At 39.1% G+C, this 68,357-nt stretch overlaps 2 protein-coding genes across 2 annotated transcripts; both read left to right on the forward strand.

Moving 5' to 3' along the window:
* The first annotated feature begins 10,421 nt into the window (after positions 1–10,421).
* Positions 10,422–13,611, forward strand: LOC142631674 (receptor-like protein EIX2). Its single transcript, XM_075805907.1, has 2 exons — positions 10,422–13,394; positions 13,494–13,611. Exon 1 carries the CDS (start codon positions 10,478–10,480, stop codon positions 13,370–13,372), a length of 2,895 nt encoding a protein of 964 aa, XP_075662022.1. The 5' UTR covers positions 10,422–10,477; the 3' UTR covers positions 13,373–13,394; positions 13,494–13,611.
* Positions 13,612–24,032: 10,421 nt separating this feature from the next.
* Positions 24,033–25,358, forward strand: LOC142630347 (uncharacterized). The gene is made up of 2 exons (XM_075804340.1): positions 24,033–24,782; positions 25,074–25,358. Exons 1-2 carry the CDS (start codon positions 24,033–24,035, stop codon positions 25,356–25,358), a joined length of 1,035 nt encoding a protein of 344 aa, XP_075660455.1.
* Positions 25,359–68,357: the final 42,999 nt, after the last annotated feature.

A 68,357-nucleotide genomic window follows, 5' to 3' on the forward strand; every position in this document is an offset into this window, starting at 1 on the left:
AAGATTTGTACAGCAACAGCTCAGAGGTAGCGAGTCGGTGTCTTAGGAACCTAGAAAAAAAGAAACCCATAAAAGGAAATGGTTGGGAAAACCTTCGGTTTTCCCAGAAGAAGACTTCACTTACTGGGAAAAATGACAAAAGGAAGGGGCGTCTAAAAAGGGTTGAGCCTGAAAAGAGAAGACAGACAAAAAAGGGACTTGGAAGGCAAAAGGGTCTTAGAGTAGAAAGTCAGCGAGGCACTTTCAAAGAAAGAAACATCAAAAGAAGGAAGTTATGAAAAAATAAGGAAGGGAGTAGTCAAAAGAGCTGAGATGAATAGAGGGGCTCTGGTACCCAGGGGGCCAAAGGGGAAGAATCAATGGTACCCCGAAACCCTAATGTGACACTATAAAAGGGGGAGAGCAACCAACGTTGAAGGGGATTATTTTTAGGCAAGCAAGAGAACAGATAGAATCAGTAACAAGCTCTGTAAAACTCAAAGAAAACAAGGGAATACCTTTCGGTATCCCAGGAACAGCCACTATAGCACATGCTTGGATTCAAAAGGATTCAAACTTTGCAAGTCTTGGAGACCTAAAAGAGTCATCTAAGTCTATAATTTTTGAGCTTATTTGAACCTTGCATTAATTCTTGGTGAGCTCGTTGTAATCTATAACTAAGAAAATTAATGAAACATTTCCCACAGATTTAAGGATCCTGAGCAAATACTTCGTTATTTCCTTTATTATATTTTGTCTGCCCTGTTGTTTTTCTTGTTGATCAATACATATATTCTCGATTGCAAGTATATGTGAATTGCAGGAGTCTCGCCCTGTGCATCACTTGGTCTTTAAACAGCCCACTTAGCTGCGGTAGACTAAGCCCAATCCCCTCAAACTATAATCAGGGAGTCCAGGATCCTCGTCTAAACTTGGGCCTGGGTACTGTTCGAAAAAGTGACTCCCACATTTTGGCGACTCCATTGGGGATTAGGAAAAGGAGAGGGAAGAAACAAACCCTCCACAGAGCATGGGTCCAAGAGCAAGGAACAACAAAGGTACCAATGCACCCGTTGCATTTCTCTTCCCTACTCTTTTAACTTTCATTTTACTATTGTGTTTTGTTGAATATGGCTTAGAGTAGTTGTATTGTTTGTCCGCTCGCATTTACTCTATTCTGCACTTAGTTTAAGTTAGAGTAAAGTCAATTGAGCCGTAATTTATTAATTTGGGATCTAAATAGCTCTTGTGTTTTTAATATAAATTCGAGCTTTCAAAATGCATGCATAAGTGATAAATTGCTACCATAGGAACAGAAAACATCATGTAGTATAATTTTAATACGGAAAAAATTTAATAAATCTGCATGCATATGTCCCGCTCAAAAGGCCTACTTGATGAAAAAGGAAAAAAAACAAGCACAGAAAGAGATATAAGCTAAAACAGTTAACTGTGTAATGGAAAATTATTGTGTACATCCGGAGTACCATAAATACGAACTTCCTCATTTCACATGAATAGTGGGTCTCACTAATTAAATTCATAGTGGGACTCATCATTTATGTGAGAGAATAGAGTACACATTTATGGTACTTCAGGAGTACCTAATAATTTTTCTTGTGTAATACATTGACTGGCTTAAGAAAACCTACTGAATTTGCATTTCCAATGTATTAAAAGTTAGATTAGGTAAATCAAACACATGTGTGATTTATGTGTAAAAATCAAACAAAACCAACTCCGATATCATACCCAAATAAAAGATCAAAGAAATTTTTTGGAAAAGGAGACTGAAAAAGAAATAAAAAAAATTGTCCTAAAAAAATGAAAATATTTGTTTGAATTTGAACTCGAATTTGACTTGTTAATTTGGTAAGATTGAGTTTTATAGAAGATAATCAATCATATTCACTAAGTCTTCTATTTAAGTTCTGAATTCGAATTTAATCAAATGGAGAAAGACAATTAAAATATGGATTGACTTTGATTCCATACTTGAATAATTGCTTAATTTACCCTCTGATGCTTGTTTTCCTTTTGGGTTTTGCAATTCTTTTCATTCTTGTACATAACAACCTTGAATGATTTACTTTCTATTTTGCATATTTTCCCTCTTATATAATATTACTTACACATGTAACAACCTACACTTTTATATACATTTATATACAACACATGATTTAATTGGAAGTTTTATAAACAATAATATGTGATTTCATCGGAAGTTTAATGGCCTGTTTGATAAGAGGATTTAAATACAGATTTTTGTTTTGCAAATCATAAAATGGTGGGTCCCACATTTGAATTTATTGTTTGGTTGATGTTTTTTAAATACGATTTTCAGAAAATTGTATCATATTTTCCTTGTTTAGAACTGGATCTTGAAAATGACTGAGAGAATGTTTTTAAGATACTCGATTTTTTTAATGATGTAGTTGTAAATAAAATGAAAACAATGGACTCCACAATTCTTTCCAAACTCTTCTATTTCTTAAATTGCGGAGCTTATCTTTATCACAAAAAAAAAAAAAAAAAATCTCATGCTCTGAATTTAAAATTTATCATTATTCAAATATATATAAAAGTAATCTACAGATTTTACATGTTACTTTTTGTAATTTTTTTTAAAATAATCTCAAAAATAAAAATAGTCTTTCAAACATCATTTTTTGTTTTTATTATTTTGAAATTTTTTCTTAAAAATGGGAGCCATACACATGTATAATACTAGACTCATCACATGCACATTACGCGTGCAATTAGGCTCAAGGTAAAACCAAAATTCGATCTATATAGGCTCAACATTACAAAGGAATCAAATACATACTTGAATAGAAATTGAGACCAGGCTTGTAGTCAACAATTTCTGTTTCTCTTGCCAAGCTCTCTGTCAACAACAAATGCCTTTAAGTACACACCTCAATAAAAAGTCTTTTCTCCATATAAATTAGATATAATGTACCTTTAAATATTGAAATTCAGCGGATTTCAAAGGTTTCTGCATTTGATTCTTTCATGAAGTTGGTGAGTTTGTTAAATTAGAATGAATCTATGAAGTAGGAAGGTGGGAGACATGATATGCTTGATAGTGGCTAAAGGGAGTTGAGATGGTAGTGGGTAGATGCAATTTTATCGTGTTCAAATGAGAGCAATTTTATACCGTAAGAAGTTGAAACAAAATTGGACATTTGAATTATTAATTGGAATAAGAATTGTGATAAGCAAAAAAATTTGGGATTTGAACAAAAGAAAGATGATATTCATTAGTGTGGATAGATGGGAATTTGTGATAACTGTGTAGAAGTTGGATAACCAAAATTTTGGAATGTTTTAAAGAATTAAAAAAAAAAACATAAAAAATTTCAGGATATGAATGAGTAGTTTTTACGCGAGGTAGCTTTTTTGTTTGGAAGAAGTAATTTCATATATTTTTTTGATAAAGATAATTGAAGTATTTTAATTCAAATACATAATAAATATAGATAAGAATCAAACATGTGAATACAAATGAGTGGAGAGAAAAACTGTGTTTTTTTTTTTAAGATCGAGATGCTACGTCCACAACATTTTCTCAACAAATCATAGGTGGTTAGTTGTTATTGATTCTAATTTGAACTTATCACTGAAATTAATTTTCTACCCTACTAATAACAACCCGAAACAACCTGTCACATAAAATTTGTTGTGAAAATGTTGTGAACATAGCGCTTCTCTTCTCTCTTTTTTTCCCTTGTGTACGTACATAAGTAAAGATTTTTTTTTTTTGGGATAAAACATAATTGAAGTATTTGAATTCAAATCGATAACAAATACATATAGGAATCAGATATTTGAATATTTTTTTTCTTTTGTTTGTGAGATAATATTACTCTTTTAACATTTTTTGCTTTTTTGTAGGAAATAAAATTAAACGAAATGATATGTTATTTCAAAATTTGTATGAGGATATTTTGGTACATCAAAAATTGAAAACTAAATAGGAGAATCCTTTTATTAGTAGTACTAGACTCATCACACGCGCTTTGCAATAATACTCTTTTTTATTTATTTGTTTTGTTTTGTTTAATATTATAATGTTTAAAAGTGATATATATATATATACACACACACACACACACATATAACAAGTTTTTTTTAAAGAAATAAGTAAGATAACATGAAATAATATTTAAAAATGAGATAGAGATAGTATCTTAAGTTTTAGGCTGAACAGAGAAATGAAAGGGAAAAGCCTAAAACTTAGGAACATATATTACTTTCTTAACCGTTTGTGTTTTTAAATTTAAAAGTATTTAACTAAAAGATATGAATATTTCAGAGAGATCAAGAATTTGTGTGAGGGTATTTTAGTATGCAAAATGTTGAAAACCAAACGGAAAATCCTGTTATTAATATTATAGATAGATAGATAAAAATTATTACGAGTATTTGAAAACTAGTTTCAATTTCAGTTTTTTGAAAATTGTTTTCATACTGTTTTGAAAATAAAAACAAAAATCCTCCTGCCATATAGACCCTAACATGCTTGGATAGTAAGTATTCATTTGGGAACAACTTATTTAGCTGAAGTTGAAAACTTTTTGCTGAAAGTGTAAAAAATAAAAGTTAAATAGTATAGTAGGACTCATAAATAGTATCAAAAAGTACAGTGGGACCCATAAATAGTAAGAAAAATAAGCTAAAATCATCAATAAGCGACAACTTTAACCACTTTCCAAATATTGAAATTCAATGAAACTATTACTAGTAGAATTGAGGGTGCGATTAATGCTTCTTTTTTTCTTCTTTCTTTTCTTTTAATTATCTGATAAGTATTGCGTGTCAAATGAATTGAAATGCATGAATCTTTAGTAGTTGGTAGTCAATGCTTGGAAACTCAAAATTTTCCAAATCTACCAACCTGAAGATAAATAGAATTTGTTGAATGTCGGCCACCGATGACCCTGATTTGCTAAGAGTATTACAGTTTTTTTTTTTTTTTTTTTTGCAATTCATAAATTGTGGGTTCTACGTTAAAATCTATTGTTGAGCTATATTTTCTAAATTCAGTTTTCAAAAAATTGTATCATATTTTCTATATTCAAAATAGGATTTTGAAAACAACTGAGTGGATATTTTTAAGATATAGAAAATGTTTTTAATGGCATAGTTGTAGATAAGTTGAAAACAATGGACTCCCTCTTCTATCTCTTAAATTAAGGAGTTTATCTTTATGTTATGATCCTAGTATGTCCCACATGGATTAAGTATAAACTTAACCATGTGTTTATAATATTTTGAGCATTTTTTTTATTGCAAGCTGGTTTTCAAGGGTGAATTCTACATATGAATTTGTAACAATTTATCATAAAAAGAATTCTCACACTTAAAATTTCAAACTTATCATTATCAAAAAAAGAAAGATACATGAACTTTATTCCCTTATCATTATTCACACACACAAAAAAGTAATCTATTTACTTTTTTGTAATTTTAAAAAAATAATCTCAAAAATAAAAATAGTCTCCCAAACATTATTTTTTGTTTTTATTATTTTGAAATTTTTTTCTTAAAAATGAGAGCCACACACATATATAATATAAAAATTATTATTTGAAAACTAGTTTCAATTTCAGTTTTTTGAAAATTGTTTCCATACTATTTTGAATACAAAAACAAAAATCCTCCAACATGCTTGGATAGTAAATATTGAAATTCAGTGAAACTATTTCTAAGTAGAATTGATGGTACAATTAATGTTTTTTTCTTCTTCTTCCTTTTCTTTTAATTATTTGACAAGTATTGCGTGTCAGATAAACTGAAATGACTTGATATCATCATTCGAACTTGGAACTACAAATGCATGAATCTTAGTAGTTGGTAGTCTGCTTGGAAACTCAAATTTTCCTAAATCTACCAACTTTAAGATCAATAGAACCCGTTGAACGTCGGCCACTGATGACCCTGACCTTGACCCTGACCTCGACTTGGACGTCTCCCAAACATTATTTTTTGTTTTTATTATTTTGAAATTTTTTTCTTAAAAATGAGAGCCACACACATATATAATATAAAAATTATTATTTGAAAATTAGTTTCAATTTCAGTTTTTTGAAAATTTTTTCCATACTATTTTGAATACAAAATCAAAAATCCTCCAACATGCTTGGATAGTAAATATTGAAATTCAGTGAAACTATTTCTAAGTAGAATTGATGATACAATTAATGTTTTTTTCTTCTTCTTCCTTGTCTTTTAATTATTTGACAAGTATTGCGTGTCAGATAAACTGAAATGACTTGATATCATCATTGGAACTTGGAACCACAAATGCATGAATCTTAGTAGTTGGTAGTCTGCTTGGAAACTCAAATTTTCCTAAATCTACCAACTTTAAGATCAATAGAACCCGTTGAATGTCGGCCACTGATGACCTTGACCTTGACCTTGACCTTGACCTCGACTTGGACTACGTCTTCGCGTTTCTCTTTTTAATTTTAAGCTGTGTTATGGATTGCGTTGAACGCGTTTTTTTTTTCTTCCTCCTGCTGCACGTCTCATCTCAAGGGACAAATTACTGTGCATATACTATGCAGTTACTGTGCACGCAAAGTGTAGTCACTGTTCACGTACTGTGCAGTCACTGTTCACGTACTTTTTAAGAATTTTTTAATTTAAAAGTAGGTCCCACGGTACTATTTACACATTTAAAAATTATTTTTCTACAGTGTTTTCAGCTTTCAGTTTTCAGTTTTCAGTTTTCAGTTTTCAGCTGTATCCAAACGGACCCTTGAAGTACACCTATTCAAATATATATTTTCAATTTTTAAATAACATTACACACATTTTCACATATTTTTTCACCCATACGTATTTTCATTCATATTTTCAAATACATATTTTCAGTTTTTAAGTGCATGTACCAAACAACTCCTTAGTCATTTAGAGTCGTTGCATGCCCATAGACACAGTGCTTTGGCTTGCTCTTCTGCACTGTGCATAATTCTGATCAGATGCAATTCTACTGAGATAATTGTCAACAGTTTTTTCAACCCAAATGCTAACTTCTTCGGGATTTAAGTTCCTCTTTATTTATTTTCCTTTCATTTCACAATCTTAAATGTGATCAGCTTTCTTCTTCTACACATAATCATCAAAGCATCTGAGATCCTGGAAATCAGCGGCGAAGCTAGGTTTTAGAGTTAAGGAAGGCGTCTCTACTTCTAACTGTGGTGGCTTCAGCCTTTGGCTTTGCTCTTGCTTGGTCATTGATTTGTTTTTTTTTTTTTTTTGGTGTCTTTAATGCATTCAGAGTAAGGACAAAATTATTTTATTTAAAATTTAATAAAAGACCAGGAAGTTTATTTTATGTAAAATTGGTTGATTGGGTTTAATGTCTTTTAAATTTGATACTTGTAATTTTTGTTGTTGAGATAAATCTTTTGGGCTTAAATATTTTGTTTTATATTTTAGATCTATAATTTTTTATGGCATTTAAAAAGAGGAAAATTCTAGAATTACAAACTTTTTATTTATTCATAAATTACTAATGTAGTGAGTTGTTATTGGTAAGTTAAAAATTGATGTAAGTGATGGGCTTAGATGCAAGCTAGTAAGAATTTACTAACTTAATAGTTTGTAAAAAAGTGTATTAATGTAGAATTATTCTTAAAAGAATCAATGATATTGTTAAGGGGGGAAAATGTAATTTTATATAACAAAATTGCTAAAATTAGTATCTATATTTATAATAGTATTTTTTATTAAAAAAATTAGGAGGGGGGGGGGGGGGTGCCCCCAAAGTCCAAAAATACCTCTGGCCATGCCAAAATCAAAGGAAATTTTTTAATATTCCAAAAGCAATAACTCCCTGAAAGACTCCATCGCAAATTTTTACCAATAAGAAGACAGAGTGTTTCAAGAGATTAAGAGAACTGTAAGTTTATATAATTTAGCTTGGACAAAATTACAAATTTTTACCAATTAGAGGACAGAGTGTTTCAAGAGATTAAGAGAACTGTAAGTTTATATAATTCAGCTTGGACAAAACCCCAAATAAAATAGAGGGCCATAAATATTGTGAATTTCTTAGTGGTGTGTTTGGATGTTAGGATTTGGATTTGGGTGATTGAAATCCAAATACCTTGTTTGGATACTTTAAAAAGGGTTAAAGATTTGGATTTGACAAATTCACGAAGAATTTTAAACCTTAAAACCCTTGAATTTGAAATAATTTCTAAACCCATTCAATTTTAGAAATTTATAAGATATGTTTCAACATTTATTGATTTGGAATTAAAGTGTTTCAATTCACAATTTTAAAATTCAAATCCAAATTCAAGTAACCAAACACAACATAGAAGTATATTGCTTATCATCTCCTAAATTCAAAGGATAGGTATTAGAATACAATTTTGTAAAGTTTAGTTTTAGTTCAAATGTAAAAATCCATTATGTTAAAAGATCTCCAGTCTAATGCGTTAGAGCTCTTGTCCAATTGATGCAGTGTGGAAGTTACAAGAAACAAAACATGTTTGCTTTAAGAAGATAACCTCGAATTCATGATGGGTTTCCTTGAATTCACAACGTGATAAAGTTTGGAATTTACTAGAAAACGAGAGACAAAGTCTGTATTTTTTGTTAGTTTTGAAAAAATAAATTGTCTAAGAATGATAGAATCTACAATGCATTTAAGTAATAAAAGAAAATCTAGGGCCGCCATAAAAACCCTAAGTTGCACTAATTACGTAATTACGTAAGTAGGTGATAAAATAAGAAAAATTACTATAAAAAAAAATACAAAATTGAGATTATTGCAAAATCAAATCCGAATATTTCTAAGTGATGTCTCAAAACAGACAGAATCTTATTCTGGCTTCTAAAATAAAAATGACTAAAAACAGCAAAAATGTATAATTCAAGAACTAAACAAACGAATTTGCCTAAAAAGTGATTTCAGTCATGGCCAAAGGTGACAAATTTTGCTCCCAACATCGTTTTCCGCACCAATTTTCATGCAATTTCATCTCTATCACCAATGATTTCTACTACTTCTTAAGGAAAGTTTGTATTTTCTATTTTATATCACCAATTATCCAAAAAGAAAAAGAAAAAAAAAAGAGTTGTTGTCCAAAAACAAAAACTAACTCAAAATGTGTCGTTGTCGGGCAAAAAAACGAGAATAATATTATATATAACACTTTTTTTTTTCCACGAATATTATTATATTAAACACTTTTTCTTCTACCAGAAGATGCTGCACTGGTGCGTTGCTTACCATTTACGGTGCTTTTATATATATGATATGATTCTTGGCCAAAATGGTACAATGACACTGTCTACCGAAACATATATATATATATATATATATATATATATATATATATATATATATATATATCAATTTACTATTGTTTTGGAAACATTTAGGAATCTACCACTTTTTGGGTATTTGAATTTTCCATACTCGAGTACCCAAAAGTGGTAGATCCTTAAATATTTTTGCAATAGTGGTAGATTAATATATTTTTTGATAAACAGTGGTATTTGGTCATTTTGGCCCATGTTCCTCTCCTTTCTTTTCTTTTCTTTTTAATTTTTGAGCATGGTCTCCTATTGGTCAATGTCATCCACATGAATTTTTTTATTTGCGTAAATAAGCAGAACCTTGTGGTGTTAGAAAAAGTGTTTTTTTTTTTTGTAAATAGAAAAAAGTGTTTAATGTTCATTAAAAAGAAGTGTTTAATAAATAAAATTTATCCTGTCTTTATCTTTAAGACAAATTACAATTAAACCCACTTGTGCTTTGGCTGAAATTTAAATTGCCTATTTGTGGTTTGAAATTTAATACTTTATCTACCTAAGGTTAGCTCAGTTAAAGTTCTATGACCCACCACTGTTAAAAACAGGGTTGAATATATAATTTTACTTCACTTTTATGTCTCTCTCTTCAAAAAACACAAAAAATAAAAATAAAAATACAAGATCAAATAAGATAAAAAATAATTTAGTGGAACACTTGCATCATGGGATTTCAAACCACAAGTAGGCAACTAAAATTTTAGTCAAACTTAAGGTGAGTAAAATGTCAAATTTCAAATCACAAATAGACAACTTAAATTTTACCACACGTAAATAAGTTGTAATTATTTGCCCTTATCTTTATTATTGGTTAGTTCCTAAAGCTGAAAAAATAGTAAATTACTGATCCTTTTTCATGCATTAGCAACTTTATCTTTTCTTTTTCTCAAAAAGAAAATAAAGAAGAAGCAACTTAATCTCTTCTTAATTCTAATAATATCAGTGTCAATAATCTTTTGACCGCATTATCAGCGTGTCATGTTCCCTTTGCATGCATTTACACACAAAATTCAACAAAAAGAAAAATTATAACTACTATAACTAATTGGTCCTATGGGTTGTGAGAACTCAGAAACCAAAATCATAATTGCAACATTGATTGCTCAAGTTGTGCTTCTTCTCATATTTATCTTCATTTTAATTGTTTGTATCATCGGCCATGGCATTGATTATGGGAAGAAGGTCCCATAAACTTCTTTACGCAATTTTTACTCTTTTACTACACTTGAAACCAGCCCTTGGATTCATTTCAAAGGTTGGAGACGATAACGTGTGGTGCATAGAGAGGGAGAGACAAGCACTCCTTGAGTTCAAAGAAAGCCTTATTGATAACACAAATATGCTCTCTTCATGGGGGAGTGAAGATGCAAAGAAAAATTGTTGCAGCTGGGAAGGAGTTCAGTGCAACAACCAAACAGGCCATGTACTTGAGCTTCATCTTGATTTTTATGGGTTACGAGGTAAGATAAGTCCTTCACTGATTAAGTTGCATCATTTGACTTATTTAGGTCTCAGTGGCAATGATTTTAATAGCAGTCAGATCCCAAAGTTTATCGGTTCACTCAGTAAATTAAAGTGCCTTGATCTAAATGGCGCCAATCTAAGGGGGCCAATTCCATTTCAACTTGGTAACCTTTCCCACTTGCAATATCTCGACCTTAGTTGGAATAACTTGAAACTCGTCCAAAATCTTGAATGGCTTTCTCATCTTGTTTCAATAGAGCACCTTGATCTAAGTAATTTGAATCTTGGTGTAGCCAATGATTGGCTGAAAGTTGTTAGTGGTCTCCCTAACCTATCAGAGTTGTGGCTATATAATTGTTCTCTTCCTCTTGCCACTACCTCTCCTCTTTTGCATATTAATTCCTCTAAATCTCTTACTTATCTTGACCTCGCTAACAACCCTTGCATCAACTCCTCCGTATTCTCTTGGTTGTTGAATTCTAGTACCAACCTTGCTTATGTTGATCTCTCATCTAATCAATTACAAGGTTCAATTCCAAATGTTTTCGGCAACATGAATTCTCTTCAGCGACTCTTTCTTCATGATAATCAATTTGAAGGTGGCATTCCAAACTCCCTTGGTGATATATGTACTTTACGTGGATTGTATTTGTCGTCCAACAATCTCAATGGACAAGTTCTTGAATTCTTCCACAACTTGCAAGGATGTGCAAAAGATTCATTAGAGATCTTACATTTAGGCGGGAATCAAATTAAGGGGCCAATGCCTAAATTTGCAAAATTTCCATCATTAAGAGAGTTAGATCTTTCAAACAATAAATTTAATGGGTCTGTGGCCGAAAATATTGAAACTCTATATAAGTTAGAGTTTTTGGATCTTCGTTCAAATATGTTGGAAGGTGTTATCTCTGAATCCCTACTTTCAAATTTCCCTAATTTGTATTATTTACAATTATCTTCTAATTCTTTCACTTCAAATTTCAGCTTTGATTGGATTCCCCCTTTCCAATTGAATGACTTATATTTGAGATCTTGCAAGTTGAGTCCTCATTTTCCAAATTGGATAAAAACTCAAAAAAACCTTATCTTCCTAGATCTCTCCAATACTAGAATTTCAGAAACCATCCCTACTTGGTTCTGGAACATGCCTTTTGAGTTACATTATTTGAATTTGTCTCAAAACGAGATCAAGGGTAGGTTGCCAAATAGATCCAATATATTTTCAGACCTTGCCATACTAGATTTCAGTTCAAACAGATTCGAAGGCCCACTACCAGCAATTTCTTCTAATTTGACCTCATTAAATCTCTCCAAAAATAAGTTTTCGGGGTTAAATTCATTTATATGCTCAATTACTGGGGGTATGATGCACCTTGACCTCTCAAGCAACAATCTATCTGAAGAGATCCCTGATTGTTTCTTGCATTGGCAAGAACTTGAAATTTTGAATTTGGCTCACAATAATTTGTTTGGGAAAATTCCACGCTCTATAGGTTCTTTAAGGCGGCTTATAGCATTGGACTTGAGTGACAATAGCTTGTCTGGGGCGTTGCCTTGCTCCCTCCAGAATTTCACTATGTTACGATTTATGAACTTGAGAGAGAATAAATTTTCTGGGAGGATACCAGCTTGGATAGGGGAAACAATGTCCTCATTGATCATTCTTAGCCTTAGATCCAATAAATTCCATGGAAGCATAGGGTTACAGATTTGTTTGCTAATCCATATTAGATATTTAGATTTGTCTCAAAATAATATTTCTGGAACCATTCCACACTGCCTCAATAATTTTACTGCAATGGCTCACAAAATTTCAGATGTTATGGCTGACAAGTACTCAACTTGGAATGGCTCTGAATATAGTTTTTATACTGATTATGGAAAATATAGTGACAATAGTCTCAATATAATTGTTGGTTGGAAAGGAAATTTGTATGAGTATGGAAAGAATTTTGGGGAAATGAGGAGCATTGATCTTGCAAGCAACGAATTGACTGGAAATATTCCAGAAGAGATATCCAGCCTTATAGAATTGAAAGCGTTGAATTTATCAGGAAACATGTTGACTGGAAAAATCCCACAAAACATTGGTAAGTTGGAACAATTGGAATCTTTGGATTTGTCGAGAAATCAGTTTTCTGGTTCATTACCTATTAGCATGGTTGGTCTACATTATTTGGGCTATCTTGACTTGTCCAATAATAAATTATCGGGAAGAATTCCAACAGGCACTCAACTCCAGTCCTTCGACCCTAGCAAATTCATGGGTAATGCTGGACTTTGTGGAGCTCCCCTTGTAGAAAAGTGCCCAGAAGATGTAACATTCAACGCTGGAGGCAGTAAAAAACATAAAGAAGATCGAGATGGTGGAAGTGAAAACAGTCAAGGAGATCGAGATGAATTCTGGAAGTGTCTTTATGTTGGTACAGGGTTTGGATTCGCTGCTGGTTTTTGGGGAGTCTGTCTCTCTTTAATATTGAACCGTTCTTGGAGACATGCATATTTCCTAATGTTGATCAACCTGAAGGATTGGTTGTACGTGACAATAGTGGTGCATACTAAAATATTGCTAAAGATGTTTCACAACTAGGGCTATCACAACTTCACTAAAGGTTTGCAAAAAAATCCGAACTCGTTATATGCTTCTATCTATTTCTTATGTTGGATTGATTTTAATTTTGCAAACTAATGACTGTTGTCTAACCTTGTAGGAGATCTCCGGCCTTTGATATTACTTGCTATTCATTCGCTTATGACCTCATGCTGTGGTGCAAGCTTTAGAGAATTTCGAATTCCAATGTCAATTTGTGTGTGTAATATATATATATATATATATATGTAAAATTTTGTGTGTACTAGGCAAGAGCTGGAATTGCCATCAATGGAATTTTGTTTTATATTCGATTAATGATCTGGTTTCATTTGAATAGGTTAATTGGCGTTCAAGTTCGACATAGGTTGAACGGTAATTCTACGGATTTCAAATCTTTTATGAACTTATTTTCCCATGTTAAAGTTGAATCTGGATCTAAAATGTGCCACCTCTTTTAAAAAAGCCAATAACCTAACTCTAATAGCAAAATTAATTGTAGCTATGCCAACCAAACATTAATACCTTAAAAAAAATATTATCGTTCTGCCTGAGGAGATGGGAAAGGAAAAAAGAAAACGAGGCTGGCTAGTGATTCTAGTTTTATATTTCCACTTTATATATATAAACATTTCTTTTATCTACTTTTGTTATGTGGATCTTGGAGGAAGATTTTCCAATAAGAAAATAATATTTCAAACATATATAATAATGAGTGTGTCTCGTGACTATTATCGTAAGTACACGGTATTTTAATACTTTGCATGCAAAACACAATGTGATAACATACAAAATTCAATCAATTTATTTCAAAATGAATGGATAACCACATTAATTACTTCAAAATTTCACCTGAATTTTATTACATTGTGTTGGGCATAGATGACTTAAAGTTCAATTATGAAATCGAAACAAGTTACTGGCTTACAGCCTTTAGTTACGAGTAGTAATATTTTCTTGCCATTTTTTTTCTAAATATAAATAAATAAATAAAAATTCTCATCGACGAAGTTTCCCAGACATTGGGGATATATGCAGTTTAATTGCATTGGGTTTGTCGATGAACTATCTAAATGGATAGGTTCTTGAGTCGTTCTTTCACAACTTGAAGGGATGCCTAAAAAATTCATTAAAGGCCTTATATTTAGATAGCAATCAAATTGCGGGGTCAATGTCTAATTTTGCAATATTTCCACTATTAATTTGGTTAGGTCTTTCTAACAATGAATTAAATGGGAATCTAGCCGAAAGTAGCTAAAGCCTACATAAGCTAGAGTTTTAGATTGTCCGCTCCAATATGTTGGAAGGCAAGCCCATCCATCAAATTTCCCCCAATTGTCGTATTTAGACTTATCTCATAATCCTTTAACTTGAAATGTCAGCTTTAATCGGGTTCTCCCTTTACAATTGTACTATCTATATGTGAGATCTTGCAAGTTGGGTCCTGATTTCCCAAACTGGATAAAAAATCAGAAACCTTCACTTTCTCGATATCTCCAGTACTAGAATTTCAAATACTCCCACTTCGTTTTGGGACATGCCTATTGAGTTATGCTATTTAAATTTGACTGATACTCAAATCAAGGGAAGGTTGCCAAATATATCCACTAAATTTTCAAACCTTGACACGCTAGATTTAAGTTCAAACAAACTTGAAGGCCCATTACCACTGTTTCCTCCAAATTTGACCTCAATAAATCTCTCCAAAAATATGTTTCCGAGCTTAAATTCCTTTGTATGCTCAATTTCTAGTGGTATTTTAAGGCACCTTGACCTCTCAAGCAACCAACTATCTGAAGAGATCCTTGATTGTGTTATGCATTGGCAAGGACTAGAAATTCTGAATTTGGCTCATAATAATTTGTCTGGGGAAAGTCCACACTCTATGGGTTCTTTAACACGACTTCTAGCATTAGACTTAAGCAATAATAGCTTGTCAAGAGAATTACCTTGGTCCTTGCAAAATTGCACCATGTTAAGATTTTTGTACTTGGGAAAGAATAAATTATCTAGGAAGATACCAACTTGGATAGAGGAAAAAATGTCCTCATTGATCATTCTCAGCCTCAAATCCAATAAATTTCATGGAAGCATACAATTCAAATTTGTTTGCTAGTCCATATTAAATATGGGCAAAGTTTAGCTACAAAATTGATTGTAGCCTAAGGTTACAACTTTACTAAATATTTTTTTATTGAAGATGAATTTTGACAAATCCACTGTTGAAATCAAAGAAGTCAATACCGTACCGGAGGCTATACCAGTTTGGCTAGCGGTACGATATATTTCGGATACTGGTCAATACCGGTGTATCGTTTTGGAGATATTACAATTTTTATATAAAATCGTAAGTTTATATCTCATTCAATATAAATGCCTAATTTATTCAATTCACCAATAATAATAATAATAAATGTAGTTAGATAATTAAAACAAAAAGAAAAATAAATTTCAAAATAAAGCCTAGTTGAAGTGTTGAACACGTGATTGTGACATTTAAAAGAGAGTTTGAATAATTTTTTTTTGAAAGTAGAGTTTTCAGTCCCTTAAAAAGTGTGCCACATGCCAATTAGTAATAAAAAACTAATCAACTGGTGGGTAGGGCGGATAAAACAAGAGAATGGAAGATATAGAGAAATAAAAAACTAATCAACTAGTGGGTAGGGGCGGATAAAACAAGAGAAAGGAAGATAAAGAGAAAGCTAAAAAGAGAAAGAGAAGAAGTAGAAGATGAAGCTAAAAGAAGAAGAGGACGAAGCAGCAGTAGTTGCAACATGAGGCCGAGAAGAAAAAGTAGAGAACTCTGATATCGGCATTGTGTCAGTGACCGGATCTGTTGTGGCAAGCGACGACAAGGTTTTTTTTCCTATTCTTTTCTTTACTGGCCGGTTCAGATTTACCGGCCGAAATCCAGATTTTTCTCTGGTACAATCAAAATGGCTCCGGTATGGCCGGTATTTAAATTGGTACGGACTGTCAATATTTCTATACCGGCCAAGGTAACAGTACGAAAAATACCGGCCGTATCGACCAATACGGTATGGTATCGTCTTCCTTGGTTGAAATACATTTTTTTTTTATATCTTCCATGCTTGCAAAATTTAAAAAAAAAAAAAATGAAAATCAATAGCTAGATTTTCAAAATATATAGTAATTTTGATTTTATTGAGTAAGGTTGTAGCCTTATGTTACAACCAATTTTGTAATTAAATTTTTTCCATTAAATATTTAGACTTGTCTCAAAATAATATTTCTGGAACCATTCCCCTATGCCTCAATATTTTGGCAACCATGGCACACAAAGTTTTTGATTTTATGGATGCTTATTTGGAGTTTTTTTTTTTCCCCTTATACTCCGACCGCCTCTAACTTGAAATCTTAGGTTTGTCCATACCTTAGAAAAAATTATTATATTGTACCCTACTTGACTAGTTTAGTACTGTCTTAAAGTAATTATAATCTACTTGCAGTGCAACTAAAAATAATTGGAGATCTTCATTCATAGTTGCTTGGAACCTAATAATGGAGTGTGAAAAGTCTTTCACCTCCTTTTATATTCTTTTTAGCCTAATATAGTCTACTGCCTTTTGCTTTTGTAGTCTAAAGCCAATTATCAATCTTTAACATCTTAAAGTAGTTTCTCAAAAAAGAAAAAAACATCTTAAAGTAATTATTATACTTTGTCTGAGTTCAAATCTTCTATCTCACTCTTCCTGCTCTACTATATACACCACAAATAAAAACATGTCACTTTCCATCTACTTTATTAAATACTAAATTTATGTCTTCTATTATTTCAATTTCCTAAAATAAATAAATAAATAACCCATCATATTTAAGTAATTGAAATAATAGAAGGCATAAATTTAGCATTTAATAAAGTAGATGGATATGTGGCATGTTTTTATTTGTAAAGTATATAGTGGAGCAGGAAAAGTGGGATAGAAGATTTGGATTCACTTTGTCTGGGTGTGAGCTCTGAACAATGGTAGAACCACAATTATTTACATAATTTTTGTCACAATTTGCATATGACGATTGTAAATGGTGGAAGTACAAACCCACGTAGACCTTTCGCCACTCACAACTCACTGTAGGCATGCTGTTGCAAAATTTCTTCACCACTCACAAATGATGTCCATGTATGCAAAATCATTACCAGTTGGCAATTGCTGTGGTGTCTTGTCAAGACACTAAAGACCAAATGAAAATAGAGATAACTGTATCTAATAGCAGAGCAAGAAATTTTTTCCAAGGGGCCAAATTAAATTCCCGACCTATCATAAGCTGACACATTATACTACCAAGTCTACAAAATACAACCAATTACAAAGCGCCACGTATTGCTGCTAGGTTTTGCCATCACTATTCAGATTCCAATAGAAATTTGCCAAGTGTCATTGAAATAAAGGCATAAAACTGCATCAGCATGCGTAAGCGATGACACAAGCAGCCCTGAACGTGTAAGCGATGACACAAGCAATCTAGCACGTGTAAGCGATGACATAAGCGGACCAATCAGGCTGTGACAAGTGTCACCAATCAGACTCCGCCACGTGTCGTTCACCCACCCCTAAACTCCAATAAATAGAAGCCTTCCTAAGACATTTAGGAGGACAGAGAGAGAAGGAAGAAGATATCTTGAGTTCAGAAATCCAGAAGCTTTGCCGAAATCAAACCCCAAAGCCTCCAAGAATTTCAAGAACTTCAACCTCGAATACAGACAACATTCGAAGCAAAATCATCCAAACTACTCGTCCAGGTCTCAAAGGTCACTAGAATCAAGCTCAAAAGCCTCCAGAAACCTCAACAAACCATAAATCAACGAAGCTCTACGGAATCAAGCCTCTAAAGCACCGAAGAATTTCCATCACAAACCTTCAAACACGAAGAACACGAAGAACAAAGAATTTCTAACAAGCTCATAGCCAGAGATTCATTGTAATTCCGTTTCAAAGAGCTTCGATCCATTCCTTAGCCAAATTGAAGGATATCTTGTGTTCAAATCAAAATCACATTACCACAATTCCAATCAATAAATCTTTCAAGGAGATCGAATCAGATGATCACTCTTTTGTAATTACAGAGAATTGTACCACATATTCATTAATACAAATTCGCATTTGTGAAACTATTTTTACTTGTTTGATTTATTTCGAACTAAGAATTTAGTCGTCTACAAATTCTGGCACACCCGGTGGGACATCTCTGCCTCTCATCTCTTTCTCCTTCAAAAGAAAAGAAATTCGATCTGCTACTAGCTTCGATGGCTTCTAACAAGAATGCTCAAAAATCGGTGATGGATACTTCCGTTGCGGATGATTATGTCGGCCTAATCACTCGTAGTTGATCCAAAGCTCTTGATCAACCGCAACCCCAATCAACCAAAGAAAGCAAGCTTCATAATATCATCTTTCTAGACTTTCTTGCAAAAAGGAAAGCTACCGCTAAGGATTCATCTGTCTCGAAGGATTTTGAGATCAATGATGAATCATCCTCAACAAAGACCTTTTCTATCAACTCTTCACCCATGATGAGAAGCCTAAGGAACAAAATGCCTTTGACTCATCCTGTCTCATCGTTTTCTCCATCATATCTAGAGGTCATGCTAGTAATGATGACCAACACCTCTACTATGGAAGAAAAGATGGCTGAAATGGAACAAAGGGTCACCCTTCTCACAAAAGCACTTGAAGATAAGGATGTCCAAATTGCAACCTTGATGAACAAACTGGAAGTCCAAGATTCGGGATAATCAAATCTAGACCTTGAGCACCCTCCTGGCTTTACCTTGAAGGGAGAAAACGCTAGGGGTGATAAGGGAAAAGGAGGTGAAGGCACTTCTCAACAAGGACATTCCACCTCAATGGCCTCGATATCTGTCCAACAACTGTAGGACATGATAACGAACACCATACGAGCACAATATGGAGGTTCTTCTACACATTCTCTCATATATTCAAAACCTTATACGAAGCGCATTGACAATATGAGAATGCCAAATAGGTATCAACCCCCCAAGTTCTTGCAATTCAATGGTAAGGGAAACCCTAAGCAACACGTTGCTCACTTTGTAGAAACCTGCGAGAACGCAGGGACTCAAGGAGGCCTCTTTGTAAAGCAGTTTGTTCGTTCACTGAAAGGGAATGCCTTTGATTGGTATACAGACTTGGAACCTGAGTCAATTGATAGTTGGGATCAGTTGGAAAGGGAGTTCCTTAACCGGTTTTACAGCACGCACCGCACGGTAAGCATGATAGAGCTTACCAATACTAAGTAGTGGAAAGACGAACTCGTTGTTGACTACATCAATCGGTGGCGTTCTTTGAGTTTAGATTGTAAGGATAGACTGTCTGAAATATCTGCTGTAGAAATGTGCATCCAAGGCATGCATTGGGGACTTCTGTACATCCTACAAGGGGTAAAGCCCCGAACATTTGAAGAATTGGCAACTCGTGCGCATGACATGGAATTGAGTATCTCTTGCCATGAAAATATGAAACCTCCCGTACCTGAAGAAAAGAAAGAAAGGCGAGAAATAAGGAAAAATGATAGGAATACGAAAAGTAATGTCAAACACTCCATGAATGTCAACCCTGCCCCAGTCAAAATTTCAACGGGAAATGTAAAGGCTCACGAGAAGAGGCCTGAGGGAGGCCAACGACGTGAGACGCGTCGCTCATCACTCAAGGAATGGGAACAAAAGGTGTATCCTTTCCTTGACACTGATATACCCGAAATGCTAGAACAACTGCTCAACTTGAAATTAATTGAATTGCCAGAATGCAAACGACCGGAAGAAGTAGGAAAGGTTGATGACTCGAACTATTGTAAGTATCATTGCATCATAAGTCATCCGATCCAAAAATGCTTTGTTCTTAAAGAACTCATCATGAAGCTAGCCAAGGAAAGGAAAATCGACTTAGATGTTAATGATGTTGCTCAGTCAAACCTTGTAACATTTGCTTACGGGTCACCTAGTTGCAAGTCTTCAACTACTAAGCAGAGGGCGAATACCATGTTCATCCGATTTGGTTCTTTGGAACCTGTTCAAGTTCAGCTTTCACAAAAAGCATCTGATTATAACTCAAATGATGATAAAAAGTCAACAATGGATGAGGAAGAGGGTTGGACGTTGGTTACTCGTAAGAGATGGAAGAAGAGACGAGTATTCCCTCTTCATTTGATCACCCAAGAGTCTAGAAGAGCACAAAACCAAATTCAGCCGCAGTCAAGAAGAAAGAATGATAAAAGGAGAGAAAGACTAAGAACGGAAATGTGTGATGATTCGGCACAAACCCAAAAATTTCGAAGTCTTGTCACATTGGAAGAATTTTTTCCCATAAAATTCTTTCAAAACAAGTCAGCGGAGGCTGTTCACACGGTCTCTCGTTGTGAAGTTGATGAAAAACAAAAAGGTGTTGACCATGGTAGTTCAAATGAGACTTTGTCGTCTTTAGAACAACTCAAATCTCAGGTTGATAAAGTTGAACCCTCGCAATCCTCCACCTCACCGAAAGAAGGGATCATCCAAGCTCTTGAAGAGCCAAAGATTTACACTCCTTGTACCAATACACTTCAACAAACACAGGAATGTTTCGCGTGCTCTCCAGACTTGACTTTCACTGACGAGGATCTATTGTTAGGCCCTAAGCCTCACAATCGTCCACTTTATGTCTCTGGTTATGCTCGTGAACAAAAGATTGATTGCATTCTCATTGATGGAGGTTCAACTATTAATATACTACCAAAAATGACAATGAGACGACTTGGTCTTGCTATGGAGGAATTATCACACAGTCGCTTGGTCATACAAGGTTTTAACCAAGGAGGACAACGCGCCATCGGCATGATACACTTGGAGTTAATTATTGGAGAATTGACAAGCAATGTTTTGTTCCATGTCATTGATGCCAAAACAACCTACAACATGTTGTTAGGACATCCATGGATCCATGGGAACAGAATAGTGCCGTCAACTTTGCACCAATGTTTCAAGTATCCTCAAGGTGGAATAAAGAAAGTCGATGCCGACTTGAAGCCTTTTTCTGAAACTGAAGCTCACTTTGTTGACGCAAAGTTTTATGTAGAAGATGATATCCCTAATGAAGTTCTCCCAGTTGAAGTCCCGTCCATGAAAAGCAAGCAGGGTGAAAAGAAGCATGTTAAATTCATCACTAGAAAGGATATTCCTTCCCCAAAGGAAGATCCACGATATGGGAATAACCAGTCTAGTGAGTCTACTAGCAATTCAGAGAGAGCGGATGAAAGTTCTACGCCTTCCAATAACCCTCCATTCCTCCGTTATGTACCATGGTCACGCCGCAAGAATGGACAATCACCATTCACGGAATGCCTTCAATCTACAATGGACATGCGAAGACCTCCTACAAAGCTCACGATGAAGGATGTAGCCATATTGAAAGAAAATCATGTAATGCCTTTAACTTCATCCACAAATCCTTTGCCCTCAAAGCCACTAAATGGATTCGTGAGGTCTTCGCAAAGTCTGACAGAGCATGGTATTCTACCAAGTAAACGGATGAAAGAATGGTTTGACCCAAAGGCATATAGGCTATTAGCCAAAGCAGGCTATGATTTCTCAAAACAGAGTGGCCTAGGGAAACTAATTCCAAAAGCCACCGGAGAAAAGATGCACGGCCTTAGTAAAACTCAAGGGAAAATGCGACTTGAAGGGCATGAAATTCCTATCTCAAAGACCGGAATAGGTTATACTCCAGAACCACCGGCTCAAATATGGATCAATAAAAGAAGCAATGCTTCAAGTTCCCAATACATAACAGTAGAGGTTGATGAAAGTTCGAATCAAAGAAAAGATCACTCTTCATCACGCATCTCAGTATTCGATCGCATTAAGGCTTCATCATCACGAATTACAGTGTTTGACAGGTTGAATACGGCTTGTTTAACACAAAGTCGGGACACTTTTGCGTGTGGATCAGTCTTTAATCAATTGGGGGCAACAAAAAGGCCCATTGATACTTGCTCTCAAAGCTCAATAAACTTTGAGGACCAAAAGGAGGAGAAAGCTAATGATGAGATACGTAGTAGTATTCCTTCACGCATGAAGCGTAACTTTATCTTGGATATCAGCATTGAAGGAGCTCTCAAAGTCAAAAGGCGAACGATTGTACACACAAGTCAGTCACTCGTCCACAATGAGCAAATTGAAGAAGTATCATCCTCGTTTCATATTACAGTAGAAGAAGATATACTGTCAGATGATGAAGCCGTAAAGAATGAGGTCGATGAAGCTCCCCTAGCCTTGGAAGATGGAGTACAGGCTACAGTTGATGAACTTAAAGAGATCAATTTAGGAACTACTGAAGAACCTCGACCAACTTTCATCAATGCCTTTCTCACTCCTGCAGAATAAGAAGGATACCTCTAGCTCCTGGTAGAATATAAAGATGTGTTTGCTTGGACTTACAAAGAAATGCCTGGGCTCAATCCAAGTATTGCTTTACACCATTTGGCAGTAAAGAAGGGCGTGTACCCAGTAAAACAAGCTCAAAGACGCTTTCGGCCGGAGCTTATCCCTCAAATAGAAACTGAGGTCAATAAGCTAATTGAGGCAGGCTTCATCCGTGAAGTACAATATTCGGAGTGGATCGCTAATATCGTCCCTGTCAAAAAGAAGAATGGACAAATCCGGGTGTGCGTTGACTTCCGTGATCTGAACAATGCATGTCCCAAGGATGATTTTCCGTTGCCTATCACTTATATCATGGTTGACGCCACTACTGGTCATGAAGCCTTATCTTTCATGGATGGCTCTTCTGGTTACAACCAAATTTGAATGAATCCTAAGGATGAAGAGTTCACAGCTTTTCGTACCTCTAAAGGTATTCACTGTTACAAAGTAATGCCTTTTGGATTAAAGAACGCTGGTGCTACTTATCAACGAGCCATGCAAAAGATCTTTGATAATGTACTTCATAAGTATGTGGAGTGTTATGTCGATGATTTGGTGGTTAAAACAAAAAGAAGGGAAGACCATCTGGTAGATTTGCGATCCGTGTTCAACCGCTTAAGAAAGTATCAACTTAAAATGAACCCTCGCAAATGCGCTTTCGGCGTAACATCCGGGAAATTTCTTGGTTTCATTGTGAGGCACCGCGGTATTGAAATTGACCAGTCCAAAATTGAAGCTATCCAGAAAATGCCAGAGCCCAAGAACCTGCGAGAACTTAGAGACTTGCAAGGAAAACTAGCTTACATACAACGATTTATTTCAAACTTGGCAGGTCGATGTCAGCCTTTCAATAGATTAATGAAGAAGGATGCACACTTTAAATGGGATGAGGCTTGTAGCAATACTTTTGCGCACATCAAAAGATACTTGCTTAATCCTCCAGTTTTAGGTGCTCCTATCCCTAGAAAGCCTTTGGTGTTGTACATTGCGGCACAAGAAAGGTCTCTAGGTGCTCTTATGGCACAAGAAAATAAAGAAGGGAAAGAAAGAGCCCTTTATTATTTAAGCCGGACTCTCAATGGAGCTGAATTAAATTATTCTCCTATTGAAAAGATGTGCCTCACTTTTTTCTTTGCCATAGACAAATTGGAGCATTACATGCAAGCACATACGGTCCGTTTGATAGCAAAGGTGGACTCGATTAAATATGTCCTCTCCAGGCCAATGGTTTCAGGTCGCATAGCTCGATGGGCAGTCTTGCTGCAACAATACGACCTTGCATATGTTCCGCAAAAAGCTATCAAAGGACAAGTATTGGCAGATTTCTTAGCTGATCACCCAGTTCCATCTGATTGGGAGTTCTCTGATGATTTCCCAGATGAAGATGTGTTTTACATTGAAGTAATGCCACCATGGATGATGTTTTTCAATGGGGTTGCACGTCAAGAAGGAGTGGGGGCAGGTGTAGTGTTTGTTTCTCCACAACGACAAATACTTCTATATTCGTTCTCATTAAGCGAACTTTGCTCTAGCAATGTAGTCGAATATCAAGCATTGATCATTGGTCTACAAATGGCCATTGAAATCGGCATATCGCAACTCGAGATCTTTGGGGATTCCAAATTAATTATCAACCAAATTTTGGAGCAGTATGATGTCAAGAAAGAGGACCTTGACCCTTATTGCAAATATGCGAAGAAGTTGCTCGCAAATTTTAAGGCAATTACATTGGAGCATATACCGAGGAAGGAGAATAGACAGGCTGATGCTTTAGCTAATTTGGCTACCACCTTAGCATTATCCCAAGAAGAGACAGCCAAAGTTGTTGTTTCCCAAAGGTGGGTGGTGCCTTTCGTGGTTGAAGAAGAAAAAGAAGAAAAGCAAGCCAATGTCATTTCTGTATGCCTTGTCGTAAAGGAAGATTGGCGACAAACAATCATTGAGTACCTTCAACATGGAAGACTCCCGGATGATGTATGCCACAAGACCGAAGTTCGGCGAAGGGCTGCTCGATTCATTTACTATAAAGAAACTCTCTTCTGCCGTTCATTTGATGGTTTGTTTCTCCTTTGCTTAGGAGAGGAAGAGGCTAAACAAGCCTTAGAAGAAGCTCATTCTGGAATATGCGGTGCACACCAATCAGGTCCTAAGTTACACTACATGATTAAGCGAATGGGTTACTATTGGCCTACGATGGTGCAAGATTCCATGGAGTATGTTAAGAAGTGCGAAGCTTGTCAATATCATGCAAACTTCATCCATCAGCCACCAGAACCTTTACACCCAACTGTAGCTTCTTGGCCTTTTGATGCATGGGGGCTTGATGCAATAAGACCATTACCAAAATCATCTGGTGGCCATTTGTACATCTTGGCTGCAACTGATTACTTCTCAAAATGGGCAGAAGCTGTGCCTCTTAGGGAAGTAAAGAAAGAGACAGTGGTCAATTTTATCCGAACTCACTTGATCTATCGGTATGGTGTCCCTCGATATATCATAACCGATAATGGCAAACCGTTTCAGAATAGGTTGATGACAGAGTTGTGCTAGAAATTTGCATTCAATCAGTACAATTCTTCTATGTACAATGCCCCAGTGAATGGATTAGCCGAAGCCTTTAACAAAACTCTTGGCAGTTTGTTAAAGAAAGTGGTATCCAAAACTAAGCGAGACTGGCATGAAAAAATTGGAGAAGCATTATGGGCATATCGAACAACATTTTGAACGCCTACTCAAGCGACCCCGTATTCTCTCGTTTATGGAGTAGAAGCTATCCTTCCTTTAGAACGCCAGATCCCATCACTATGAATCACCATTCAAGAAGGGTTAACTAAAGAGGAAAATGCCAAGCTTAGGTTACAAGAGTTGGAGGCACTGGATGAGAAAAGGCTCGAGGCCCAACAACGCCTTGAGTGCTATCAAGCTCGTTTGTCAAGCGCATTCAATAAAAGAGTTAAACCACGATCATTCCAAGTTGGTGACTTAGTCCTCGCTGTTCGAAGACCTATCATCATGACTCATCGTACAGGCGGTAAGTTCACCTCGAAATGGGATGGACCTTATGTTGTACAAGAAGTCTACACTAATGGAGCTTACAAGTTGATTGATCAGGAGGGTGTAAGGATCGGCCCCATCAATGGGAAGTTCCTCAAACGCTTCTATGCTTGAAAATCAAGAATTGCTCCTCGGTAAGAGCTTAAACTACCCACTGCAGCACTACAAGGGTACATGATGTTTTCCCATTACTTTTGAAAGTGCACAAATAAGGAGAAATTAATCCCATTCTATGTCACCATTTGTGAGTGTGGCGTAGTGGCTGGATGCCCATGTCGCCCTTGAGGCCAAGGTCTCGGGTTCGATTAGAGGTGATACCCACTATTGCACAATTGGTACCCATGAAATGCTGTGGGGTGTAGGGTAAGGATTACACACGTGAGCCCTCCCTTTTTGAAAAAAAAAAACAAAAAAAACAAAGAAAAAAAAGAGAAATTTTTTTTTATTGAACTACGTAATGACTTGATCCCTCTCGAGGGTACGTAGGCAACTTAGTATCTTTTTGCTAAGTTCAGTCACTCAAAAAAAAAAAAAGAGTTTCATTGTTAAAACATGAAAAGAAAAGAGCAGGGAATAAGTCTTCTTTATTGATTAAAGGAAAGTGGTACAGGGGAAAGCATGATGACACGTATGAAAGGAATCAAAATACAAAAGATTATGACATCCATTTTAAGTCTTTCAAACTAGAACGACTATCTTCCAGCAAGGTTCGTATCTTCTCTAAAGCCTCCATATCTGGGTCTTCAAGAATGGGAGCGGATTTGACTTCTTCAAGTTGTTCCTCTAAAGCTTGCACAACGTCGTCTTGTTCAACTTGATGAGATTCGATTTGAGACAATGATTGTTCTAATTGGCCAAGCTCGGTTTGCAAGTTAGCCATCCTCAAAGTAACAGTATCAAGCTCGGTCTTCAAAGATGCCTTCTCATGCAATGCTTCAGCAAGGAGGAATTCAACTTCAGCCTCACGTTGAATTAAGACAGCAGGACTTGGTCGTGTATTCAGAGATTCTTTCATCTTCAAGTAGTCTGCAACACCCTTGCAATATTTGTCAACATTTTCGCGCAAGTATTGAGGGTCCACTCCAAGAATTGCAATCTCACTATAAATTTCATGTGCTTCGGCTTGTGGGAGGATATTGTCTATAGAAAGATTCGAAAGCCTGTTTAAAAGAACATCTCCCAGCATAGAAGCTCCTGTCCTACGCACGGAAGAAATATGCACCTTAGCATGAAATATAGAGGCTTCTAGAGGGTCGATTGGTTGCAAGGATGAGAGAGGTGTCATTTCTGTCTCAATCGAAAATTTGGAGGACGTGCCAGCATCAGCAAACTTACGCCTCTTGAGATCCGAACTCTTCGTAGATGGCTTTGAGGTAGAAGACTGGCTATGTGTAAGAAGATGTCCATGATCAGTAGAAGTCTCCGCATCAACACCTTTCATTGGATTCTTCAAATGTTTCCGACTAGGGTCGAAGTCGTCACACACCTCCTTTTCAAAAATTTCAATGGCATCCCTAACTGGTACAGCAAGCAAACCTTTGAGGCTTTGACTTTGTGCAAACTTTGACAAGGATTGTGGAATGTATGAATCTTGAAGATCCCTCTTTCCCTTCTGAGGCTTGTTGGACGTCAGTGATTTAACAGAGGAGGCAATTTCAACTAGTAAATTTGTACCTTTGGTAAAATCAGTTTTACATACTCCTTCCCACCATTGTTTGTAGCTATGTCTGACCTAGCTTCCAAAGTCTGACGCAAAAGCCAGAATGAGTACCTTGGAATCTGTGTTGCGGCAAGTGAAAGATTGGTATAATTGGTACAGATCTTTTAAAGAACCTGTATGAATTTCTTCCTTTAAGTCACTTGGAATGTCTTGATGAAATCCAAAGCGCCGACTGAATCTGTGAGGGCTATATGCTTCTACAATGTGTTGGTCTTCACATCGAAATGTCAAGTACCTTGAACAAAGGCTCATAAAGTAGTCGAACTTCTGAATGGATAAACGATCATTGTCAACGAATGTCTGGTCATAGCTTTTATTAAAAGCAGTCCCGTGCCAAAAGAAGTCGGTAGCAGTTCGTATTTGCTTTCGTGCGGACAATTCACTGAATACAGAGGCAGAACCCACACCGGAGTATTTAGTCATCAAAGGATGGGATAGTTTAGCATGAACGATGCGGTTGCTTCTGAAAAAATGACCCACCCAGGCATAAACATAATGAATAGCAAAACTATCTCTAGACTTGCTCGGAGTAGGAGAGGAAGAAATGGTGTTAAGCCCACGATAAATGCTAGCCAGTACTGGGGGAGCAAGGCCAAATGAACGACCATTGGCCATAGAACTAGCAATCTTGAAAGTACAAAGACGGATGCTATTCAGATCCTTGCTAGGAAAGACAAATATGCACAGCCAACAGGAAAGAAGTGCCGATAGGTAAGTCTCCTCCTTTAAGTCACCCTCAATTTGAAGATCTACAAAGACCTCGTGTTCTTTATCAGACCATGGTCTAGGCTCATTTATCTCGCTAAAGGGATTCTGCCTCTACTTGGGAATGGTTGCTCGTCTCATTGATTTTCTGGGGGCTAGGTATTTGCTGTTTCCTCTGTACCAAAAGGTAATCCAGTCACGAACACTCACTTTCCCTTGCCTTTTCATCCGATTTTGAAGGTGATGATACGCCATGAAAAGGTAGCGGCAGCTGTGCGGTAGATAGGGTTGTCCTTCGTCATTGGTTCCATCTAACTCTTGCGCATTAGGTACCACATCATCATAAAATGCACTAGTGCAAAGAAGTCTGCCAAGAATGGAAAGATCCCATGGTGTGATAGAAATTTCCCCAACTAAGGTGTGGAGGGTATTGGTAGACAGACTCCAACACTCACACAACGCCTTCATGAGATTCTCATCATAATCATATGTGAATAGGGAGGCAAAGACAGCATTGTAAAGGTGGACCGCATCAAGGAGGTGCTTACACCGACCAAGCACATCTTCTAGCCAATCCCAATAAAGAAAAAAATAGGAAAACCCTCCATTCGTGCTAAAGGAAGAATCCCAATTGGCGCGTTTTGCAATTATCTCTCGTCCCAAAGTGTTGTACGGCTTTGATTTGGCAACATTTTTGTAATGCGAAGCAAGAAGGGTAACTATCTCCAAATTAGAGCTGCCATTAGAGTGAATAACTTGTGACCATTTCGGCAAATTGAGAGGATAAGAGTTACGGCCCCATCTCTCTGAAAATCTTCCAATTATGGGCGGACGAACAATCAAAGTTGTAGCCTTTGCATCCTTGTCATCTTTCTCTTTACAAATAAATAAGGCTGGTTCTTGCCGAATCTTTGAATACTTGAAATAAAGCATCATGATTCCCTAAAAAAAAAAAAAAAAATTCAATCAAAAAGTGAAAAAAAAAAATAATAATAACAAATAAAAAATAAATAAATAAATAAATAAATAAATAAAAAATCTCTACACTTGTATTACGTTACTCAGGAGATTATGCTTTGTATAACTTCATGCATGCCCCGCATGCCTTTATATAGAAAACTTCTGAGATAACAGACAAAAAAAAGAAGAAAAGGGGAGAAGTAACAAAGTCCAACAATGCTTGCAGGCTTCTCTTCCAAATTTTCAAATCCTCTGACAAGATGCCACAAAAATCTTCGGAGGACTTCAAAAAAACAAGAAGAAGTCCAACAATGCTTGCAAGCTTCTCTTCCAAATTTTCAAATTCTCTGACAAAGATGACCCAAAAATCAACATTCAGTGGTTACCATGAACCTACATCCTGCCTGAATTTCTACATGTTGTCAAAACGACCACCACCAAAATAGACCAAGAAGATTTCAGGTCCAAGAATGCCAACGGACTTCTTCTTCAAACTCGTGGGAATCCAGACTTCATTTCACAAAGCTGAATCCACCAAGATCTCAAGCCAACAAAAATCGAAAAAACCCAAAAAATTTTAGGAGCAAACACTCTGCCACGCGCCTCCATGCGCCGCCAAAAGCTTCAGAGGACCGCGGCATATTCCTTCCTATTCACACAAATCCAGACTTCATTTCAAAAAAGTGGCGTTACCACTCGATCTTGCGGCCACCGATCTACAAGACCTAAAAATTTCAAGCCCAAACGATCAACCACGCGCCTCCACGCGCCACCAGAAGGTCCGGTAATCACAAGCTTCAAATGCACACGCTCCCATGCGCCGCTTGATGAGACCACGTGCTCCCACGCGCCGGCAAGCTCTCAAGCGCGTGCACGCGCCACGCGTGACATGCACTCCAGATCGATGACGTCACGGATGACGTCATCCTCCACGAACCGGTTCGACTTGGAAAACCGACCTGGATCCGGATCGCCTGAAAAAAAAAAAAAAAAAATACACTTAAACAAATTAAGACTTTAACTATGACTTTGACCAAAAAGTCAAAATTTTCAAAACGGACCTGTCCCACTCAATTTTTTGCGTACTTTCCAATTTTGGGGTTTGTTTCTTCAACCGAGACTCGAAAATTGCACAACAGTCCAATTTCTAAAAAATTGACTTTTGCACAAATTTTGACCAAAAGTCAAAATTTTTAAGATTTACCTGTCTTGCTCAATTTTTCGCGTACTTTCCAATTTTGGGGTCTATTTATTCATTTGAGAATCCAAAATTGCTCAAATAGTGTGATTCTACAACTATTGGCTTTGATGTAAACTTTGACCGAAAATCAAGATGTTCAAGCAAAACTTGTTCTATCAGGTTTTCGCAAAGATTTTGATTTTGAAATCTAGGTATTTGTTTTGGACTTAGAAACTACGCCCACTTCTCCAAAGTACTAGTGGTGTCCAAAATTTAAGCTCTCAAGATCATAATTTGAGATCCATCCATTTGGTCTGGATTCCCTCAAAATTATCCTCTAGACTTGATCAAGGCTTCCCTTTCAAAAACAGACAAACTCTCACAAGTATGTCTCAAAATTGAAATTACATTGGGTCACTACTTCAGCCTACTATTTTCATCGGTGCCTACCAGTCTCCAACCTAACATTCCCATTCGGCGCCTACCGTTCTCATCCACCGTTCTCACCAAAAGGTCTCATCCGCCGTTCTTAACTACCCAACTACCGTTCTTCATCTCTTCGCTATAAATAGAAGGGCCGGATCCACTAAAACCCATCAAGAAAAAAACACACATACACTGAGTCATGAAATGAAGATTTGCTTCTTTCAAATTTTCAAATCCTTATTCTCACAGCCAGTTCTCACTATGGCCTCATCATTCTCAATACCTAGCAACCAAGATCGCTTCATAATCAGTTTGAAATCAACTTTTTCATGGTTCAGTAGTAACCCTTCTCACAACATCATCACTGTTTTAGGATTCAAACAAATTTTGTTTCCTCACATAATGACCACGTTTGTTCATAAAGTTATTCATAACAAAGTCTGCATCGACCTTCCATGCTTCCTTGGAATTGGTTGGCCAGGAAATCCAAGTCCAGCAGAGACACCTGTTCCTAAAAACAGGGCTTCCGTAGTCTCTCTTCAACTCTTTGGTCTCCCATTAGAAGCAGTGGTTCGGAACAAACAGCAGCTTGGCTGGTTTCTAAAACCAGGATCACAAGTTAGCTCCATCTTTCATTTGTTGTGCTTTCCCATCTTCAACACCCTGTGACCGCCACCAACGATCCAAAATACTCTTCTGAAATTACTTTGACTTAACCTCTGCTGAGAAAGCTCGGTCACACGAGTACATTCAAATACTCGCAGACCCCTTCTCGGTCTCATCAAAGCCTTTCATATGGGTGGGTCTACTCTTCTGCAATTACTTCATCCTGTTAAAAGCTCCACCACCTTCAACTATTTCACTAGAAGAGTCAAGTATAAAAAAAATCCATTTTCTTTCAAGACTCATTCACTCACCACACTCGAAAACTGTGTGCATGAACGAGTCTCGAGGGGGCATTTGTAGAGAGGGAAAATTTTCGACCTATTACAAGCTGACACATCATACTACCAAGTCCACAAAATACAACCAATTACAAAGTGCCACGTACTGCTGCTAGGTTTTGCCATCACTATTCAGATTCCAATAGAAATTTGCCAAGTGTCATTGAAATAAAGGCATGAAACTGCATCAGCATGCGTAAGCGATGACACAAGCAGCCCTGAACGTGTAAGTGATGACAAGCAATACAACACGTGTAAGCGATGACATAAGTGGACCAATCAAGCTGTGACAAGTGTCACCAATCAGACTCCGCCACGTGTCGCTCACCCACCCCTAAACTCCTATAAATAGAAGCCTTCCTAAGACATTTAGGAGGACAGAGAGAGAAGGAAGAAGATATCTTGAGTTCAGAAATCCAGAAGCTCTGCCGAAATCAAACCCCAAAGCCTCCAAGAATTTCAAGAACTTCAACCTCGAATACAGACAACATTCGAAGCAAAATCATCCAAACTACTCGTCCAGGTCTCAAAGGTCACTAGAATCAAGCTTAAAAGCCTCCAGAAACCTCAACAAACCATAAATCAACGAAGCTCTACGGAATCAAGCCTCTAAAGCACCGAAGAATTTCCACCACAAACCTTCAAACACGAAGAACACGAAGAACAAAGAATTTCTAACAAGCTCATAGCCAGAGATTCATTGTAATTTCGTCTCAAAGATCTTCGATCCATTCCTCAGCCAAATTGAAGGATATATTGTGTTCAAATCAAAATCACATTACCACAATTCCAATCAATAAATCTTTCAAGGAGATCGAATCAGAGGATCACTCTTTTGTAATTACAGAGAATTGTACCACATATTCATCAATACAAATTCGCATTTGTGAAACTATTTTTACTTGTTTGATTTATTTTGAACTAAGAAGTTAGTCGTCTACAATGTGCTTCACCCTGACTTGTTGATATTTTTTGAGCAGGTACCTGCAATCATTTAGAAAGGAAGAGTAGTCTCTATTAGTCACTGTGCTCGAGAGGACCAGGTCTACAACTATCTTAGCATCTAGTTCCACTTCTAGGCAAGGCAATCCCAATTGAAAAGCAAGAGTAAGGCCATCACTGCATAGTGGTTATTGAAATGGGGAGAGTACCAGTGATTGTTTTAGCATTTTTAAATGGTTCAACTATGTACGGTTTGAAATGGAAAATAAATAATTTGATAAACTAACTATGTAACTAATTTTCTTTGGTAGTATGAACAGTACCACAAATTTGTGTTTAAGTGCCTCTTAATTATAATTGAACAACTCAAACTATTATTAACAAATATAAATTATTAAAATATATGAAAATATTTCAAGCAGTAACACTATTATACCCACACTATTGATTTGGCCAAAAAAAAAAAAAAACAATCAACACAAAATATCTATAACTCACGCAACAACACAAATCCAAATATAATATATTTAAACATAAAATAATCAATATTATATCACACCACACAGATTCACAAGCCACTCATACATAGTGTCCGTTTGACAGATTATTTTTGCCAGTTTATTTTTGCTATTATTCATAGGTCTCATTATACTTTTTGGTACTATTTTTAAATTTCACTATACTATTTCAGCTAATTTTTACCATTTTTTTTTTGAACTAGAATATCATTAAACAAAACTAAAAGGAGATACAAGAGTGGGGTAAACAATACCCCAAGCATCTGCTAAAAGCTGATACAAAATACAAGAAGGTGGACTAGAATGTAAATTAAGCATGTTTGACAACTTGAGCCCTTCTTTAGCCAAAATATCCGTGTAATGGTTCCTCTCGCGGTGAATGTGGGACATGTGAACTTCTTCAAAATATTGGAGGAAGGAACTGCAATCAGAAATGAGAGCAATGTGAGAATGATGTGAGGTGGTAGTGTCACTGTGGGAGTTAATTATGTTCACTACAGCTTGTGCATCAGTTTCAACGAGAAGATATTTAATGTTAAGGTTTTTGGCGAGGGTCAAGCCGTCTCTAAGGCTCCAAAGCTCAGCGGCAAGAGCATAGGTGAGGCCGATGCCTCTGTTGAAGCTAGCAACCTAAGCACCCTTGGAGTCTCTGATCAAGCGCCGATGCCATACCAGGGCTGCCACGGGCAGATCCGTTAGTATTGAGTTTGAAGAAACCTGTAGGAGGGGGGTCCAACCCATGTTAACCACATAATTTTTCACAGGAGGGTTTCAAGTTGGGGGGATGTGAAAAGTATCGAGGCTGAGGGCTTGAATTTTTTTAAGGATAAGCTAGACCACAAAAGGTTGCTCCTCTATAATAAGTTTGTTCCGAGCTGACCAAATGGACCACGCAGCGAGAGGAAAGGAGTAGTTCCATGGGACATGGGAAAGGAGCGGAGTGTTGGATATTGAGGTAGACATATGCTTGATCTAGTCGGGGAGGTCGAGATTAAAGAAATCGGGTGCAAGGTTCTGTTTTAAAGCTCATTATAGATGGGTTGGACGGTGGGGCAGTCACGAAGAATGTAGAGTGTGGTTTCAACTCCTAAAGGATAGAGAGGGCAAGATGTTTCGGGGAGGATGTGCTATTTAAAGAGGTGGGCTTTGGTTGAGAGACGATTGTGACAAGCGAGCTAGAGGAAGGTCTTGACTCTTGGGATTGTGGGGATCGTCCAAAGCCATTTCCAAGGACGAGCATTGGGAGCATGGGTGAGTCCAGAGGTGAATAGATAAGCTGAACGAAGGTTGAAGCAGCCATTCGGAAAGGAATTCCAAGATGGGAGATTATCGAGATTCGAGAGAGGAGTGAAAAGGTTTGGGAGTAGCGTGAATGATATCTTGGAGGTGAGATGGGAGGAAAAAAGAGAGAGTTGAGACATCCCAGTTGCCATTTGCATCCCACGTGTCCTTGACTTTTAGGTGCAAGTCACTTACATGGAGGGGACCCTGTATGAGGATGCGAAGCGGTCCATGTCCCGTCCAGTTATCTTGCCAAAAATTGACGAATTGGCCATTCGAATCAGCCACCTGGTGCCTAATTTACATATGGGTTCTTTTTTTTTTTTTGGTCGAAAGGATACACAAAGAAAAACTAAGCAGAAACAGCAAAAGAAAACCCAGGGCAGAGCCTATCTAAGCTAACCCCTCCAAGATCAGCCTCAACAACATCTAGAATATCCAAAGGGGGATTATAAAAAATGACCAGTCTCACATCCAGCTCAGCACCTTTCCTTGTAAGAAATTCAGCACATCGGTTGGCCTCTCGGTAGCAATGTTTAACTCTGGTATGAGGAATTTGAGACAGCAGAAGCTTACAGTCCTCTAGATTGGAATAAATAGCATTATTATCATACTGTGGGTTTGTTAACATGTCCACAACTGCCTTGGCATCAAGCTCAACCTCAATCTTAGAGAATTTGCGCTTAATACAAAGTAATAACCCGTCTCGGACAGCCCAAAGCTCCACCAACAAACTGGTTGTTATGCCAATTTTTCTAGAGAACCCAATAATCCACTTACCTGTCCAATCCCGAACAACACCTCCACCTACCAATCCTGGATTCCCTAGAGACGAGCCGTCAGTGTTTATCTTCATCCATCCCTGCTCAGGCTTATCCCAACTAACTTGAATAGTCACCCGAGGTTGAATGTTATTTTTAGAGACAGCATAATAAAAGAATTCCACAGCATAGTCTAGAATATCCTTCGCTAGTTTAGGACTTTGAGGCCGCCTCTTAAACACAACCTGATTCCTATTCTTCCATAAGTTCCACACAGCAAATGAGAAGATAGTCTTCCATGGAGGAGAGAATTGATTAAGAGATATGTCTAATTTTCCATTAGTCATCATCCAGTCCCTAAGGTTGGCTGAAAAGAAGTCTCTGTCAACCCCCAACGCCCCCAACTCAATCCAAACGGCCCTTACCAAATCACAGTCCCGTAATGCATGAAGGATAGATTCAGGCTCCTTTTTGCATAAAGGACAGATAGGGTCAACATTCACTCCCCTGGCAGCTAGACATTCATTGACTCCTATGCTGTTATGGGCACATTTCCACAAGAAAAAAGAATCTTTGGGAGAGATTGAAGCTTCCAAATCCAATTCCCACAATTGTTTGGACTCTGGTCCAACCCGGCAGCCATCCTGTATGCACTTTTCATATTGAAGTCACCCCGCGGAGAATCCCTCCACATTAACCTGTTCGTGCTCCTAGCAACAAGCGCATAAGGAATGGCTTGAATTTCCAACTTCAATTCCTGAGGAACATCAAAGGGAACCAGCTCCCAATTCCAACCACCTAGGGATGCTATGTCCTTAACTTTCCAATCCGATACCCCCATTGGTAAAGGACCTTGAATTAGCTACCTTAGAGGACCCTTATGAGTCCAATTATCATACCAAAAGCTTAGATTACTATCTCTTCCAATCACCCACCTTGAACCTTGTCGAAACAAATCTGCACCCCTTTTCATACCTTTCCAAGTTTGAGAACAAGGAAGGTAGTTTGGATCTTTGGAATTAATTCTATTACTAGAGTAATATTTTGCTTTCAATACCCGAGCCCATAAACTCTCCTTTTCAGTATGAAACCTCCAATTTAATTTTGTTAGCAACGCTATGTTTCTTCCTTTAGCACTTTGCAACCCGAGCCCCCCTTCCTTTTTCGGTTTTGTCACCTTATTCCAACCTACCCAATGCATTCTTTTAGCTGTTTCAGATGAACCCTAAAGGAAATTACGGTTTACCCGGTCAATACCCTCAAGGATTTTACTAGGAAGAAGGGCACATTGCATGACATAGGAACGTATTGTTGATGACGAAGATTGGATGAGGACAGTCCTACCTGCTGGTGATAATAGATTGGCTTTCCACCTCATGAGTTTTTGCTTGACCCTATCCAAAACAAAGTTGACATCCATCAGTGAACCTGGGTGTTTAATGGGAATCCCTAAGTATTTACCTATATTTGGAGTAGAGGCAAAACCCAAAATGTCACAAAGGGATTCTGTAGAGTTTATTTAGACCCCTTAAACCACAATTGGATTAACCTAGTTAACAAGCCAAGTTATTACTTAGTCCAAATTCCAGATCTAGGTTAACACAATCATATAATCATATCAATGCAAAGTGCGGAATATAAAAAACACAAAGATATGATGACCTAGGAAAACCAAACCGGTAAAAAACCTGGGGAGGATTTAACCTAGCTATCCTCAAGGTAAACCTGAATCCATAATGAAAGAATCGAAGTGTACGATAGCGACTTAGACCACTAACATTCTATTGCTACCCACCAGTAGAACTTACTGACACGACCACATGCAAGCTCCGAGACCACGAACTCCTTCTTTCTTAGATTCTCTAGCAAGTACAAGCACCCCACTTGTGTATCTTTAAGCTCTTATGGCAGCAACTGAACGATCATCAAGCTCTCGAAGAAATCTCCTTCTCGATAATCCTAAGCTTGTGTGAAGGCAAGCACCTCTTAGATCTCACAAGAGAATCACACAAACAGCAATATGAGCAAACTCTAAAATGTGACTAGGGTTTGCCTTTTATACCTAGGGCAAAACATAAAACCCTTCACGTCATATGGGCTTAGGGCTGAGTTGGAAAATCTGTAGAAAAAAAAATTTGCACGACTTTCGATCAGTCGAGTCTAATTCTCGATCGATCGAGTCAAGCAGAAATGCATAGTAACTTCTGCAGTTAACTCAATTCCAACTGTATATAAATTACATACTTTGAGCAAGTCTAAAACAAAACAAGACACCTGTTTTGATCATGGTTTGCCAACAATACATATTAGGGTTCTAATACATTAGTTCCTAAGTACTTAGATTCTAACAAACTCTCACTTTGGCAATCTGTGACAAAACACAACTAAAAGCTCAAAGTTTACAAAGAAAATCCCTTTATAAATATATGCCCATTAGAACAAATCCAATCTGAACTATTATCCATCAGGTGCAAGTGTAGACAGCAGCTTAATTGAATGAACCTGTATATTTCTTGAAAACACTAAACAAAACGCATAAACGTATGTGTGGAAAATATAAGTAAATAAATATAACATTCTTGATTTCACAAAACACAAAATATAGACAAATATCAATGATATCAATGAATAACTCATACTTATAAGTCTATAAGCAGTGAAACAAGAAACAATAAAACTCCCCTTAACATGAATACATCAAGAGCCAAAAAAAAAAAAAGTACACAGTGAAGCACCTAGATACAATCTAATCTCTACAGGCTCTCAAGCTCTCCAAAAACAAAACTCCCCCTAAGATATACAATCTCAATCTACTCCCCCTTTTTGTGACAGAATGCCAAAGAACAAATCAAAATCCATCATTAAAAGGAGGCGGCGAAGACGAACGTCTAAGAAGCGCTAAGTCTGCTTGCAAAGCATGGATCTCGTCCAGAATGTTCACCAAAATCTGACCATGAGCCGCCTTAACGGTTACGATAGACTCCAACATACGACGAATGTCAAAGTCATCCGAAGTCGATGGCGGAGGAACATCAGCAGCAGCATCTCTTACAGGATCAGCAGACTCCTCACCAGAAGGAACACCTATAGAAGAAGAAAGGGGAACCGTATCAGAAGATTCAGCTCGAGGACGTTTAGAGCGCTCTCTCATCTGAGCAGCCCTCTGCCTAAGTAAAGTGGTATCTATGGGAGCAATAACATGGATAGGCTTAGACACAGGGAAGTCGGACAAACCTAAAAACAAAAAAATCATATGAATTAAAACAGGATGAAAAAGAGCATGAGCAGTAGAGGAACTCCTATACACCTCGTTCAAAGAACGAAGAAACAGATGAGGAAAGCTAATAGGAGCATCCGTAACTAGGAATGGCAACGGGTCGGGTTCGGGCCGGGTTTTTGCATACCCGGGCCTAACCCGCGAGCCAAGACTCGAAACCCGGACTCGGCCCAATTATTAATCGGGTTTATTTCCCGGGGCTCATACTCGCCCCGCCGGGCCCCATGGGCCCTACAGGCCACATTTATCTTCTTGGGCCCAAATCTAGCCCAACAAAAAAAAATTTGAAACCCATTAAATTTTTTTCCTAGATTCAAGCCCATTCAAGTTATTTAACATGGCCCAAATGCCAAAATTTGGCATTTAGGCCACATTATAGGGCAGCCAAATCAAACCAAATTATAAGTTAATCATAAGTCAATAAATCACCTGTTAATTATACATCAATAAATCACAACTAAGATTTTAAATCAACAAATCACTTAAAAAGCTACAAAATAAATCCCACAAGTCTAAGAAATTACAAAATGTCTTATCCTCCAACAAACAAATGAAAAGATTAAGAAATTCTTACAAAATGTCTTATCCTCCATAACCGGGTTTTTATTCGAGTCGGGTTTCGAATTTTTTTATAAAACCCGGACCCGACCCAAACTCACTTCGGGTTTTTTTTTTAAAAAAAAACCCATACCCGACCCTATTCTTTATCGGGCCGGGTAAAATCCAGCCCATTAGGGTTAGGTCGGGTCGGGTATCTGCGGGCCGGATCTAAATTGTCATCCCTATCCGTAACCAGAGCATACAAAAATGCACATCGCTCCAAAGGAATGGTGTGCAGATGTAAAATAGGCCACAAGGAATGACATGCTATACCAAAGATAAGATAGGTAGACTCGGTGAGCTCAATAGAAGTGATCTGAGGATCAGAACCCCACCGGATAGAAGTACCAGTGATGTATGACATGATGTCGTTTAGGGGAGAAGACACATCATAGGGGTAAACCAAATGCTGAACAAGAGGCACCCCAAGAGTATTAGCCACTACCGAAGGAGTAATGGTATACTCATCACCACAAATCTAACTCCTCACAAGAGTGCTGGAATCATAGGAGTGAATAGAGAGGTTCAAATAGAACTCTCTAATCAAGATGGCTGGAGGAGAAGCATCAAAATCCAAAAGAGACAACCAACCTCGTCGCTCAAAGTTTGCCCTAATGGCAGGATCAATCTCATCTAATAGAACTCTACGCTCAACCCAAATCTTTCTCTTAGTATTAAGGTTCACAAAAGTCTCTTGGTGCTTTGCACTCAAGAACCTGTCACTCTCAAAGGAAGGATTAGAAGAAGAGGTGGATGACCTATTAGCTCTAGTCTTCCTAGGCATGATGCTAGAGAAAGAACAAAAACAAAAACACAAGGGCAGACAGAAAGTTAGCACAAAAAAAACTATATGATACATGAACAAATAAATGGCATGATGCATGCTCTAATGTAGCAACAATAAGTTCAAATGTTTAAGATTAGAATCACAAAATTGACTTGAGCATAGAGTTTAACACAAAAAACTCTAAAATTTTCAAAAACCACTTGTAGAAATTTTCTTCAATTGACCAATTGATCATCACATAAGGTAGAAAACAGTTTATAATGATCAATTGCATCAAACAACAAGCCAATTTCATCAATCCAACTTAAATTGAACAAAATCCCCAATTCGGAACAAAACAAGCCCTAGAATTTTCAATTTCTCACAAAACACCAAAATAATCAAATTAAACACCATAGATCATGATGATAGCATTGTGGGACAAAAACCCATCAATCAATTTTAGAAAATAAGGCGTGAATCATCAAAAAACCCAAAATTTTCTTAGGTCCAAAAATATCCCTTAAAAGCATGAATTTATGCATGAAACATGTAATAAAATGCAAAAGGAAGGGTATAAAGGTCTTACCGGCCTTTGGAGAGAAAAACCTCGCAAAAAGAACGGATGAAAACGACAAAAATTTTATGGAAGCCTTGATCGGTTCGTATAGAGAGAGAAAAGTTGAAAAACTTTTTTGAAAAGTGGATGAACACGTGAAAAGAGATCTCTTTTAAAAAAGTTTCTATACGATTTTTGATCGATCGAAAAACAGATTCGATCGATCGAAAAATAGATTCGATCGATCGAAAAACATATTCGATCGATCGAAAATGCTTCGATTGATCGAAAACCAATCAAGCACCGATCGAAACAAACAGTGGCTGACCAAAAATTTTAATCGCAATTTCGATCAATCGAAAAACATGTTCAACCGGTCGAAATTCTGGAAAACTCAGTTGTTGAAGAAATAAACATTTTTATGCAAAAACTCCTCAAAGCATTGAATTTTATGAATAAAATGCATGCGTATGAGATGAAATGCTTTTCAAAAAACACAAGTTTTGACCCCAATTTCCCAAAAATATAGATTTTCAAACATTTTCCTTGAATGCTCAAGCATCTAATCTATTTTGCATAAAACTTAAGGCATTTTCAAACTCGGTTGGTCAGACAAAAAACACACACAATAATATGTACAAAGTTTAACAAAGAGTAACTTATGTAGTGTGTGCAACTAGCAAAAGCTTGAGAAACATGTGAGATGATATGTAAGTAAAAATCAACTACAAAGTCTTCAAAATTCATCACAAAGAATGTAAAAGAGACTATCACCTAAAGAGTTACATCATATAACTCTCACATCTCCTAGATCATAAACTTGCAATCATGTAAGTTTCTTAAGTTTGCCTCATAATGTACACATATATTTTAAGATTTTCAGAAAATTATTAAATAAAGGCCGAGATAATGTACACACCAATTTTATGTATTTGATTTTTGCATTAAGTCCAATAATGTACACACCAATTTTAAGCAATTAACCCGAGGTTACACCTTATGTTCTTTTTGTGCATGTACTACACTTTCTCGAGCACAAATCTTACGATATGCACTAAAGTGTTCATGATTGGCTAGTCAACAGTGGTGAGATGGTTATTTATGCCTTTCTCAAAAGGGTCAAGTCCATCAGTCAAAGACTTGTGACTTCAAGATCACGACAAAGTAGTCAAAAACTAGAAACATCTTCCCACTCAACATGCACTACAAAGCTTTAACTAGTAAAGAGCAAGAAATAAGCTCATACAAGCTAAATAGAGTACATGGACATGTTATGTGAAAATAAATTGACCAACCTTGTTTTAAAAAAAACCAAGAAAATAAATGCAAAACACATTTTGCTTCCCCCTTTCCTTTTATTTTATTTTATTTTATTTATATATATGAAAAATAACACAAACATCCTATAATGAAATGCATGAATGTTATGCAATGCAAATCCTAGAAAAAAATGGTCACAAAGAGTATGACACTGAAGCACAAGGACCATGTCAGAAAAACTCACTTAGATTGAGCCTTTTGCATCCAAAGTCTTTTAGATGCACCTTGAGCATTGGAGTTCTTATTCATGTTAGAAGGATTTCCAACTCCAGAATTGGAATAAAGGTTTAGATCCTTTACCAACTCACCAATAAGTACCATAAGATCATGTGCTTGAGGCACAAGTACTATTGGTTTGTTTGCTCTCTTAGCAGCTTGAAGCTTGTAACAATTTGGACGAATATGCCCAGACTTTCCACAAAAATGACACACCCAAGTAGACTTCTCATGTGTCCTGTTCCTAGAAAGGGTAGACTCCTTAGGTTTAGACATTTTCAAATCAACCCTAATCTTCTTAGGAGGAGAAACTTCTATGGGTTTGACAACCTCACGCACAGGGGGTTTGACAACCTCACTCACAGAGGGTTCAGAAGAAGATGAAGGAACAAAAATTGTGGAATTTGGTGCAGACACATTTATGCTCTCTACAAAACCTAACCCAGTTTTGTCGAAAGGATACTTTTGAACACTCAACATCTGATCAAGTTTGGAACTAGTAGACCTATTCGTTTGTTCTCTAGCAACAGATAGTTCATGTTCCAAAGATTTAATTTTATCAAGCAAAAGCATGTTCTCAGTCTTCACATTATTCAAAAGTTCAGTAGCATCAAACAAATTCACAAGCAAATTTTTCTTATCAAGCTCAAGAGATGCAATTTTCTTTAAGCCTAATTCAACATTCATAGCATCCTTTGAAGCATCTTTGCAAAGTTTATTGTAGGCTTCTTAAAGATCTGCATCCTTAGAGAGTTCCCCATCAGAAGGGTTCTCTTCAACAATCATACTTTCATTGACTATAGTAGTAGCAGTGAAAGCAATGAAGTTTCCATCCTTGTCACAACTAGACTTATCATCAGAAACTTCTCATCACTAAGAGTTACAGCCGTAGTCTTACCCTTAAACCTCAAGAAAGTTGGACATTCTGATTTCACATGACCATACCCTTGTCATCCAAAACATTGAGGACCCATAGAATTATTTGAAGATTAACCTACTTTTTCTCTAGGTTTATCTATTTTGTTAACCTTAGTGGGATCATTCTTCTTAAAATTTCTAGGTTCATCAAGTTTTTACCTTTTGCCCTTCTGTTACTATTTCTAAGGAAATTCCTAAAGTTCTTAGCAAGATAAGCAATCTCTGTAGCAGAGAGTTCATCATCAAATCCACCAACCTCAGCATCATCAACAGACTTAAGAGCCATTAATTTGGATTTGCTAGTTTTGGGTAGGTCCAACTCATAGGATTGAAGAGATCTTACAAGTTCATCAACAAGAATGGAGTCCACATCCTTGCTTTCAGTGATGGCAGTCACTTTGGGTCTAAAAGTTTCAGTTAAAGATCTAAGAATCTTCCTAACAATTTTAGGTTGATCATAGATTTCACCTAAGTTGTAAGCAAAATTAACAATGTCATTTAGCTTAGCATAGAATTTATCAAAAGATTCATCATCAGACATCCTAATGCTTTCAAATTTGGTTGTTAATTGTTGCAACTTATTTATCTTAATTGCCTTTATGCCTTCATGCACAGTCTGGAGGATATTCCAAGTAGTGTAAGCAACCTCAACATTAGAGATTCTCTTAAATTCCTCCATAAAAATAGCATTAAAGATAGCATTCATAGCTTTGTTATTGAAGGCTGCTACTTCTTTTTGAGAAGTTTGCCACTCACTTACAGGAGTAGTGGGCTTCTTCCATCCGTATTCAACGGAGTTCTAGACTCTCTCATCAATGGATTTCAGGAAAGCTTTCATCCTTACTTTCCAGTAAGCATAATTATTCCCATCAAAGTGAGGAGGAATAACAAGAGAGTGTTTTTGTTCCATGACAACAGGGGTTAAGGATCAGCTCAGAGATCAAAAGATCTACACATAAGAGCTACCCGCTCTGATACCACTTGTAGAGTTTATTTAGACCTCTTAAACCACAATTAGATTAACCTAGTTAATAAGCCAAGTTATTACTTAGTCCAAATTCCAGATCTAGGTAACATAATTATATAATCATATCAATACAAAGTGCAGAATATAACAAACATAAAGATATGATGACCTAGGAAAACCAAACCGATAAAAAACCTGGGGAGGATTTAACCTAGCTATCCTCAAGGTAAACCTGAATCCACAATGAAAGAATCGAAGTGTACAATAGCGACTTAGACCAGTAACATCCTATTGCTACCCACCAGTAGAACTTACTAACACGACCACGTGCAAGCTCCGAGACCACGGACTCCTTCTTTCTTGGATTCTCCAGCAAGTACAAGCACCCCCGCTTGTGTATCTTTAAGCTCTTATGGTAGTAACTAAACGATCATCAAGCTCTGGAAGAAATCTCCTTCTTGATAATCCCAAGCTTGTGTGAAGGCAAGCACCTCTCAGATCTCACAAGAGAATCACACAAACAGCAATATGAGCAACCTCTAAAACGTGACTAGAGTTTGCCTTTTATACCTAGGGCAAAACATAAAACCCTACACGTCATATGGGCTTAGGGCTGAGTTGGAAAATCTGCAAAAAAAACAATCTGCACGACTTTCGATCGGTTGAGTCCAATTCTCGATCAATCGAGTTAAGCAAAAATGCACAGTAACTTCTACAGTTAACTCGATTCCAACTGTACATAAATTACATACTTTGAGCAAGTTTAAAACATAACTAGACACCTGTTTTGATCATGGTTTTCCAACAATACATATTAGAGTTCTATTACATTAGTTCCTAAGTACTTAGAACCTAACAGATTCCCTTTGGTCTCTATCCACATTTGGAGAAAAGAAAACCCGAGACTTGGCTTCACTAATGGACTACCCAGATCTACTACAAAATTCGTCGAGAACATCCTTTATAATTGAACAGCTTGCTTGATCAGCTTTAGCAAACAGCACCACATCATCAGCAAACATGAGATGAGAGAATGGAACCCTTCCTTGGGAGGATTTAACTGGGTCCCAAAGCTCCTAATTGCATTTTTCCTCTATGAGTTGGCAGAGGAACTCCATACAGATAATAAAAAGGTATGGAGACAGTGGGTTCCCCTATCTAATGCCACTCGACGGATAAAAAGACTCAAGACTGCCACTATTAAAGGGAACAGATGATGAAACCGAGCAAACATAACTCATGATAAGGTCAATAAGCTCTTGCGGCAAATTTATCTCCATAAGCCTTTCTCGAATAAAACTTCATTCCAACTTATCATAAGCTTTTTCCAGATCTAATTTTATTGCCATATATCCCATGGTACCCTTCTTCCTACTAATCAAATGGATTAGTTCTTGCACAATAATTGCATTATCTATCCCTTTCCTACTTGGCACCAAAGCCGATTGGAGTGGGGAAATGAGTTTCTCTAGGTAAGGTCTTAAACGGGCCACAATAATCTTTGCAACAACTTTATAAACTGTGTTACAAAGATTGATTGGCCTAAAGTTCCCAAGAGTTTCAAGACTTTTAATTTTTGGAATGAGCACTATATGAGTTCGGTTTAAGTAATCTGGCATTCTTCTAGAATCAAAGATATGCTTAACTTCTCGACACACTGACTCCCCCACAGTTGGCCAAAATTGCTGGAAAAATCCAGCGTGAAGCCCGTCCAAGCCTGGGGATTTATTAGCTTTCATTGACCAAAGGCTTGCCTGAACCTCCTCATCTGTCACCCTATAATTTAAGCTATCCCTCTCCTCATTAGTAAGGCAGACCTGCCCCCTAATGAGTTGGTCCGGCTCCCATTTAGAAAAAATACGGGATGTAGAATAGATATCACAGAACCCCCTTTGGATGCAAGCCATCACTTCCTCCTCACTATTAAGCCACTCTCCCACACTGTTTTTGGTCACTGTGATCCGGTTTCTATTCCTTCTTACTAGAGTAGAGACATGGTAGAAGGCCGTATTACGGTCCCCCTGCACCATCCAATTAATCCGAGACTTCAAAGCCCATAAATCATGCTCTTGGTCAAGGATCTTGTCCAACTCTCGAATCAAAATGTTCTCAAGCTCTAGCAGATAGCTCGAAGGCCTGATGGCAATAGCCCTTTGAAGGCCATTCAGCCTAGCTTTGATCAGGATTTTTCTGAAGAAAATATTGCCGAACTGATCCCTATTCCAAATGTTAGCAGTAGTAGCAAAATTGGAAATGGCTTCATAGAGATGAGAAGCCTGATTCCAAGCCTGCAAAACCACCATAGGAAAGGATAAATCTGATAACCAATATCTTTAAAACTTAAAGGGGCGGTCAAGACGGACACTACTTTGAGGCTTAGTCTCAAGAAGCACTAGGCAGTGATCTGAGTGGCATCTAGTAAGGTGGGTAACCCTCACTTCAGGATAAATAAGATACCAATCTGGGTTCACAAAAACTCTATCAATCCTCTCTTGAATGAGACCCCGCACTTCCCTTCGATTCGTCCACGTAAACCTTGGACCAGAGAACCATAAATCCACCATGTTACACTTATCCAGACATTCTTTGAAAAGCAGAGATCGATTGACACTGACCACTCTGCCTCCAAACTTGTCCGCATCATTGAGGGGTTCATTAAAATCCCACGCAATTACCCAAGGCATATTGTGGAGTTCAACTACATTAGAAAGGTTACTCCACAAAACACAACTCTCAGCACTCATAGGACTAGCATACACAATAGAAAGCAGCCAACTAGAGCTAGAGGCACGTACCTTAATTGTAGAATGAATTTCCTGCTCCGAACTAGCCAGGTGTGATACTTCAACTCTGCTTGAATCCCAGAGGAGCCAGAACCCCCCCTTGCGCTCGATAGTACCAGTATGGAAAGCACCATCAAAAGGCAATTTATCAGAAATGTCACGAGCTCTGTGTCCCCCAATGCGTGTTTCCACAACCACAAAAATAGTTGGATCATACTGTCAAACGAGATCATGAACATGTTCTTGAAAATTGGGCTTCAAGGCGCCCCTACAATTCCACACAATTAAATTCATGGCTACAAATCAGGAAAAAGACCAAGGAGGCACTTTAGAGAGAAGGGGGACCCACTCCTTCTTCCTTAAAATCCATCTGCTCTGCCACACCGTGGCCTTTACCCAACCTATCCTTGACTTCCACTCGCAAGATGCCATTCTCGATCAAGCCTCAGTCATTAGACTCCGACTCTCCCTGGATTTAAGCTTCTGTAAGCATATCCATCACTACCGAAGTAGTTTTAGAACCAAGCAACTCACCATTATTTTCCACAACTAAATCAGTTGAAGCCTTTACCCACTGATTGCCCACGGTTGGTAGCTTTGAAGTTGAAGGCTGGGTTGGGGTTAAAACCACTGTTATCTAAAAAGGAGGCCATGATAGGTAAGGATGATTCTAAGCCAACGGGTTGACCTAACAAATCTTTATCTGAGTTTAAAGATGCCCTGCTCCTTGCAATCCATTTTTTACCCTTAACTGATGGGCTTGAAGTTGCTTTTGGACGTCTAGGATTGTTGCGAATTTGTCCAGAACCTTGGCCTAAGTCTCTCGCCCCTTTTGCAATGGATTGGACCACCTTGGCCATTTGGGCCGCATTTGGGCTAAAATCTGCCGCACCCTTCCTCTTGCCTTCCCTAGAGGGAAATTCGTTAAGCCCAATTTTGGTTGTCTCCTGTTGCCTTAGTGTATACTGCTCAGTGGTGTCCACTTTTTTTGTCATTTTGCTCCCATGCCGTTTACATGTTACCATTACCCACGGGCCGTACTTGTCCTTTGAACTGTCCTCCAAATTGTCCTCGCATGATGTGGCCTCGCACTCGCCTGCATCCTTGGACGTATTCGACTTCGTACCTGAGCTGTCAGCAACATGCGCCATGCATTCTCAGTCTACCAGCGTACCATTATCTCCATCAGGTTTTCTCGCTTGAGGAGCTTCAAACTTGACGACATAGGGACAGTTGTCACGCCGGTGTCCAATCCTTCCACAGGAAAAACAAAGCCTCTGTATTCCTTCATAACAAACGGGCTACTCCTTGCCACCAATAAGGAGAGCTGTAATAAGTGGCTTCCCTATGTCTACCTGAATGCAAAGGCGTGCAAACCTACCTCTGGATTCATTAGCTGTGTGAGTATCTTTTCTCAAAACCTTTCCAATCTCATTCCCTATAATTTGGAGGGCTTCTACATGGTAATATTCAATGGGGGAGTTCATTCAACCTTACCCAAATTGCAACCGAAGAGATGTTAGCCTCAGCTGGCTAGAAGTTTGGTTCCCAAGGTCTAATGGATAAAAAATTCTCTCCAATAAACCATGGACCATTCCTAAGCACAGCTTCACAATCCTCCTTGGTAGAGAATCAGACAAGGAAGAACTCTTTACCTAAATCGACGAAGTCGATCTTCCCCATTGGCTTCCGGAGAGAAAGGAGTCGGCCATGAAGAAAGGAGAAGCCTACTGATCTTCCATAAACTTTAACAATAAGAGCTTTACTCCAAGGGGACCGAATCCGGGATTTGAGCTCCTTAGAGAGCTTCACAATGATGAGACCTTCCCTGAGATCTCTAGTTTCAAAGTCTGAGTCCTTATCAGCCTCTATTTGCTCAATAAAGTTGAAGGTTTGCTCATAGGCTCTGAGTATATCTCCAACCAGCTTATCCCTAAACGACAGAGGGTGACAAAAAATTCCCTGGCTCAGTGGGCAAGAAGACTGGCCTTCATTCATATGGCATTCAAACTTAGGGTGATAGACGTCCTTAACTTTCTTGTTACTGCGGGCCAACTCGGCTTCTTCTTCTCTAGAGAGAAAATGAGCGCTCAAAGTACTGTTTTCATTGGTGTACACGGCCCAAGCCCGTTTTGCAAGCAAGCTTTTTTTTTCTGAGTAAAGCTCTTCTTGAGCCCGAGACCTCCCAAGAGCTTAGGCTTGGTCACAATGTCCCAATTAATTGCATGGAGCTTTTTCTTTGTGGACAAGTCCCCCATAAAAAATTTCAATTCAGCCTATCCAGTTCAGTGCAAATCCTTAAAGGCAAGAGATTGCATTGCATCAGGTGAGTAGGCAAGAAGGAGGTGATTGAAGCAATGAGGGTCATGCGGCCAGCTAGGGAAAGAGACTTGGCTTTCCAGCCCGATAGTCTTGCACGAACTTTATCTAAGATGAAGTCAAAAGCACGCTTGTTTTAACCATCAGTGGTGATAAGCACTCCAAGATATTTCCCAAAATCCATGGAGCAACAGATTCCAAGCTTGGTTTCAATGAAGTTGATGATGTCGTCCTTGGTTAAAGGTGAAAATAATATTTTTGATTTTCCAGGATTCACTTTTTGGCCAGAGGAGTTGCAGAAGACGTTGAGAACTTTCTGACTAGCGAGGCAATTCTTTTTAGTAGCTTTGGCGAAGAGAATAAGATTATCAATGAAAAAGAGTTGCAAGAAAAAAGGTCCATCTCTGGAAGTTTTAACGCTGGACCAGTTGTCGAGAGAGACTTCGGAGTGAATCAGGCAAGCAAGATGTTCCATACAAAGAATGAAGATGTATAGGGAGAGGGGGTCTCCTTGTCGGATGCCTCGTGAGGGGAGAAAGGGTCGAGTGATTCGCCATTGACAAGGATAGAGAGGGTGGATGAGGAGATGCAAGACATGATGAAGTCAATCCAATCTTTAGGGAAATTGAACCAGTTTAGCACATGATAAATAAACCCCCTCAATCAAGCCTATCGAAAGTTTTTCTAAATCAATCTTAAGGGCCATGTAACCTTGCTTGCTTTTGGATGTTGTCATTGTGTGCATTATCTCTTATGTTAGGACAACATTATTGCTCGCCTTCCTTCTTGGAACAAAGCTGCCTTAGAAGGGATGAATAAGGTCGGGGAGGAGAGGTTTGAGATGTCGAACCAGGACTTTTGTGATGGTTTTGTACAGGGTGTTGCACAAACTGATCGGGCGTAGCTGGTGCACAATCTCTGGTTTGTTGTTTTGGGAATAAGGCAGATAAAGGTCGAGTTGATGGTTTCGAGAACCTTCTTGGAGCTAAAGATTTCTTTGATAAAGGAGGTGACCGAGGGGTCAACGACGTTCCAAAAAAATTTGAAAAATATTGGGTGGAAACCGTCGGGTCCCGGGGCTTTATAGGGCTTTAAGGAGAAAATTGCATTTTTGATGTCAAGATCAGTCACCGTAGTGTTGAGAATGGTGTGATTGTTGCTAGTAAGGGGATGGAGGTTGTCTAAAGAAATAGGCAGCAAGGAGGCTTTGTCCATGTTAGTGGTGTATAAGGAGGTGAAGTGCGTGGAAATCATGGATTTAATCTCGGATGAGGTGTAGGTCCAGTTTCCGACTAAGTCTTTGAGACAACAAATTTTGTTGTGTTGTCTCCTACGCACAGTTGTGAGGTGGAAAAAATTTGTGTTTCAGTCCCCAAGTAGTGTCCACTCAATGCGAGACTTTAGGGCCCAAAATTCTTCTTCGAGACTAAGGATGTGGTGATATTCGGTCAGAAGTTCATTTTCGAGATTCGCAGGGAAAGTACTATGGTTTTGGCAGATAGACTTTTAGATGCCATTGAGACAGGCAAGAAGCCTTTTTTTTCTAAGGAAGATATTGTCGAAGGTATTAGTGTTCCAAGTCTTGACTTGGTCAATGAAGTCTTGCATAGCTGCGGTAATGTTATAGGGATGGTTGTTCCAAGAGTTTTGAATGATGGTTGGGAAGGTCGGGTCGTTGAACCACATGGTTTCAAGGCGGAAGGGTTTAGGGCCGAGGGGTTGGGAGGGGCGTAGTGCTGAAGAGAAGAGGGTGGTGGTCAGAGGATGTCCGAGGTACGTGCACAAATTTAGCATCGTTGAAGAGCAAGTTCCATTGAGGGTTTCAGAAAACTCTATCGAGACATTTCATCACTAAACCATTATCTCCCTTGTTGGTCCAAGTGAATCTGGGACCATTGAAGCCAAGGTCAAGTAAGTTGCAATTAATGATGAAGTCGTTGAAGATGGACATACGCCTGCGGTTAGGCGGAGAGCTACTAAGACCCTTATGGCAAGCGAGGGTTTCATTAAAGTCACCAACAAGCACCCATGGAAGAGAATGGGAGTTGGCGAAGGTGGTGAGGTCATCCCAAAGGTTGAGACAGGATTGGAGATCAGGGCTAGCATATATCACAGTAAATAGTCAGTTAGAAGAGGGATTTAGGGCACTTACCTACACGAATGCATGGATTGCTTGGTTCGTCATCGAAAGAATCTCCAAGTTGGTGTCTCTCTCATTCCAAAGAACCTAAATACCACCTTTAAATCCAACGGCATCCAAACGGTAGACATTCTCAAAGTCAAGAGAGGAGCTAATGTCTTCAGCTCTTTGACCGGAAATACGAGTTTCCATGATGACAACAATGGCAGGGCGATGGGAGCAAATAAGATCTGAGAAACTACGACGGAAGAAAGGGTTACCCGCTCCCCTACAATTCCAGATGAGTATCTTCATTGCAATTGCGCTGAAGGGGTTAGATGCATGAGCTATTTTGGACCTCCATGCAAAAGGAGGTGGAGTGAGCAAGGTCTGTGCTTGAGGTATGAGGATGATTTTGTAAGTTGTTAGAAGGGTGAGGGTGAGGTTGATGACTAGCCTGAAGCAGGTGACTTGGTGCTGGACCATGCAGAGAGTATGCGAGTCATGTTCCCCTATGCACGTGAGCTGAAGCGTAGTGCTTGCTAGGGAGAGAAAGGCGGGTGAGCTTCCTGGGGCTTCTATACCGCTCAGTCTGAAAGTCCTTTGAGGGGTCGTCTAGTGTGTTTGGTTGTTTTGGTGAAACGAACAACATGTTTCGGATATTGGAATTATAACTCGTTCGAAGGTGGTGTCTGGGGGGAGAGTGTGGGCTTGTTTTTTGAGGGTGCGAGTCATCTCTCCCTCTATGTGGTTCCAGAAGTTGTTCGGATAAGCTTAAATCCATTGGAGTAAATGATTCCCCAGAGGTCTCAGTTGGTCGTGGTAAAGGAGCGCCCAAGAGTCCTGGGTGTTGGGGTTGAAGAAAAATGTTTCTTGGTCCGCCAACAAAGGTGGCAGGATTTGATATGGGTGGTTGTTCTCCATTTTCAGGTTGGGGACGAGAGGGGAGTTTGGGAGATGATAGGGTAGGTGGGGTGGGATTAGAAGTGAGGTGGGAACTAGAAAGCAGAGGGAGGGAGTTTGAGGAGAAAGGCTTTGCCATAAAGGTGTTAGTCTGGGAAAGAGTTACGAAAGGACGAGTTGGGTTAGCCTTAGAGAGCGGAGCGTCGATGACCATAGGAGATAGGTCAGAGTTCATAAAAGAGGAAGGGGCAGAGGGGGGAGGGTGAGGGGAGGAAATTAAGGTGGGGAAAGAAGCATGGGGAGGGTGTAACGTTGAAAAGGGTGAGGTTAGGCCAGCTGGGTGGCTAGATGTGTCAGTCAGGGGGTTTCTAGGGCAGGTGGGTATGTCCTCGACTATGGGGACAGAGGAGAGAGAGGTGGCAGAAGGCGTATGGTCAGCTAAAGGCTACTTGTGGTCGGTATGCATGCATAAGGAGACGTCTTTATCAACTGGTGAAGGAATCTTCCTGGGGGAAGTTGACGAGGAGGCATGGTGGGCCATTCTGACACATAAGGAGGGAGGGGGGGTCATGTGAGAGTGAGTTGACCTGGGATGGGGCACGTGATACGTTAACGTTGCAAGGCTGGCGAGGGGGGGAAGGACGCTGGTTTACCGGTGAAGGTGTTGGTTTCGACAGTTTTAGAAATTTCCTGCTTTTGATGATCATCCATTCGCCAAAAGGTTTTGGAGGGGCATCGAGGTGAACAGAGGTCTCTGTAGTAGGAAGAGGGGATGTGGAGGGGGGGGCAAATGATAGTAAGGCAGTTGGAGGCCTTGTGACCGAGGCAACCACACTCAAAACAGATGGAGGTTATACCCTCGTATTGGACAGGTTGACGAAGGGATCTGATGCGGACATGGGATACGAGAGGGGTGTCAAGGTTTACTTGTATGCAGAGTCTCACACATCTACCTCGAACATTATCGATGGTGTAGGCATCTATTCGGAGAAGCTCACCGAGTTGGTTGCCAATTCTTTGTAGTATGGAGTTGTCGTAGAGCTTAATAGGTAGCTCAGGCAACTTGGCCCATACCACCGTTATTGTAAGCTTTGCCTTTGAAGCCTAAAGACCATTGTCTGACGGAGAGGAACTGTGGGCCAATGAACCATGGCCCTTCGTTGAGAACTTTCCAGTAGTCATTTCTTGACTTGAATCTTATAAGGAAATAATCTAGCCCAAGATTGATGCACTGAAGGTCTCCTTGCGGCTTCCAAATGGCATGGATCTTGAAGTTCAGGTATTTGAACCCGAGGGACTTGCCAAAAGCTTTTACAATAAGAGTTGATTTCCAAGGTGCTCTAGTCTGTAGCTTGTCTTCCTTTGAAAGGAGGATTTGGGGGCACATGTCATCCATATTGTCATCTCAATCTGAGTCAGCGTTCGTGTCAGTTATGCGGAGATTTTGTAGGAAGTGGTCTTCCCAGTTTGAGTAAGGTTGGAACAAGGAGTCCTTGTAGGAACGAATCGGGCGTTAGGGGTGGAAGTCAATAGATGAAGCTTTTTGCTTCTTGGTGCTGCGGACAAGGAGGTTAGATTCTTCAAAGGAGATGGTGGCATTGGTCTCTTCTTCCATGGCAGCTAGCTTCATTAACTTTTACTTTTAGCTTTATTTATAATACTTTCAGCAAATCAATTTCAGCAAAATAAGCAAATTCAAAACAAACCCATAATCACAAATCCAAGCCTTTCATTTAGCACAAATCCACACTCAAATCACAATGCAACATAGATCAAAGCCTTTCATTTAGCACTGCTATTGTAAACTTAAACTTGTAGAGTACAACAAGAGGCATGCGTTTAGCTACCATCCTCTGACGGTCCCTGTCGGTGGCTATGGCTGTTGTTGCTCAAGGCATGGAGCAAGGCGGCGACTGGCAGCTCAATTAGGACCGGTGTGCTTAGCAACCATAATTTGTTTGGTTGAAGGGGTAGAAAAGTGGGAGGATAGAAAATGGTGGGAGGATAGAAAAATGGGAGGATAGAAAAAATTTTAATTTCCATCATTTTCGTTTGGTTGAGAGTGAAAAAGTGGAAGGATGGAAAAAACGAGTTTGTATAAATTTACTCATATACCCTTATTAAAAAATGATGCACAATCAAAACAAAAAAGTGAAAAACAACCAAAAAATAAAATAAAATAAAGCAATCACCCAATTAATATTAAAAAATAATAATTATGTCCAGAAAAAAAAATTACGGCTAGTTAAACCAAAAAAATAAAAAAGAAGAAAAACAAAATAAAGCACCACACCACAACTCCAAGAAATCAAAAATTAGAAAATAAAAAGAGATAAGAAAAGGCAAACGCAAAATGATGCAAAATGCTATTTAAAAAAGAAAAAGAAAAAAACAAAGAGAAGCAACAACTTAAGCAAAAGGCTATTAAAAAAAAAAGTAGCAGCGACATTAAGCCCACGTGCAAGTTGCAAATGGATAGTTTTGTCATTCTACCATCATTTTTCAGATTTCCCCTCCCAAATTTTCTCTCCATTTTAGGTAGAAAACTTTTTAGTAGGCCTAGGAAGAAAACAGCTGAACCCACCGTCATTTTCCCCTCCCCCTCCCAACCAAACATATTCTAAAAAGTTTTCATTTCTAATTTCCTTTCATTTTTTTTTCCCTCTTCCCTAAAATCCACTCTACCAAACACACTCTAAGAGACTTCTCTATACTTTTACTTTTCTTTTTTGTTTTTCCTTTTATATTGGGTATTAGGGATTTGTAAATGAAGACATTATTTTGGGTCATTAGGGCCCTTGTTATCTTTTTTATTTTATTTTATTTTTTATTTTTTTTAATTTTTGAGGGAAAGGGCCCTTGTTATCTTGTATTCTTTTTTGGGTTGTTATATTTGTAAGAATTTTTTTTAAAAGGAATTTTTATGGATTGGTTCAAAAATTTTAGGAATCAATCATAAAAAAATTTAAGGTCTATTTTTTTATTTTATTTTTTCCTTTTGTGGTTGTTGTGGGGAGTGAAAGAACCTAAGTGGGTATTTGGGCCTTGGGCTTTATCAATGGGCGCTAGTTCATTCTTGACTAAAGGCTTTTAGGGCTATGAGTTGGCTCACAAGCCGAGGGCCCGAGGATTCATTCGAGGAAGAGTCACTCCTCAAACAGACCAATGATTACTTGGAGATTCACTAGAAAGATCAGGGTAGAGTTCTGGAAAGACTGTAGGTTACAGAGGGAATCCAAATACCCTCTAGACATGGCGGTGTAAGAGAAATATCTCAGGAAAAGGCTGCTGCTTCCACATTAAAGATCCTGCACCTACCTCCCTGGCCGCATTAATGGGGAAGTGACCCCTGAATAGTAGAGTTCAGCCTTCTAGCTAGTATTTAAAGATTTTAAGAAGGTGGTAGAAGAAAATTTTGGGTGACACGTGGATAAAGGGAGAAGGAAAGGAAGTATTTAAGGAGAAAAGGGGGTAGCAGAGAGGAGGAGGCTATTTTGGAAAAGAACTTAAGAAGGACTAGAAGTTGTAACCTTTATAAGGAAAAAGAGAAATAATATACAAAGGGTCCTCGGCCTACGTCCGAGGAGGTTCATTTTTCTCTATTTGTCCATTGTTTATAAATACCGTAATATTTTGGCTCGTTCATCAAGTTTCGAGCACCATCGAATTAGATTGCAAACCCACACTCTACAAATTTAATTGTTTAAGGCTCATTGGGCCTGAGCCTACGTATGTTTTTGGGTCCAGGTGCAATTGTGCACTTACAATTGGCGCCATCTGTAGGAATCTAGGGTGGGAGAACTCGAACACCATGGCAGGCTTAGGTTCACACCATGCAGAATCTCAGGGATCGCAACTTGAGGATCTTTTCAAGCGTCTTGAGCGTTGGAGGGATCGAGAGGGTAGAGTTCATACCGAGTATCCTAGAACAGGTCATACTCACAGTAGAGGGGCCAATACCGCCCGTGAAGATGGTGCTAAAGCCATGCAGAAGGAGATTGATCACCTTAAGAAGAAGCTGCTTCGCGTCAGGCGGAGGCGTGCTTCACCCTCATCCAGTACCTCTTCCGGGAAATCCTGGGGAAGTAATTACAGTTCGAGGTCATGGTCGCCCCCCAGCAGAACATCCTCTTGTGAAGAGGATAGCCTATCGGGTCATAGGAGTAGGAAGCTCCCCTCCAGGGGCTTAGGAAACGATGCCATGAGCTGGGCACTGCACCAGCTCTCCAAATCGCCATTCTCACGCAGGATTGAGAATGGGAAGCTCCCCAGGAGGTTCACCCAGCCCACCTTCACCATTTATAACGGCCGGACCAACCCGATGGAACATGTGAGCCACTTTAACCAGAGAATGGCTGTGCATTCTCACAATGAGACCTTGATATGCAAAGTATTCCCTTCTAGCCTGGGACTTGTTGCTATGAGGTGGTTCAATGGTCTTAAATCAGGGTCTATAAGTTCGTTCGGGGAACTGACTAGAGCATTTGCATCAAGGTTTATTACATGCAGCAGAGTTCCTCGACCGTTGGACTCACTGTTGTCTGTGGCTATGAAGGAGGGCGAGACGTTGAAAGCATACTCCGACAGGTATTGGGAGATGTTTAATGAGATAGATGGTGATTTTGATGAGGTGACGATCAATACTTTTAAAGTAGGCCTTCCAACTGATCATGACTTGAGGAAGTCCTTGACCAAAAAACCCGTACGGAGTGTACATCGCCTCATGGATCGTATTGATGAATATAAAAGGGTCGAGGAAGACCAACAGCAGGGGAAGGGTAAGGCAAAGGTTATCCCGCAGGAGAGAAGGGATTTCAGGTCGGACAGGTATCACAACAACAAGCCGAGAAGAGATTACTCCGGGTAGTCTGGCTCAGCGGCACCTCAGACAGTTAATACTGTATTCCGAGAGCCGGTGCACCAGCTACTAGAGAAGGTCCGTAAGGAATCCTACTTCAGATGGCCCAGTAAGATGACGGGGGATCCTGCCAAGAGGAATCAGAATCTCTTTTGTCAGTACCATCAAGACGTGGGTCATACTATCGAGAACTGTCGGACCCTCTAGAATCACTTGGAGCAGCTTGTTAGCGAAGGAAAGTTAAAGCAGCACCTGTACCAACCTAGTAGGCAGGGCAGTCAGTCTGGCTCAAATAATCAGAGGAATAACTCATCTCGGCCTCCTTTGGGAACGACCAACGTTATCTTCCCTGCGCCTAGCAGGATTGGCTCATGTCCTACTAGGGTGATGGCCGTTTCAGACTCCCAAGCCGAGGAGGGGGGCTCCAAGCCGAAGAGACTGAAGCTAAGTGTGCCCGTCTTGGGATTTTCAGAGGAGGATAAGGTTGGGACCATCCAACCCCATGACGATGCCCTAGTGGTTACTCTGAGGATAGGGAATTATGATGTGAGAAGGGTAATGATTGATCAAGGTAGCGGCGCGGATATCATGTATCTTGACTTATTTAAGGGGCTAACATTGAAATTGGAGGACCTCACCCCTTACGACTCATCGTTAATAAGTTTTGAAGGGAAAGCCGTTATACCAAAGGGACAGATTCGGTTGCCCGTGCAATCTGGCTCCGAGACGGTCGAGGTGGATTTTATCATGCTCGATGCATATTCTCCATACACAGCCATCCTTGCCCGGCCTTGGCTGCACGCTCTGGGAGCCGTTTCCTCCACCTTGCATGTTAAGGTTAAGCCCTTCGGGGGAGTGCATTGAAGAGATTCTCGGTAGCCAATTGATGGCCTGGCAATGCATATCGGCCGCAGTGCTGCATCAGACCGAAACGCAGTCCTCGACCTTGGCTGTGAAAGACTTATAGCAATTAACGACTTTGGATGCGCCCAACGTGGTGACAGCAGAGGAGGCCATATGTGAAGACCTTGAGAAGTTTTTGATATCGGATGATCCCAAAAGGTTCTTCCAGGTTGGGGTATGTTTACCACACCAGGAGAAGATGGAATTGCTGGAGTTTCTAAAGAACAACGTCGATGTTTTTGCCTGGGACCCCTATGAGGCTCCGGGGGTTGACCCAAGCTTCATTTGTCATCATTTGAACATCAATCCTGCTATTCCTCCTAGAAGGCAGCCCCCTCGGCGTTCCTCCAAGGAGCACTCTGAAGCCGTTAAGGAAGAAGTGCTCAAGCTCAAGAGGGCTGGGGCTATTAAGGAAGTTTTCTATCCGGAGTGGCTGGCACACATGGTTGTGGTCAAAAAGAAAAGTGGGAAATGGCGAGTATGTGTGGACTTCACAGATTTAAACAAAGCCTGCCCAAAGGACTCATTCCCAATGCCGCGCATCGACCAGCTAGTGGATGCCACCGTCGGACATCCTCGGATGAGCTTTTTGGATGCCTTCTAGGGTTATCACCAAATTCCACTGGCAGCAGAAGATAAGAAGAAAACTACCTTTATTAGTCCAACAGGGAATTATCACTATAAAGTGATGCCGTTCGGATTGAAGAATGTTGGGGCTACTTACTAGAGAATGATGACTAGAATGTTTGAGTTGTAGCTTGGAAAGACCATTGAGATATACGTGGATGACATGGTAGTGAAGAGTAAGACGATATCTGCACACGTGAAGGATTTAGACGACACCTTTCAGGTACTTAGAAAGTACAAGTTGCGTCTTAACGCCTCGAAGTGTTCTTTTGGTGTGAGTTTTGGGAAGTTCTTGGGTTACATGGTTACTCATAGAGGTATAGAGGTGAATCCAGCGTAAGTCAGAGCTATTCAGACCTTACAGCCACCTCGAAATCCTAAAGAAGTTCAGAAATTAACCGGAATGATCGCTGCTTTCAGCAGGTTCATCTCTCGGTCAGTTGACCGATGCAAGCCTTTCTTCCAACTTCTAAATAAGTGGAGGGGGTTCCAATGGTCCGAGGAATGCGTTGTAGCCTTCCAACAACTTAAGGAATATCTTTCCCGGCCACCTATTATGTCTCGGCCTGAAGTGGATGAGGTCCTGTTTGCGTATCTGGCAATGGCCATCCACGCGGTCAGCCTGGTCCTCATAAGGGATGACGGTGGGGTGCAAAGACCGGTCTTCTACGTCAGTAAAATGCTAAATGATGCCGAGGTGCGTTACTTACTTTTGGAGAAAGCACTCTTAGCCATAGTTCATGCCACGCGGAGGCTTCCTCATTACTTCCAGTCCCACACCGTTGTAGTTCTGACCCAACTGCCTTTCAAGTCAGTTTTGCGTAGCGCTGACTACTCTGGAAGGGTGGCTAAATGGGGAACTATTTTAGGAGCTTTTGACATCAAATACATTCTGCGCACCTCAATAAAAGGCCAGGTTCTTGCGGATTTGATGGCGGAGTTCGCCGAACCATTGTTGGAAGAAGCTGTAAAAGAATTACACATGGATGAAAAATTAGTGGGCGTGATCACGGGTATAGGAACCCCGACTTGGGAGGTGTATGTTGATGGGGTCGTTAACTAGAAAGGGTCTGGTATTGAACTTGTCCTGGTATCCCCCGAGGGAATTATCTTTGAAAAATCTCTGAGGTTGGCGTTCTCTGCTACCAATAATGAGGTCGAGTACGAAGCAGTCCTGGTCGGCATGAACATGGTGTATAAGATGGGTGGAAAGGGAGTTCATATGTGCTCGGATTCTCAATTAGTGGTCGGTCAGGTAACTGGGACCATGGAGGCTAGGGACCCAAGAATGCAAGAATACTTGGCCCAGGTCAAACGTTTACAATCTAGCTTCGATTCTTTTATCCTATCACACGTTTCTAGAAGTGGAAATACACATGCAGACTCCTTGGCTACCTTAGCGACATCCTCGGTTTAGAGTTTGCCTAGGACTATCCTTGTTGAAGATTTGCTAGAGCCAGCTCTTACTACTGTTTATGCAGTTCGGATCCACTTAATAAGGCCTGGACCTAGTTGGATTGACCCTATGGTATCTTTTTTGAAAAATGACATTCTGCCCAACGACAAGTTTGAAGCAGACAAAATCCATCGAAAGGCAACGCGTTTCTGGTTGTCCGAGGATCAAAAGCTGTATAAACGACCGTTCTCCGAACCATATCTGTTATGCGTGCACCCCGAGTCAACGGAGGCACTTTTGGAAGAACTGCATGAAGGGATTTGTGGAAGCCACACTAGAGGAAGGTCCCTAGCCCATAGGGCTCTGACTCAAGGATATTGGTGGCCCAATATGCAGAAGGAAGCTCAGAATTATGCAAGAAAGTGTGATTAGTGCCAGAGGTTCGCTCCTAACATCCATCAGCCTGGAGGAACCCTTAACCCTCTCTCTAGTCCGTGGCCTTTCGCTCAATGGGATTGGACATAGTAGGACCATTTCCGAGGGCTGTAGGAAACAAAATGTGGTTGCTTGTGAGGACCGACTACTTCACCAAATGGGTAGAGGCAGAGCCCTTGGCAAATATTAGGGACGTCGATTCCAAGAGGTTCATCTGGAAAAACATCGTCACTAGATTTGGGGTACCACATACACTCATTTCGGACAATGGGGTTCAGTTTGATAGTAGAGCTTTTAGGAAATACTGTAGTGACATGGGCATCACAAATAGATACTCCACTCCAGCTTATCCTTAGGGAAATGGGCAAGCCGAAGCCGTCAACAAGGTTATAGTTAGTGGACTCAAGAAAAGGCTGGACGATGCGAAGGGCAGATGGGTGGAAGAACTACCGCATGTCTTATGGACATATCGAACTACGCCGCGTAGATCCACAGGAGAAACACCATTCTCTATGACTTATGGGGCCGAGGCAGTGATCCCTTTAGAGTCTGGTTTCCCCACACTAAGGATGAGTACTTTTAGCCCAGAAAACAATAACAACCTCCTGGAGAAGAGCCTAGATCTAGTGGAGGAACGGCGAGAGGCAGCTATGGTCCAAATGGCTTATTATCAGCAGAAGCTTAAACGAGGGTATGATGCCCGTGTGAAGCTCAGGCCACTAGCGCCTAGGGATCTGGTTCTGAGAAAAGTCGTGGGTACTGCAAGAAACCCAGCTTGGGGAAAATTAGGACCGAACTGGGAAGGACCATATCGAATTATTTCTGTAGCAGGCATAGGGTCATATCGACTAGCTGATTTAGATGAAAAAGTTGTACAACGTCCATGGAATGTAAACAACCTTCGAAGGTATTATTATTAATAATAAAAGGAACTTTTGTCATATGTGGTTTAACTTATAAATGTATATGAACTTATCAATTACAACTCTCGTAATATCAAACAGAAACTTGGTTATGCACGGTCCTCGAACTACATACCTTGTGGAAATTGATATCTTATTATTTGTTAAACAGAACCTTAGTTATACTGGGTCCTCGGGCCTTCTACTTTGGGGAAATTAACATCTTAAGTTACTATTACTAAGTATCAAACAGAAACTTGGTTATGCACAGTCCTCGGACTACATACCTTGTGGAAATTGATATCTTATTATTTGTTAAACAGAACCTTAGTTATGCCGGGTTCTCGGGCCTTCTACTTTGGGGAAATTAACATCTTAAGTTACTATTACTAAGTATCAAACAGAAACTTGGTTATGCACGGTCCTCGGACTACATACCTTATGGAAATTGATATCTTATTATTTGTTAAACAGAACCTTAGTTATGTCGGGTCCTCGGGCCTTCTACTGCGGGGAAATTAACATCTTAGTTACTATTACTAAGTATCAAACAGAAACTTGGTTATGCACGGTCCTTGGACTACATACCTTGTGAAAATTGATATCTTATTATTTGTTAAACAGAACCTTAGTTATGCCGGGTCCTCGGGCCTTCTACTTTGGGGAAATTAACATCTTAAGTTACTGTTCTGAAGTATCAAACAGAAACTTGGTATTGCGTAGTCCTCAGACCACATACCTTGTGGAAATTGATATATAATACTAAAGTGTCAAATAGAAACTTGGTTTTGTAAGGTCCTCGGACCACATGCCTTGTTAAGATTGATATTTGATTTTTTTTTTTTTTTGTCGAACAGAACTGTGGTCAAATTGAGACTTAAGTTATATATCTTTAAGTGTCAGGCAGAAATTTGATAAGGTAGGGTCCTCAGACTGCTGAAAGTGGACTTATTTATTTCACGAGGCTTTACCCCACGCTTTACTTCACAAGGCAAGTATGTGTATTGTTGTTTAAAGTTTTAATTGTTCCAAACTGCTGAAAGTGGACCTATTTATCTCATTCTTTCTTTTCGCTGTGTGCTAATGAGAATTTTATGGTAAACATAAAGATTAAAAGATGAAATAAACATAATTCAGATGAAAATCAAATAAAATTGTCTTTCATTAATTATGTCGATATATATCATTACATGGAAAATTTCAAGTACAGAGAAAAAGAAGCCCTAAGCTCGGCCCTAAGCTTTTGGAGGGGGGGTCTTGCTGAGAAGTACTACTAGCCTCGGTGCTTTTTAGTTCTAATTCAAAGGTAGACAAGACTTTTTTTCCTTTGTCTGTTGTAGTGATTGGAGGGACGATAGGCTCCATACGTTGGCTTAGGCCCTTCTCGGCACCCCCACTCCCTTCCTTCCCTTTATTGGAACCTGAAGGTTCTGTAGGATCTGGAATGAGCTCTGGAACTATAGGAGGAAGAGCAGGAGGAGCTACCTCAGGGGCAGGAGCAACAGCAAGAGCCTCTTCTATCTCCTGTATGTCAAGAGGAAGCCAAACGATCTCGGATTTCCTCAGCTCGGAGGCTGAAGGAACCCCTACTACGTTTAGGGCTTCCCCCCAGACCTACTGACAGTATTCTAGGCACAAGGCCGCGAAAGCCTCTATCAGCTGGTCTTCTGTTGCAGCTATCCCTTCCTCATAACTTGCCTGCTTCGCGGCCTCCAGAGAACGCTTGAAGGTGCGAGCTTCCTCCTTCATTTGCGCAAGCTCCTTCTCCAAGTCCGAGCGTTCCTTCTGGGCCTGGGAGAGCTCATCATTCTTTTGGTGGAGAAGCTTACGCTGCCCCTCTACTTAAGTCCTCATAGTTCTCAGGCTGGCCTCAGCACCGTCTCTTTCTTTTTTCAGATCAGCCAGCTGAGAGGTGAGTTTCTCATTTTCTGCGAGGGCCTGGCCTAGGGACTTCTCAGTCTCCATCCGAATTTCCAGCTCCATTCTGGCCTTCTTCCGAGAGTCCTCCACGAACTTCTCGACGACAAAGACTTCTTGAACAGCCTACGACAAAGTGTTAGAGAATTAGATATAGCAAAACACTCACTAATAATCCGATATTATGAAAAATGAAATATTCATAAGAAGTTAAACTTACAAGGGCTAATTCCCTTTTTAAAAACAGGAACAGCTGAGGTTGGCTCATTTTTTTCAAGGTTTCCATATCCTTGGGCAGCAGAAGGGGGCGTTCCAACGCGTCGGCCAGGTGGTGGGCGTGGCCTTGTTGGACTGCCCTAATGCTGGACTGGCAAGAAATTGGTGCTCCGTCCAGTCTCAACTCAAGAGACCAGGTAGCCGGTGCTCGGCGCACTTCGGCCATGTCTCTAATCTCCCCACTCTCAACTGAACGAGCCCGTCCTTTGCCCTTGTCTAGCTTCTGCTGCTGAGCTTGCTGTGGCTGTTGTCGTGGCTTCTTCTGTTTTTCGCCACCAGTCTCCTCGGCCTCCCCCTTTATTTTCTTCTTGGGCTCCTCAACCAGAGGTTTAGGTTCGGCTGGAGGAGGGGGAGGTGGCAAAGATGGAGGAACTTGGGACCCTCCCGCTTTCTTTTGAGCAACTTTCTTGCCTCTCTTAGTTAGAAGGCCTTGAAGCTTGTCCATTTCTTCCTCCTCGGAATCGTATTCTGGATGGGCAATTACTAACCCTGCAACTCCGGAGGCCTCAGTGGGCTCTTCTTCCTCGTCAGAAAGCACGACGAACTGGTTTCCTCGGGGTCTTTCGACTTTCTCAAGCTGAAACTTGTCTATCTCATCGTCCAATGTGTGCGAAGAGGACACTTGCTCCTCCGAGACAGCAGTTGCTTGAGAGTGCGTCGAGAGAGGGATCGCTGCAATGGGACACGTGTACAGAATGGTGTTGGGGTCGTCGGGGATGTCGTAGTCAGCAAGAAAGTTTGGTCTTGCTACGTTTATTCTCTTGCGCCTCCTATCTCCCGCGATAATCGCGTTCTCTATCTCCTGGAAGTCCGAGGATATTGGGTCGTACCCTAGTATTAGGTGAGCCGCTCTAAGCTGTAAGTCTTCACTCACGAAAACTTCTGAGCGCAGCACGCGGTTCAAGTCAACGATGTTGCAATGGCTCAAGCGTGGGCGCACGAGTTGTTTGTCTGAGGAAAAAGACACCCAAAAAGGCAAATGTGGTCAGATTAGTAATGCATATAGCAAATCGGAGTTTGACAGTTTGTGAAAGTAAATAAGCATTTAAGGATTTTTAGATGGAATTACGGGGTTGGGAAATTAGATCCTAAGGAGTCACACCTGGATCTCCCCATAACACTGAGCAGTGTGGGCCGTCGTGCCAGTTGCCTGAGGCGATGAGGTAGTCGTCCTTCATGCCTTTATGAGACTTGGGCAAACAGGAAATTAACCTAACTACACTAGACCAGGATTTAATGTAATAGCCTACGTTCCTAATTTTTTGGCATTCGTACATGAAGACAACGTCATGCCAAGTGAGGTTCAAGCCCATCTGCTCATTTAGGGCGTCAACACTTCCTAAGACCCTAAATACATTGGGTGCACACTGGTCAGGGCACAACCGGTGATTGCGAAGATATTTCCTAGTTACGCTTCTTATAGGGAGGGTCATCCCACCTTCTATGAAGGCAATCATAGGGATAATGACCTCTCCCGTATTCCTAGAACTACCTACGGCTTCCGCCGGACAATATCTCAAGCCTACATCGCTGGGAATCTGGTATTTGGCCCTAAAACCTTCCATCCCAGCGGCGGTGTCAACTAAACACTTAAATCTACCCATCTATGAGAAAGGAAAGGGAAAGTTTTAAGAAGGAAAATGGTTAGGAAGGGACCCGAGGATAGAATCTGAGGAGAAAGGAGTAAAAGAAAAAGTAGGAACTTACGAGTTCGTAGTTATGCGAGTTTCCACTGATTTCTTGAGAGAAAAGGCAATGACTTATGTTTTGATATGATTAAGTTCTGAAGAAATAAATGAAGGCGCATATTTCCAAAGCGTTATGACGTGCGTGAAGCAGCCTCGAAATTGGATTCATCCCGCCAAATTTTCAGGGGGCAATACGAACCGTTGGATGTTCATCTCACCGTTGAACATGGGAAACAAGGTGTAACTTGCGGTCATAAATGCGCGCGTTTTGAAATTCAAAGCGCCAGACGGCATTTTCTGGGAAATGAAACGATTTCCACACACGTGGTGAGGTACGAAACATGTGGGGGAAGTTTAGGTCGGATCAAAACTCCATTTTTCTCCTCGGATAGGGAAAAATAAAGTTTTGAGGGGCTATTGTGGGGAGTGAAAGAACCTAAGTGGGTATTTGAGCCTTGAGCTTTATTAATGGGCGCTAGTTCGTTCTTGACTAAAGGCTTTTAGGGCTATGAGTTGGCTCACAAGCCGAGAGCCCGAGGATTCATCCGAGGAAGAGTCACTCCTCTGACAAACCAGTGATTACTTGGAGATTCACTAGAAATATCAGGGTAGAGTTCTGGAAAGACTGTAGGTTACAGAGGGAATCCAAATACCCTTTAGACATGGCGGTGTAAGAGAAATATCTCAGGAAAAAGCTGCTACCTCCACATTAAAGACCCTGCACCTACCTCCCTGGCCGCATTAATGGGAAAGTGACCCCTAAACAGTAGAGTTCAGCCTTCTAGCTAGTATTTAAAGATTTCAAGAAGGTGGTAGAAGAAAATTTTGGGTGACACATGGATAAAGGGAGAAGGAAAGGAAGTATTTAAGGACAGAAGGGGGTAGCAGAGAGAAGGAGGCTATTTTGGAAAAGAACTTAAGAAGGACTAGAAGCTGTAACCTTTATAAGGAAAAAGAGAAATAATATACAAAGGGTCCTCGGCCTACGTCCGAGGAGGTTCATTTTTCTCTATTTGTCCATTATTTATAAGTACTGTAATATTTTGGCCCGTTCATCACGTTTCGAGCACCATCGAATTAGATTGCGAACCCACACTCTACAAATTTAATTGTTTAAGGCTCATTGGGTTTGAGCCCACGTATGTTTTTTGGGTCCAGGTGCAATTGTGCACTTACAGTTGTGATGGAACTGAATTTTTAATTTTGAGAATGCCAAATTTTAAAATTTCAGAGGGGGCTGATCAGTGTATTTTTGTTTAAAGTTTGAATTTATCCTAATGGAAAATTTAGAAAGTCGGCCGCCCTAGCTCCGCCTATGACCGTATCTGTATGATTGTTTACCTGTATGTTGGATCCGCATCAGTCTAATCTGTCAGGAAAACATCAAAGGCACACCTAAACCCACGCCAATGGGTCTCTTTTTTTACTCCAACTTAATGAAGACCACCCTTCAAAAAAAAAAAAAAAAAAAAAAAAAAAACTTAACGAAGACTTAGGGGGTGTTTAGTACACTCACTCAAAAATGTGTGTTTGAGTGGGTCTAATAAATACATATTTTTAATTTTTAAACAACATTACACGTATTTTTATTCATTTTTTTACCACACGTATTTTCACACATATTTTCAAATAACAAAACACATATTTTCAAACACATGTACCAAACACCTTTTTAACGATGATATAAAAATAAATGTCAACATTTTAGAAGGACTTTGATGTCTCAAGAAAAAGGAAAAAAAAGGACTTGCTGTCTTGCCCCAAATATACGCTGGATGCATTGGGGTATAGAATGAAGACGTTATATGGATTTTTATTCAAAATAATAAAAAAAAATAAAAAGAAGACATTTAAGAGAGTACGAATCATAGTGGTGAATGGGTCTTTTTTTATTAAAAAAAATTATTCCAACTTCTTTTTCTCCTAAAAAAAATGGTCGAATGTCAAGTTGTCAACATTTTCGAATGACATGATGTTTTTCCCCAAATAGACGTTGGAATATTGGATACATTGGGTAAAGTTTGAAGAGATTATTTTCTTTTCTTTTTTTCTTTTTCGATAGAAAAGTCTGGAGAGATACGTGGAATGATCTAAAGGCTTGCCCCCAAATATAAGTTCTACGCATTGGAGATAATTTGAGCACATCATAAATCGACCAATGGACAACTGGAATTCCAATGCCGCCACATATTACCTATCAATATATATGTTATGAAAGTTTAATCTTGCCCCGTTATATACGTTGCATGGTTTAGTTAACTATCAATATCAATCTCAAACATTTTTCATTTGATGATGCACAAAAATCGTAAATGAGTTGATAGTCTACAAAAACTTTAATGGGAGTACTTAAAGAATAAGAAAACCAAGAAGTAATAGAGAGCACCAGTGGAGTACCAGCCAAAGACCTTTTGAAGGTTAAGTTAGTGGCTAAAGAATGTCCAAGAACTCAAGGATGTGAGAACTAGGAGAATTTCATGTACCTTAAGTAAGAGGAGGCTTCGTACTTATATAGTAGTATAAGGCTGACCAAGATCCCATAAGATTTTTCCTTATATGGAGGATACAGAGTTAATGTTCCGAGATCTTAAAGCCTTACTTTCCATATTGGGAGGATACAAGTGTGTAGAATGGTCTTTGGACGTGGTATGTATGTTATTTAAATGTAGGGATTTATGAGTTGTGTGTACGCAAAGGTTTATAGGACCCACAAACCAACCGTCGGGTTAGGAGCATCTGCCCGCTGGGCTTACGTCTTCATACATTGAGCTCGTCTGCCCCTATGCCCCATACGCAGGATGCGCAAATCACCCAAATGAATGAGGAAAACTTTTCTCTGGACAAAAATGCCCTTATCACCACTAAATTTTTCTGTGCATGATTTATACTTACTATAGTCTCAAACAATTTAAACCAGAAGTATGTCCTTAAAAGAGGAAATCCTTTTTATTTATTTTTAATCTAGATAGAAATTCTATTGAAACCTAATCTAAATGTATATGTGTAAAATTCTTTCTCAACTGAAAACTTAAATTTTGGCACTTACCCCCTACCCCCACAAAAACTTGTATTCTCTTTATATTATTGGTCCTCTATTCTATTTTAGAATGTCTTAAAATACTCCTTATTGGAAAATTCAATCAACACAATTTTAACAACTTTTCAAATTTGGAGGAAATCTTTACTTTTTTTTTAATTGGATATAAGATAAAAATTCTTTAGTTTGTTTTTAATTCGAAATATAAAAGAATCATTATGCTAGATATAGCAAACTTTTATACAACTTTACCGGTTCAATGTATGCAATTC

Source organism: Castanea sativa, chromosome 1 (genome assembly GCF_040712315.1).
Source record: "Castanea sativa cultivar Marrone di Chiusa Pesio chromosome 1, ASM4071231v1".
Classification (NCBI taxonomy): Eukaryota; Viridiplantae; Streptophyta; class Magnoliopsida; order Fagales; family Fagaceae; genus Castanea; species Castanea sativa.

Coding starts and splice junctions, on each gene's coding strand:
- LOC142630347 (XM_075804340.1), top strand. CDS start 24,033: ATGGTTTCAGGTCGCATAGCTCGATGGGCAGTCTTGCTGCAACAATAC. Junction 24,783..25,073: donor ATGGAAGACTCCCGGATGAT/GTATGCCACAAG, acceptor TTCATCCATCAG/CCACCAGAACCTTTACACCC.
- LOC142631674 (XM_075805907.1), top strand. CDS start 10,478: ATGGCATTGATTATGGGAAGAAGGTCCCATAAACTTCTTTACGCAATT.